Source organism: Narcine bancroftii, chromosome 9 (genome assembly GCF_036971445.1).
Source record: "Narcine bancroftii isolate sNarBan1 chromosome 9, sNarBan1.hap1, whole genome shotgun sequence".
Lineage (NCBI taxonomy): Eukaryota > Metazoa > Chordata > Chondrichthyes > Torpediniformes > Narcinidae > Narcine > Narcine bancroftii.
In genome coordinates, this window is record NC_091477.1 from 65,859,742 (window position 1) to 65,931,830 (window position 72,089).

At 40.3% G+C, this 72,089-nt stretch overlaps 2 protein-coding genes across 8 annotated transcripts in view; one reads left to right on the forward strand and one right to left on the reverse strand.

Moving 5' to 3' along the window:
* Positions 1–17,101: 17,101 nt before the first annotated feature.
* LOC138743722 (alpha-1,4-N-acetylglucosaminyltransferase-like) lies at positions 17,102–46,628 on the reverse strand. Of its 7 annotated transcripts, none has more exons than XM_069899363.1 (6): positions 46,286–46,626; positions 36,101–36,166; positions 35,085–35,257; positions 32,799–32,942; positions 20,903–21,361; positions 17,102–18,929 (listed from the first exon to the last, which is right to left on the reverse strand). In XM_069899363.1, the coding sequence occupies exons 4-6, from the start codon at positions 32,805–32,807 to the stop codon at positions 18,342–18,344; spliced, it is 1,056 nt and encodes a 351-aa protein (XP_069755464.1). In that variant the 5' UTR covers positions 32,808–32,942; positions 35,085–35,257; positions 36,101–36,166; positions 46,286–46,626; the 3' UTR covers positions 17,102–18,341. The 7 variants fall into 7 exon arrangements, 6 of the variants coding, with proteins under 6 accessions (XP_069755464.1, XP_069755461.1, XP_069755465.1 ...); XM_069899360.1 differs by having other exon boundaries at positions 32,799–32,945; positions 46,286–46,625; XM_069899364.1 differs by having other exon boundaries at positions 20,903–21,380; positions 32,799–32,945; positions 46,286–46,625.
* A 15,686-nt stretch (positions 46,629–62,314) lies between these two features.
* The window catches only part of LOC138743726 (alpha-1,4-N-acetylglucosaminyltransferase-like), a 25,799-nt gene continuing 16,024 nt past the window's right edge, over positions 62,315–72,089 (forward strand). Inside the window, exon 1 of the mRNA XM_069899369.1 lies at positions 62,315–62,502. The gene's annotated coding sequence lies outside the window, so the exon portion shown is untranslated. The remainder of the gene's footprint in view (positions 62,503–72,089) is intronic.

Below are 72,089 nucleotides of genomic sequence, written 5' to 3' on the forward strand. Positions count from 1 at the left end.
CGCTAATTTCTGCAATGCTACTGTTCATGAAGTATTTGCCACTTTTCTTCTCCTTTAGTTCCTTGTCAGGTGGGACTCTCAGGCAGCAGTTGAGGTGAATCCCTGGTCCTGTCTCCTTATCTTGATAGCAGTGGGTGTTGCCCGGAATGGTCCAATTTGCCTTGATTGTTTCAACTCGTGCAGACTATGCGGGATTTGAATCGTGGTCCCAATCACTGGCATTTTAAAAGTGTTACACTAACTGCTATGTCAACTGTGCTGCCCATGATGCTGTCCTGATTTAATTCTGTCTGCCTATAGATTTTTGCAATTTTAGCCTTCCATCATGCTGGATGATACACACAAAAGAATTTCTGTCTAAATCCCATCACTTTACACAGTGAGTCTGTAAACCCTCCCTCCCCCTTCCCACCCCCCTCCAAAACCAATGAATATTCAACATATACAATACAATATAACCATTAAACAATGTCATCATACAATGAAGAATGAACAAGAAAAATGTGTCATCTACTTTTACACACAGGATCAAGTCATTTTGCCTTCTTATCATTTTAGGGGGTGGAGGTCCGAGGCAAGCCCTCTCTGTTATGTTCCATGTATGGTTCCCAAATTTGTTCAAATAATGTGACTTTATTTTTTAAATTATATGTTATTTTTTCCAATGGAATATATTTATTCATTTCTATGTACCATTGCTGTATTCTCAGGCTATCTTCCATTTTCCAAGTTGACATTATACATTTATTTTGCTACTGCTAAGGCTATCATAATAAATCTTTTTTGCGCTTTATCCAATTTGAGGCCTAATTCCTTATTTCTTATATTACTTGGAAGAAAGATCTCTGGATTTTTTTGGTATGTTATTTTTGGTGATTTTATTTAATATCTGATTTAGATCTTCCCAAAACTTTTTTACTTTCTTACATGCCCAAATTGCATGTACTTTTGTTCCCATTTCCTTCTTACAGCGAAAACATCTATCTGATAATATTGGATCACATTTAAATCTTTTGTGGCGTGATATATAACCTGTGTAACCAATTAGACTGTATCATGCATAACCTTGTGTTTATTATATTCTTCATAGTTCCAGAACATATCTTTTCCCATGTTTCAATTTTTATCTTTATGTTTAAACCCTTTTCCCACTTTTGTTTGGGTTTATAGCTTATTTCATCATTTTCCTTATCTTGCAGCTTAATGTACATGTTCGTTATAAATCTTTTAATTATCATTGTGTCTGTAATCACATATTCAAAGCTGCTTCCTTCTCGTAACCTCAGTCTTTTTCCCAATTTATCCTTTAAATAAGCTTTCAGTTGATGATATGCAAACATTCTACCATGAGTTATTCCATATTTGTACTTCAACTGTTCAAATGTTAATAAATTATTTCCCAAAAAACAATTTTCTATTCTTTTAATTCCTTTTCTCTCCCATTCTCTAAAGGAAAGTTTATCTATTGTAAAAGGGATTAGCGGATTTTGCATCAATAATAATCTTGGTATTTGGTAAATCGTTTTTTTCCTTTGTAAGTGAATCTTCTTCCATATATTAAGAAAATGATGCAGTACTGTTGAGCTTTTATATTGTACCGCATTTCATCCCACTTATAAAGTATATGTTCCGGTACCTTCTCCCCTATTTTATCTAGCTCTATGTTAGTCCAATCTGGTTTTTCCCTTGTCTGGTAAAAATCTGATAAATACCTTAATTGTTCTGCTCTATAATCATTTTTAAAGTTTGCTAACTGCAAATCACCTTGGTTGTACCTCTTTGTTAATTTATCTAACGGTATCCTTGGTTTCCCCCTTTTCCATAAAAATTTCCTTATTATTCTCTTTAGTTCATTAAAGAATTTCTCAGTTAATGGAATTGGTAACGATTGAAATAAGTATTGTATCCTTGGGAAGACATTGATTTTAATGCAATTTACCCTCCTTATCAACATTAACGGTAATTTTTTCCAGTGTTCTAAGTCTTTCAGCAATTTCTTTATTAGTGGATGATAATTTAATTTGTATCGGATTGATTGTGTTTGCCATTTAAATGGTGATTTTTAAAAAATTCTGCATTACTCATTTGCATTGATCTTGTACCCTGATATTTCTCCATACTCCTTCAATTTCTTATGTAATCCTTTTATTGATATTTCTGGCTCTGTTAAGTATACTATGATGTCATCTGCAAATAAACTGATTTTATACTCCTTCTCCTTTATTTTTATCCCTTTTATTTTATTTTCTGTTCCTATCAGTTCTGCCAATGGTTCTATTGCTAAAGCGAACGGTGAGGGGGATAATGGACATCCCTGCCTAGTTGACCTACTTAATTTAAATTGGTTCGATACATATCCATTTATTGTTACCTTCACCAATGGTCCATTATATAATGCTTTAATTCAATTAATATATTTTTCTGGTAGATTGAACCTCTGTAATACTTTGAATAAGTAATTCCATTCTACTCTGTCAAAGGCTTTTTCTGCATCTAAAGCAACAGCCACTGTTGGCTTCTTATTTCCTTGAACTGCATGAATTAGATTAATACATTTACAGACATTATTCGCTGTTCATCTTTTCTTAATAAATCCAGAAAATGGATAATGTCTGTAAATGTATTAATCTAATTCATGCAGTTCAAGGAATCACCCAATCTGTTCACTAATAATTTCGCTATTATCTTATAATCTGAATTAAGCAGAGATATTGGTCTGGTGTTAGTGGATCCTTCCCTGTCTTTAGTATTACTGTAATTATTGCGGTCTTACAAACATCTGATAAGTTTTGTGTTTCTTCTATTTGGTCCATTACTTCCAGGAGAGGAGAAATTAATAACTCTTTAAATGTTTTATAGAATTCTATTGGGAATCCATCCTCTCCAGGCATTTTATTGTTCAGCAGCTTTTTTAATATATCCTGCATTTCCTCTATTTCAAATGGTTTTATCAGTTTGTTTTGTTCCTCTTCTTGCAATTTCGGCAGTTCAATTTTAGCTAAAATCTCTTCTATTTTATCATCTTTCCCCTCATTCTCAGTTTGGTTTAATTGCTCATAAAATTCCTTAAAGTTCTCATTAATCTCTATTGGATTATATGTAATTTGTTTGTCCCTTTTCCTTGATGCCAATACATTTCCTTTAGCTTGTTCTCTTTTAAGTTGCCAGGCTATTATTTTATGTGTTTTTTCTCCTTTGCATTATTTTCATTATGTTCTTCTCCCCCTTATACGTTTGTAATGTTTCGTATTTTATTTTTTTGTCTGCCAATTCTCTCCTTTTTGTTATATCATCCCTTTTTACTAGTTTCTTTTCTGTACTTACTATCTCCCTTTTCAACTGCTCTATTTCCCAATTGTAGTCCTTTTTCATCTTAGTTACATAACTTCTTATCTACCCTCTAATGAAGGCTTTCATTGCATCCCATAATATAAATTTGTCTTTCACTGATTCTGTATTTATTTCAAAATATGTTTTAATTTGGCATTCAATAAATTCTCTAAATTCCTGCTTTTAAGTAGCATGTAGTTTAACCTCTATCCACATGTTCTTGGTGGGTTGTCCTCCAGTTCTATTGCTAATAACAGGGATGAATGATCAGATAGTAATCTTGCTTTATATTCAGTTTTCCTAACTCTCCCTTGAATATGGGCCGACAACAAAAACATAACAATTCTTGAGTATGTTTTATGCCTACTCGAATAATTCCTTCTCTCTTGGGTGCTGCCTCCTCTATATATCCATAAGTTTCATTTCCTGCATTGATTTAACCATAAATTTGGCCATTTTATTCTTTTTGCTCGTCTTTTGTCCAGTTTTATCAAACATTAGATCTAAATTAAGGTTAAAATCCTCTCCTATCAATATATTTCCTTGTGTATCTACAATTTCAAAAAAATATCTTGCATAAACTTTTGATCCTCTTCATTAGGTGCATATATATTGAGCAAATTCCTACATTCTGAATATATTTGACACTTTATCATGACATACATCCCTGCTGGATTTATTATTTTCTCCTCTATTTTGATTGGTACAATTTTATTAATTAATATAGCTAGACTTCTAGCTTTTGAATTTAATGATGCTGCCACTACGTGCCCTACCAGTCTCTCTTTAATTTGTTATGTTCCACTTCAGTTAGATGCGTTTCTTGCACAAATGCTATATCTATTTTTTTCTTTTTTCAGTCAATTTAATAGCCTCTTCTGTTTAATTTGCTTATGTATTCCATCAATGTTATGGTCATATAGTTCAACATGGCCATCTCATATCCTGTTTACACCTCATTTCTGCTTCCTCACCACCACCATCCCCCTTTTCCCCATTTTCATCTGTTTTCCCTTTTTAAACTCAATGTATGACAATGCATTTAAAGCATAAAATACTTCAACAACTCCCACATCCAATATTCTCTTAACCCCAAATATCCCACCCCCCTCTCTGAGTTGCCACTTATCCCCTGCTGGGCAACCACAATTCCCCATTCCATTTGGATTGCGAACCTGCTCGCAAGCGTCAACTGATTTAGCAGTGATGGTTATTCTCTCCCCCCAACCCCACAGAAAACATTTTTTTAACACATATAACAAAGTTCTCCCTTTTTCCACCTTACTTCCTTTCTTCCCTTCTCTTTCCCTTCTTTAGTTCCTTACATATACATTATTTTTACATCTTTATATATATTTTATCGCCGTTCTTCATTCTTGTTACATCTCTTCATCTCTCCTTCTGTCCTGCAAGCATTCTACAAATTCTTGTGCTTCCTCCTGATCTGAGAACAGTCTGTTTTGCTCCCCAGGGATAAATATTTTGAGCACAGCTGGATGTCTTAACATAAATTTATAACCTTTTTTCCATTGGATCGATTTTACTATATTAAACTCTTTCCTCTTCTTTAAGAGTTCAAAACTTAAGTCTGCATAAAAAATATTTTTTGACCCTTGTATTCCAATGGTTTATTGTCTTCTCTAATTTTATTCCTTGCCCGCTCCAGTATATTTTCTCTTGTCATATATCTCAAAAATTTTACTAAAATGGATCTTGGTTTTTGTTGTTACAGAGCTAGTGTTCTGTGTGCCCTTTCTATTTCCATTCCTTCCTGTATTTCTATCATTCCCAGGACCTTTGGGATCCATTCTTTTATAAATTCCTTCATATCGGTGCCTTCTTCATCTTCCTTTTGGCCCACTATAATTATGTTGTTTCGCCTACTATAATTTTCCAACATATCAATTTTCTGAGCTAACATCTCTTGTGTCTCTTTAATTTTTTTTATCACTTTCTTCCAATTTTCCTCTTAAGTCATTTACTTCCATTTCTACAGCCATTTCTCATTTTTCCCATGTTCTTTTCTTTTCCCTATTTCTGTCATGACTAGCTCTAATCTTTGCACTTTATCTTCTGTTCTTTTCATTTTTCTTTTAATTGCACTAAATTCTAATGACTACCATTCGTTTTATGGTCTCATTTGTTCTTGAAAAAAAACGTTATCTATTCTGTCCATCTGTTTTACCTTCTATTTCTCTGTGAAGATCTTGGTTTTATTCTTCCTCTTCTTCTGTGTCTGTACCTGTGTTTGTGTCTTCTTCTTCTCTTCTTTGAATCTGTGTCTCTTCTGACTTTCCTGATGAGTTGCTTGCTTTACTTTGGCCTCTTCTTGCTTGGCCTCTTGCAGTGGCGCACTTTTGTTTGGCTCAGAGAGCCATTGTTGCAGTCCAGCGGTCAGGGGGTCGTGACTCTGCGGGGCCGTCACCAACCTCGGAGATCGGGCGCTCTTCTCCAGCTGTTCCAGCATCTTTTCTTCTTTTTTTCCTGTTGTTTTTACTTTTTCCTTCTACGATGCCATCTTCTTTATTTACTCTACAACTTTATCTTTTGTTTCTTATATTTTGTATTTATTGAACTTTGTTTTTTCTTCACTTTATTTCTTATTTTCTGGAGAGGCCTGGTATTCCCCTACTGGCCACTACTCCATCATGTGATGTTCTAACACTTGATGCAGTGGAATGGAGATAAGGGCTGAGCACAGGTGTAATATGCTGTCATGCTAGGGATGTTAGTCGCTCTTATCTGCCCTCTAATTAAGGCTTTCATTGCATCCCACAATATAAATTTATCTTTCACTGATTCCGTGTTTATTTCAAAGTATATTTTAATTTGGCGTTCAATAATTTTTCTAAATTCCTGTCTTTTAAGTAGCATAGAGTTTAATCTCCAACTATATGTTCTTGGTGGGATGTCCTCCAGTTCTATTGCTAATAACAGGGGTGAATGATCTAGCTTCATATTACATTTTCCAAACTCTCCCTTAGATATGGGCTAACAAGAGGAACAGGTCAATCCTTGAGTATGTTTTATGTCTACTCGAATAATATATGAGTATTCCTTCTCCTTTGGGTGTTGTCTCCTCCATATATCGAAAAGTTGCATTTCCTGCATCGATTTAACCATAAATTTGGCTATTTTGTTCTCTCTACTAGTTTTTTGTCCAGTTTTATCCATCTTTGAATCCAAATTAAGGTTAAAGTCCCCTCCTATCAATATATTCCTCTGCGTATCTACAATCTTCAAAAAGATATCTTGCATAAACTTTTGATCCTCTCCATTAGGTGCATATATATTGAGCAAATTCCAAAATTCTGAATATATCTGACACTTTATCATCACATACCTCCCTGCTGGATCTATTATTTCTTCCTCTATTTTGATTGGTACATTTTTATTGATTATATAGCTACTCCTCTGGCTTTTGAATAATATGATACGTGCCCTACCCAGCCGTTACGTGCCCTACCCAGTCTCTCCTTAATTTCTTGTGTTCCACTTCAGTTAGATGCTTTTCCTGTACAAATGCGATATCAATTTTTTCTTTTTTCTATAAATTTAATAGCCTCTTCCTTTTGATTTTGTTATGTATTCCGTTAATATTTATAGTCATATAGTTCAACATGGCCATTTTATACTTTGTTTACATCTCATTTCCTTTTCCCCATTTCCATTTTTCAGTTTTATTTTTTTGAATGCACTGTATGATAACTCTTCGAAAACATAAAATATTTCAACCATTCCCACATCTAAAATTCCCTTAACCCCATGTGTCCCCCCGCCTCTCAGAGTTGCCCCTTGTCCCTTGCTGGGATACCACAAATCCTCTCCCCATTCAGACTGCGAACCCGTTCGCAAGTGTCAACCTATTTCGCAGTGACTGTTATTTTTACCCACCCAACCCCCTCCAGAAAAGACCTCTATCTTCACATTCCAACAAAGCTCCCCCATTTCCTCTCTTTTTCTTTTTATGTTCTATTTATCTATCAATTTATTTATTTATTTATTTTCCCCCTCTTTTTTTCCCCCTTCTTCCTTACTTCCCTCCTTTAATTCTTTCTTATACATTATTTTTACTTCTTTATATGTAGTTTTTCGTCCTCCTTCTCACCTTCAACATATGTCCTCTAGTGCATGCTGAACCATATAACATTACAGCACAGAAACAGGCCTCTTTGGCCTTTCTAGTCTGTGCCGAACAATATTTTTGCCTAGACCCACTGACCTGCACCCAGCCCATAGCCCTCCATACCTCTCCAATCCATGTACTTGTCCAAATACCTCTTAAATGTTAAAAATGAGCTCACATTCACCACTTCAGATGGAAGCTCATTCCACACTCCCAACACTCTGTGTGAAGATATTCTCCCTCATGTTCTGTAGCGTGAATAAAAGCTCTCACGACTGGAAGGAGAACATATGCTTTTATTAGCTTATAATGAGGGTAGGATCTTTCAGTGGTCTTCAGAAGGGCTCAGGTTTTAGGCGGGAACCCAGGGTTATATATGGGTAGATGGGGTCAGAGCCAGCCATCAGTATATTACACACCAACAGTGAATCTCAGTTCACTGCATTCACCCCTTCCTGCAGAATTTAGGTCTGTGGATCAAAACAAAGAACATTGATTCAGAAAAAAAAAATCAGAAAATATACAGTTATTTACAAATTTAAGCAATCTGGGGGTTCTGGAGATCCTGGTGGAGGGCCTAAGGACTCCTTGGTTCTCTTGGTCCCCTTGTGAGGGAGGAGTGGCAGGCAGGGTCTCTGGTTCTATGGTGGAGGGGGATGCACTTTCCTCCTGAACCCGATTCCCTGAGGCCGGACTGAGATTGGTGAGAATGAGCTTTCAGCTCATAGGACACTTGAGGCAATGAACCCTCTGTTCCGGTTGGTGCCAGGTCCCTGATGGAGACAGTGTCTTCCTAACCATCCGGATACTCCACATAGGTATACATGGGATTAGCGTGGAGCAGTTTCACGTTTTCACCAGGACATCGGTCTTGCTTCTCCTCACATGCTTCCTGAGAAGTACCGAACCAGGTTGAGAGCATAGTTCCTGATGCTTAGGAGTATGTGAGGAATAGCGTTGGTCTCTGTACATGGTAGTGACTGGATGGAATGGAATGCCAGCATGAATCTGGAAGGCCTCTTGACTTGAGGGCTAATTTGAAAGCCTTCCAGACTGTTATGTTTTCCTTTTCAACCTTCCCATTCCCCTGGGGGTTGTAGCTAGTAGTCCTTCTGGATGCTATGCCCCTTGCCAGCAGGTACTGATGTAGCTCTTCACTCATGAAAGATGAGCCCTGGTCAAAATGTATTTAGCCGGGATACCCGAACAAGGTGAAAATAGAATCTAGGGGCTTTATGTCTAACGAAGTGGACTTGTCTGGACATTGGATGGAGAATGGGAAGTGGGAGTACTCACCAAAGAAGAAAGTGTTCGTAAACACTGAGCCATTCGAAGGGCCTGGATGACTGATAGGTGCACATTTGTAGGGTGGTAGAAGTGCGGCATGCATTCCGCACAGACCTGGAAATACCTGGTAATTTCCCTGATGTCTTCCATGGAGTGGGGCAGATTGTGCACCTTGACAAAATGAGCCATGTAGAAACTGCAGTTGACCGATGTGTGCAGAGGCACATTTTCCTCTGAATAAGGCATCTGGAGGGTCATTTTTTTTTATTTTTAAAATTTTTTATTTTTCATACTATGAACCATGCTGACCAAAATACACACAAACATTTCCCTCTTGAATATACACTGTCATTTTCTCCCCTTTTCCCCCCTCCCTTCCCTCCCTCCTTCACCCCCCTCCCCACCCACTCAATGTTCAACATATATGATACATTAAACCTGTTAAACAATGTCATCATACAATGAAAATAAACAAGAAAATTGTGTCATCTACTTTTACGTACTGGGTCAGTTCATTTCGTCTTCTTCTCATTCTATCATTTTAGGGGGTGGAGGTCCGCGGTAGGACTTCTCAGTTGTGTTCCATGTACGGTTCCCAAATTTGTTTGGATACTGTGACTTTATTTTTTTAATTACATGTTATTTTTTTCCAATGGAATTCATTTATTCATTTCTATGTACCATTGCTGTACTCTCAGGCTATCTTCTAATTTTCAGGTTGACATTATACATTTTTTTGCTACAGCTAAGGCTATCTTAATAAATCTTTTTTGTGCTTCATCCAATTTGAGGCCTAATTCTTTACTTATATTACTTTGAAGAAAAATCTCTGGATTTTTTGGTATGTTCCTTTTTGTGATTTTATTTAATACCTGATTTAGATCTTCCCAAAACTTTTCCACATTCTCACATGCCCAAATTTCATGTACTGTGGTTCCCGTTTCCTTCTTACAGAGAAAACATCTATCTGATAATGTTGGGTCCCATTTATTTAACTTTTTGGGGCATGATATTTACGTGTTTATTGTATTTCTCATAGTTCCAGAGCATAGATTTTCCCATGTTTCATTCATTATTTTTATGTTTAAAACTTGTTCCCATTTTTGTTTGGGTTTACAGCTTGTTTCCTCATTCTGTTTCTCTTGCAGTCTGATGTACATGTTTGTTATAAATCTTTTAATTATCATTGTGTCTGTAATCACATATTCAAAATTGCTTCCTTCTGGTAACCTCAGCCTGCTTCCCAATTTGTCCTTCAAGTAAGTTTTCAGTTGGTGGTATGCAAACATTGTACCGTGAGTTATACCATATTTGTACTTCATTTGTTCAAAAGATAATAATTTATTTCCCGAAAAACAATTTTCTATTCTTTTGATCTCTTTTCTCTCCCATTCTCTAAAGAAAAGGTTGGAGTGTCATTAAGGGCTTCTGGCCAATAAGCGATGTCATAATTGTAGTTGGAGAGCTCGATGCTCTACCAAGCAATTTCATCATTTTTGATTTTGCCTCTCTTGACATTATTAAAGAGAAATGCGACAGAGCACTGGTCAGTGAAGAGGTTAAATTTCCTACCAGCCAGGTAGTGTCTCCAGTGCCTCATGGTTTCTACAATGGCTTGATCCTCCTTTTCCACAGTGGGTTTTGGGAACTTGTGGACTTTGCAATATCTGAGAATAAAAATGCAACCAGTCTTCCCACCTGGTTGAAGGTAGAAGCTAGGGCCACATCTGAAGCATCACTTTCCACCTGGAAAGGTGAATGAGAATTCACGGCGTTCATGGCAGGTTTTGCAATGCAGTTTCAGAGGTACTTAAAAGCCATTTGGGCTTTGGCTGAGAGGGGAAAAGAAGTTGCTTTTAAGAGAGGTTGAATCTTATCAGCATATTGAGGGATCCACTGGCATAATATGAGAAAAACCCCAAGGATCTCCTCAAAGCCTTCATGGTCCTGGGAACAGGGAGTTCTAACAGGGGGGGCATCCTATCGGGGTTGGGGTCAATGATGGCATTCTCCACCCAGGCATTTAGTCCTGAACACACACTTACTAGAGTTATAAGTGAGGTTCAGGTATTTCACTGCGTGGAGAAATCTCTGAAGGTTGGCATCGTGGCCTTCCAGCGTATGGCCACAGATGGTGACGGTATTGAGGTAGGGGAAGATAGCCTTTTACTCAGACTCATTGACCATTAAGTCCATCTGCCTCTGGAAGATATAAACCTCATTAGTGATACTGAAAGGGACCCTCTGGAATTGATAGAGATGACCATTAGCCTCAAATGCGGTATATGGACGGTCCTCAGAATGGATTGGCAATTTGTGATAAGCAGTTTTCAGGTCGATGGTCGAATAGACTCAATATTGTGCAATATCATTCACCATGTACGCAATTCGAGGGAGGGAGTATGCGTCCAGGAGTGTGTAAAGATTAATAGTTTGACTTTGGTCAATTACTCGCCTGGACTTGCTTTCCCCTTTTACCACGACCACTTGTGCTCTTCATGGGCTAGTGCTAGGTTCGATGAATCCTTCATTGAGGAGACATTGTGTCTCAGACTTTCTGAAATCTCGATCTGTTGTGCTGTACCTTCTGCTTTTGGTAACAATAGGTTTGCAGTCTGGGGACAGTTTCGGGAAGAGAGGTGGGCGGGGGGGGTCTATCTTCTGTGTGGAGAGCCTGCATGTGGGTTCTGATTTTAGAGGCCCTCTGTTCTGAACCAATATGAGGGGAGGGGACCAGAATACTGCAAGGTCACGCTTTTAAAGTGACACTGGAAGTCCAGACCCAACAGCACTGCAGCATACAATTCATTAACTACATACAGGCGTATTTTACAAAATTCCTCCCCTTCAAACGACATATGTACTATACAATGTTTTTGACTACAGATAGCATGCGAATGTGAACTACACTTTGCAGATGATGCCGCTTTAGTTTCCCATTCAGAGCCAGCTCTTCAGCACTTGACGTCCTGTTTTGCGGAAACTGCCAAAATGTTTGGCCTGGAAGTCAGCCTGAAGAAAACTGAGGTCCTCCATCAGCCAGCTCCCCACCATGACTAACAGCCCCCCAACATCTCCATCGGGCACACAAAACTCAAAACGGTCAACCAGTTTACCTATCTCGGCTGCACCATTTCATCGGATGCATGGATCGACAACGAGATAGACAACAGACTCGCCAAGACAAATAGCACCTTTGGAAGACTACACAAAAGAGTCTGGAAAAACAACCAACTGAAAAACCTCACAAAGATTAGCGTATTCAGAGCCGTTGTCATACAACACTCCTGTTCGGCTCCGAATCATGGGACCTCTACTGGCATCACCTACGGCTCCTAGAACGCTTCCACCAACGTTGTCTCCACTCCATCCTCAACATTCATTGGAGCGACTTCATCACCATCATCAAAGTACTCGAGATGGCAGAGGCCGACAGCATCGAATCCACGCTGCTGAAGATCAAACTGCGCTGGGTAGGTCACGTCTCCAGAATGGAGGACAATCGCCTTCCCAAGATCGTGTTGTATGGCGTGCTCTCCACTGGCCACCGAGACAGGGGTGCACCAAAGAAGAGGTACAAGAACTGCCTAAAGAAATCTCTTGGTGCCTGCCACATTGACCACCACCAGTGGGCTGATATCGCCTCAAACCGTGCATCTTGGCGCCTCACAGTTCGGCGGGCAGCAACCTCCTTTGAAGAAGACTGCAGAGACCACCTCACTGACAAAAGACAAAGGAGGAAAAACCCAACACCCAACCCCAACCAACCAATTTTCCCTTGCAACCGCTGCAACCGTGTCTGCCTGTCCCGCATCGGACATGTCAGCCACAAACGAGCCTGCAGCTGACGTGGACATTTACCCCCTCCATTAATCTTCGTCCGCGAAGCCAAGCCAAAGTCAGCATGTGAATGAAACACAAGGAAGTATACACCTTATGGTTGTATTCTTGCACAGTCTGTGAGTCTATGAAGCTTTCAGTAGAGCATGTGTTGATTAGGCATTTAGTGGAGACTCTGTTTATCTTAACAGTCACCATGGAGTTGCTAAACTGGTGAGGTCTGTCCCGATCTAGAACCATTGAGGCTAGGACTTTGGAGACTCTGTGCTCCTCACTCGAGTGGTCCCCATCATCCTTGGTTGCCTGCGGGTAAGATGGAGTCAACCTGATGATGCCACAAAATGGCTGCCCTCCTTCCTCCTCCTCTGATGATGGCGCTGTTAGAATTTGTGTCATGGCAAGATGGCCACCGGACTTTTTCATTTTGTTTCCTTGCAACCACTCCCCTTCGGTGTGTAGCGCAGCAAGTGTGTTCAGGTAAATTTGGGGTTGACATCTTGGGGCTGAAATTGGATCCGGGAGGGGTGCAGGCTGTGTACTTCCCTTGGCTTTTCCTTGAGTGGCTAACCCTCGTCCTGTGTCCTTTCTTGCCATAGCTGGAGAAAAAGGTGACTTTAGCCGGGCAATGAGATCAGGGGTGCTGGCAGCCGTTATGGCAGGGATAGTGGGAGTAGCCGGACCTTGAAAGGAATCACCTGGGGGAAGCAAGCTCGCTAGCTTCGAGGTCGTCATTCTCAAGCTTGGCCTGTTTCAGCACTTGGCCAGTTCAACGTGAGTAGCCAGGTCCTTCTTACCTGACTTGAGCAGTCGCTGCCTCATATACCTCGAGCTGAGCGCCCCGACTAGAGTGTTCCGGATTTGTTCTTCCACACAAGCATGGCCTGGACTATTTTGATACTAAATCAAACCACTGCAAAATTATGAAACAATGACAGAGGCAGCCTTGCAAAGAATATCCGGATCTTGTAAAAATGAATATCCCCGAGATGTACAGTACATGCCCCTACACCTGAATAACCTTGTAAACCAGCTTGTAAAGATGTAGGCTATAACACCCACAACAACCTAGCCTAGTACAGATCAACGTAAACTAACCTAACTTCGGGGTTATTCATCTTTACAAGACTCGAATATCCTCCCCAATTCCATCTACGATTGCTAACGTTGTCAGAAATTCTACGCTAGGGCCTAGACTATTTATGTTCAGGCTTACTGCTTAAGCCTAGGCTATAGGCTAGACCCTAGGCTAGCATGACGCTGTCTCAATCTCATATTAAAGTACAAGTTCTCTTATTGATTAGCCTTTTGCCTGTTTTGATCTTGATAATAATAAGAGATGCTTCATCAGCTCCGGAATACATCGATCTTACTGGGTCAAATGAACACGAAATATGACATTTTTGGCAAGGGAGACAAAGGAGGCCTATAGCCAGTAGTTTAATTGAAGACATAATTCCTAAAAATATTTCACTGAGATAATATGATCAATTAATGGCAATAACTTCACGAGTTCACTGACAAGTCCCTCAGTTTATAAGGCCTTTAGTATTATTATTTTACCAGTTTAAACAAAGTCCATAACAGTGTTCTCTGCTCAGGGTCTGGGCTCAAACACGTGGGTGGGGCCCCCTTGATGCACAGGGCCCAATTTGATCAAATTGGTCAAATAGGCTTAAAACTAGCCCTGCCTAGAATATGACTTGCTATGCAGACGGCCAAACAATTAGAAAGTCCTATGTGTTCAACCTTAATCTATTTATATGTTTTTTTCTGGGCTCACCAACTTTGGGAGAGGCAGTAGAAAGATGGAGAACATTAAACAGGGTAGGATATTGTAAGATGTGGAAGGGTTCAGATGGGCATGCCAATCCCTGAAAGTTAATAATCAGGTTCCTGTGAGAGATGGGAAAATTGACCTAAAATTATGAACATGGAAGAAACTAAAGTTCATCAGTAAAATGGCTGTAACCAGTTCAAACAGGATAAGCTTGGGGCTTAGGATGCAGGAAAGCAGAGTCAGCACGATTAACATAAGAATCTTCTAGTCTTTGTGACAAGACCATAGGACTAAGATAAGGAATGGTAAGGTACAATAGAATGTAGGAAGTTGAGGTAGTCTGGATCAGATAAGGGTCTCCTAGCCCTGGACAGAAGTACCAAGTCATACATTTCTAATTAGCTAACCATACACAGATTTATACATATGAAATTAGCCAACCCTAGATAGAATGAGTCAACTCTGCATATCAAGAGACTGTAGCCCAGAGAATCAGGAAGGTGTGAATAAGGACAATGACATGATGGGGCACCCACAGGATACCCCCTGGTCCTCCAAGTGTACTGAAACTGCACGTAGGCAGGAAGGATTACCTATGGCAAACCCATCCAGGGGGGCAGAAGAATGTAAGGGGGAGGGCATTCTGATACTGAAATTGACTGTATAAAAGTTGGGTGAGCCCCAGTATGTGTGTGTATTCCCAGGGTAAGGGGAAGCACCCAACTTTGCATTGTTGTAGTAATAAATGTTCTTTGTTCTCAATTTTTGTCTCGAGCAATTTCTTTAAAGGTACTTTAATTTCTAACATTCCAAAAGTAATTATTGCAAGATGAAAATAAATAATGACTGCAGATGCCTGAAATCTGAAATACAGAAACAGAAACTGCTGGAAATTATCAACAAGTTTGGCCACATCTTTGAAAAGGGAAAAAGATCTTGTGGTTCTGATTCAAGAAGCTTTTTAAGAAACAAGAAAACAAGTCTGATGAATTTGACAATCCGGCATCAATTTACAACATCTTTCCTCAGACCAGGCCAGAAAAAAATTGTTTCAAAATCTTTTCTTTACACCAAGATGTCCACCCAAAAGTGTACTGTGGGCAAGATTTAAAATTTCATGCCATTAATTTCTAGGAACAACCACCTGATGAATCACAAACCCCTCTCTTCATTAGCAGGAATATCAAGAGGTCTCCATTTTCTCATCAACAATTCTCCATTCAAGTAAAATCCACAAGCCATTTCTTTAATCTCCGGTTCACTTACTTCTTTGTCCCTTATGTCAACAAGATCTGTATCTATTTTCTGTTGTTGAATTAACTCTATCCTTGACAAAGAGAAATTCTTACTCTCACAATTACCCTGCTCTTTCAAAACTATTTCAGAACCACTGGGCAAGTCTCTATCAACTGGATCTTCTTCAGCTCTCATAATTTTCCTGCCAAAGACCTTGTTACAGCACATGCTGGATATATTTCACAATACTCTTTAACCTCATCCTTACTAGGCTGATTTGTTAATCTCAAAACTGACCCAACTTTATCCTCTCCCAAATCATTCCCTGCATGGGGGTCCTACTACAACAGGTGCTTTGACTAATTCTGAATTTAGCAGAAATGTTAATTTTAATTTTAATATTGTGAAGAGATATTGACTCTACCTCACCTCCAACACCTTTAATCAAAGTTGTCTCCCCTGGGTCAGTCCTTTGATCAAGAGTTAAAACACTTTCCAACAACAGTGACTGAGCAGCCCCAGTATCTCTAAGAATTTTAACTGGAACCTGCGATTCTCCCTCCTTTACTGAAACCAAGCCCTCTGACACAAAAGGTTTGAAAACATCCATGACATCCTTACCAGGTTTGGAACACCTGTTTGAATACATGCTTCTGGCAAAACCTCCTTTTCTCATCTCTTTTTGAATACTAGACAATTCGCAATAACATGACCAGATTTCTTACAAAAATGACATACAAATCCAGAAATTCTGTCCTTTTCCACCTTCATCTTTTCTCTTAACATTCTCCCCAGACTTAATTTCAGGTTTACTATTCTGCTCCACATTAACCTTCTGAACAGGCTTATTAATCCGTTCAACATTAACTCTCTGAAACTGTTTAATATTCTGAAATATATTTTTGTGAATTAGGGCAAATTCGTCCACTAATCTAGCAATTTTCTGTCATGTCCCCACATCTCTCTCATCCAGATATAATTTAACCTCATTTGGAATACACCCTTTAATTTCCTCAATTAAAATCAATTTTCTCAATGTCAGAATCATTATTTATACCTTTTGAGGCGCACCAATGGTCAAAACATACAGATTTTCTTCAAAGCAAAATCCATATAAGATTGATTCCATGTTTTCACCAAATTCCTAAATTTCTCTTTCCTCTTCCACCTTCCATTTTTCTCTTTCTTCTTCTTCCACCCACAATTTCTTCAATTCCAATTGCAACTCAACAGATCTATCCTCTGGAACATTTTCTAAGTCTTTCTCAACAAAATTTCCCTCACCTATATAATATTTCACTATAATCCTCTATATTTGTATTTTCCTCATCCAATGCTTGACTTCAGTCAGTTTTAAAGCCTTAGAAATAACCATCAGCTCATTTTTTCTCTTGCTTTGCAGTTCTGCAGGTGATGGTTGTGACAAAAATGTATCAACCTCCATTGCTGCTGTTTTTCCACACACAAGCATTAAATTAGTTTTGAAAAAAAAACAATTTAATGAATAAATCACAAAAACTCCAATTTTTAATCTGAAAGGACGAGGCCCCATAAAATATTATTAGCCCAGAGGACTCCAAAACCCAGCAGCAATAGATATTCCTCCAAGACAAATAGTTACTTATACAAAAGTTGCTTTCAATTATCTTTAAACATGAAAACAGAATCATACTTTAACTTCACAAACGTAACTTAACCCACTTTTAATTCTAAGCACACGTGTATGTAAAATGTATGTACATTCAGAAAATTCTTTTGATGCACAGTCCTCATTCCTCCAAGTTCACTGGTTGGAGTCAATTCTTATACTATGCACAGAATTGAACATATGTAAAGTTCACCAGCCTTTGGTGCTTGAAAGGTGAATTGTCTGCTCAGAATGGTTCTTGTTGGTTTTCACAGAGATATTAGTTTTACGATGGACAGTTTCTTTCTGACGAAACCTGCTCCCTTCAAGGTTCTCCAGGTGATAACCTCTTTCTTTCAGGTCACCACAGAGTGCCTTTATGTTTCTCCTCTTCCAAGTGAAACATTAGATAGCCAGACCTCTCCTCTTGCATGAACCACAAGGGGGTTGACCAGGCTGAATCAAGTACTTGCAACCTGTCTTCCACATGTGTTTTCCGCAAGCTTGCCAGCTTGTTCTATACCAGTTCCAACTGCTGTTGCTGGCAGTAACACTGTAGAAGTGACCTCTCTCTCTGTGAGAGAAAGCCTGTTTAAGTCTCTCTGCTTGCAAAACCACATGACCATCTTTGAACAGCTCCAGACAATCTGCGACTCCAACATAATCTTTCATCTGTTGCCTTTTTGTAAACAACAATGCATTAGTGAGGTCTCTTGGACACTCTCCAAAGCTCTTGCAAAAGCAGTGGAGCCTATATGTCGAGCATTATCAGAGCTCCAGTATTTCAAATAATATCTTTTTTTAAGTGTTTGTATGTAACCTATTCGAAGAAACCTTTCCCAATTTATCTCCCAATAACATATCCATATACTATGTCACACTGCCGACTGCACACATTATCAAGACACATGGCACAAACTTGAAGTCGGATATTGACTTGGAAATTGGAGCTTGATTCTAATTTAAATTACACGAGTGAATTGGAGTTTATCAAGATTGGTTGTTTGAGAGTTACATAACTCAATGGAGTTTTATGTAATTCTGTAATTTGCGAAAATCTGTCAATTTAACTTTATCACTCATTGTGTAGTCTCATATCCTTAATCACTTTGAACTATTTAGTATTGAATTAAATTCTTGTATGCAATTGAACAGTATGACTTGGAAAAATGTTCAATTAACGATCCACTTCCAACAATGATGGCTTTTCTCTTGCCAGAGTTCTTGGAATTCCAGACGTGCGCTCCATATGTGTCTGAGAAGGTCCGCTCTATATCCTCCTTTTTCCAGGGAGCATTGTACCTCATCCAATTTGGATGTGGGATTGGGTAGAACCGATTTGTGGTCCATAAAGAGATGCCATTACATTCTTTGCCACTGAAGATGCCTAAATTTTCAATCCTGCACCATTTTTTCACCATTCGGGTAATCAGTCGAGGACCTTGTTGACCCCAAATATCTCCAATGTAGTTGGCCACAAAATCTAACATGCAATTCCACATGAATGGATGGTGCAGACTAAGTAAGCCCAAGGCCCCATTGCTGACTGATCTCCTGCTTTCTGGGCATAGAAAGTTAGCAATTGGCAAAGGCCTCAATGATATTATGTCAGTGTCCAGGTAGGTGCCTCCATACTTCCAGATCAATGCTAACCTACAGGCATCAGAAAACACCCGGATCCAATATTTCTCCTTCTCTGGATTTACCTGTGTGGCATTGGAGAAAGATATGTTTATTTCATTGTATTAATTTACATTAAACCATAAGTCATAGGACAGAAATTGGCTATTCAGCCCATCAAGCCTGCCTTCCAATTTAATCATGAGTTGATCCATTTTCCCACTCAACCCCTCTTCCCGGCCATCTCCCCATAACTTTTGATGCCCTGGCTAAACAAGAACCTATCAAACTCTGGCTTAAATACACCAATGACTGGACATCCACTACTGCGTGTGGCACAGATTCCATAGATTTTCCATCCTTCGGCTGAAAAAAGTCCAACACATCTCTGTACTAAGTGGAAGCCCTTTAATCCTAAACTTGTCCTAGACTTTCCCACCATGGGTAACAACCTTTCTGCATCTACCTTGTCCATGCCTTTCAACATTCAAAATGTTTCAATTGGATCCCTCCTTTTCCTGCTAAATTCAAATGAATACGGGCCAAGAGCTGTCAAACGCTCCTCTTATGACAACCCCTTCATTCTTGGAATAATCCAAGTGAACTTCCTTTGAACACTCTCCTAATTTCTCATAGATTCTTAAATGAGGGGCCCACAATACTCCAAATAAGGTCTCACCAGTGCCCTGTAGAGCTTCAACAACACATCGTATTTGCCTTCTTCACCACTCTCTCAACCTGAAAATTTATCTTCAGGCTGTCCTTCACTAGGAGTCCCAAGTCCCTTGGCATCTGGGTATTTCAATTTCAGCCTTGGGTGCTGTACCACAAACTTGTTATGTCAGGAATCACTCGGCTGGATCTTCACTGCACTCCATTTATCACAACTATATCCTGCCTTCTATAGGATATAGACCCATTCACAGCTTTGATGATCCACAGGCACAAGGATCAAATTGTCTACAAGGAAGAATTTGGAAGGTACATAGAGAGAAGCCACAGAGGTCATGAAACAAAAGTCTACAGACACCCTGATTGTGATAAAATAGAGAAAAACTGAAGGAATACAGCAGGTTTTTCAGTGTCTAAAGGAGGTAAAGATATATAATGAACATTTCGGGCCTGAGCCCTTCCTCAAGGTAAAGAGGGGCCACATAGGTCCTGGGGGATGCAAATTCTCGATAAACTGTAAACTGGTCATGTTTATTTCCAAAATGATTTTCACAATAAATTTAATTCTTTTGTCTTAATAAGCCCCAGACTAAGATAAATGTTCACTGAAATGTTGCAATAAATTAAATAAATTGGGCAACATGGTTGGCGTACAGTGCCAGCTGTATTTGAATCTCGCACTGTCTGCAAGGAGTTTGTATGTTCTCCCCTTATCTGCAGGGGTTTACTCCCAGGGATTCTGGTTTCCTCCCACCATTCGAAATGTACAGAGGGTGTAGGTTAATTGGGAGTAATTTGGGTGGCATCCACCCGTGGGCTGAAATGGCCTGTTTTATTAAAATTCAGACATACTGCACAGTGACAGGCCACTTTGGCCCAGAAGTCCTTGCTGCCCAAATTACACCCAATTAACCTATACCCTTGGTTCATTTTGAATGGTGGGAAGAAACTGGAACCCCTGGGGAAAACTAATGCAGATACAGGGAGTACATACAAACTCCTTACAGAGAGGCGTGGGATTTGAACCCCAATCCCAATCTCTGGCAATGTGAAGGTATTGCGCTAACTGCTACACAAACCGTGCCACACATCTTTCAAGTAATGAGGAGACCAAAAATGGACACAATACTCCAAATCTGACCTCACCAACCATGCTGTATAACTAAGTATAAATTTAAGAAGGGATGAAATCTTTGTGCTTTGTACTTGTGGCTAAGATTTTCATTGATCTCAGTTGATTCCTCGTCATAAGCCTGACCAGGTAAAGAAGAAAACACGGTATATCTCACCCTTTCCACAAACATGATGCAAAAGCTTCCATTTATAAATGTTAATTGGAGTCAGACAATTAATTTACTCATTGAAATAATTTCTTGTCATTGGTTACCTTTAGATACCAGCTTTTTAATGGAGTGCCTTCGAAAAGTTCCATGGCATTTAATGGTAAAATAACCACATTCTCCAATGAGGAGAGCAAGTGGATGCCTCTGTACTCAGGCAGTGGATACTGGCTCAAGTTGCCACTGAATCCCTTCATGAAGTAATAGATTTGTTTGTCTGGGTTTTGATGAGCAGCAGATTCCACCGCACACACCGCCAATGGCGTTGGCTCCATGTTGTCAGTCGTCTCCACAAACATAATCCGGGATTCCATGGTTGGAGTAGAAACATTAGTGGTGGCCTTCTCTTTCATTGATGATATCCTTGAGTTGGAGCGTTCAATTAATTGAATATTGCTCATTTTCCAGTTCAGGTACAACAGACCACAAGCTCCAATTATGAAGACAATTAACCATCCTTTTATCATCGAATTCATGTTGTGAAGTTGGTGTTTCTCCAAAGCTTCCTTTGAAATAACACATGCACTTTAAAAAAATTCAAACACAGTTTATTAATGATTACATTGACGTGTTCAAATGCATGTAATTTTGTTTCATTTGTGCTGCATTTATTGTAATCTATAATTAACAACAGGTGATGGTATCCAAATAATATGTTGATATAAAAGGGACAATGTGGATATCAAAAGGTGAGTTTCTCCCAATGAACAATAATCTACTCTGGATGACAGTGGAGTTGTGGACAGAACAAGTTAACTATCCACCAAGTTTTCATTAAGGGATAGGAGACAGTGAATAGAGTTGATAGATAAGAGACATCTGATTACTGATCCACCACAAAAACCACTGCTGAATTCTGACATTCCTGTCATCTGTAAAGAAAAGATGTAACCTGATATGGGGTCAAAATCGCATTGTGTCGACGACCTTTTGTTTTTGTAAATTTAGTTGGAACATGAAGAAAGTTGTGAGGGGATATTTGTGACAGAATCAAATTCTGTCAGAGTGCAACATAACATTCATTTCAGGGCTGTGATCTAGAGAGTTGAGGAAGCATCTTTGGAAAAGCTGATGTTCAGAGTGACTAGAATGTTACTGGCTACCGTGGATCTCTGCAAATTGAAAGGACATGAATTAAACCTCGAATGTTCAAGATCAAATTTGATGATGCACCTCAGTAGTTTGAAAGGATTTCATGGGCTAGATTGAGTCTATTTTATCTCCACTGTTTTTTTCAAACTTTATTTAAAGATAGAAAAAACATAGCATACAGTCCAATAATCGTCAAAAAATTTAACAAATATATATAAAAAAAAACTCAAAACCCCACCAAAAAAATACAATAATTTATTTTAAAACCCAAACCCGCCCTTCCACCCCTTCAGCCAGCTCCCTTAAGGGGAGCCAAAAATATAAATTATATACAAAAAAAATTATAAACGTTAAGAACAATTCAAAGTATATCTCAATGCATATATTCCAAATACGGAGACCATTTGCTAACAAAAAAAATAATTATCAGGTAAATTAATGGTAATTTTTTCCATAACAATATAAGTTTTCAATTCATTGTGCCAACGTCGGATATTAATCTCTGTATTGTCTTTCCATGTACTCGCCATACATTTATGCGCTACTGATAACAGCAAACATGCAAAAGCAATTTGAATTTGATCCAAACCTAACCCCCTCAACGAAATCAAATAACCCAGCAAGAAAATCATTGGGTCTAATGGTAATGTAAAATTGTAAAATTTTTCCAAAACCACTTTAATTCCTTGCCAGAATGGTTGAACTTTAACACAATTCCAAACAGCATGTAAAAAAGTTCCAATACATGAATCACATCTAAACCATAAGTCTGAATTACTAAATCCATATTTTTTTAATTTCTCCGGAGTCAAATATAATTGATGTAAAACATTATAATTAACCTTTCCATATCTTACATTAGTCAACTTAATTACATTGTCCTGACACATATCCACCCAATCATCTTCAGGAAAAATAAACACTAAATCACATTCCCATTCAAGTTTAGATTTATCCCAATCTGGTTTATCCATATTATCTTGTAACAAATTGTACATAACCAAAATATAACCCTTTTTGGTTCAGAAGAAATCAAAGACTCAAATCTCGACAAAGTAGATAAATTCATCTCTACCATAATTATCCTTTACCAAGGCTCTAAGTTGGGAATACACAAAGAAAGAATTTACAGATATATCAAATATCTCTCTCAATTGATTAAAAGAAAGAAATTGTCCCTCTTCAAAACAATCCTGTATTGTCTTTATACCCTTAAAATCCCAACTCTTTAAATAATTATTAAACATTGAAAAATAATTCAGTTGGTTTTTATACAATGGGGTTAAAATTGATAGTTTATCTTTTGATCCCAAAACCCTATTTTTTTTAATCCAGATCTTTATCAAATGTTTCAATACTGGCATATTAAATTCCTGTAACAAATTCAAGTTCCAACGAAATAAAAATTCATGTAACTTGACCTCAAAAATACATGCCATTTCCACCTTAGCCCAGCTATGAGGTTGATCTAAATCCATCAACCTACTAATAAACTTCAAGTGGGCTGCTTCATAATAATTTTGAAAATGTGGTAACTGAAGTCCACCTAACGCATATTTCCATGTAAGATTATACAATGCCACTCGAGCTAATTTACCTTTCCATAAAAACTCCTGCACTACCTTATTTAAATCCTGAAAACAACCTTTTGAAAGTAAACAAGATATTAACTGAAATAAATATTGAACTTAGGGAAAAATATTCATTTTATTACAATTGACCCTACCAATTAAAATCAATGGAAGATCGTTCCACTTAATCAAATCTGCTTTAATCCATTTTAATATAGGCACATAATTTAATGGATACAATGACTGATAATTAACTTCTGCAAGCACACCTAAATATTTAATTTTATTTGTCCACCTTAATTTTGTAAGAATTTTAAATTCTGAATAATCTCCTATTCCAACTGGTAAATTTTCACTTTTATCCTAATTAACTTTATATCCTGACAGTTCTCCAAATTTATTCAAACACTCTTTTAACTGCTTCAATGACCGTTCCAGTTCCGTCAAATATATCAATATATCATCTGCAAATAAATTAATCTTATATTATTCATTCATAACCTTCATCCCTCTAATTTCATAATTTTGCCTAATAGTCTTAGTTAATGGTTCATAGTCAATGCAAATAAGGTTGGTGACAATGGACAACCCTGCCTAGTTGAATGAGTAAATGGTAAAGAGATCTGAACATTTGTCACCACCCTAGCAATTGGGTTCATATATAAAGCTTTAACCCAACCAATAAAAAAAGAGCCGAATTTAAACTTTTCTAACACCTTAAATAAAAAATCCCACTCAATCCTATCAAAAGCCTTCTGCATCTAGTGCAACTACCAGAGGATGGGTAGGCTGCTTTTGGTATGCATTGACCAAAGTAATTAATCGAAGAAGATTATCTGTTCTTAATAAAACCAGTTTGATTACTATGTATCAACTTGGGTAAGTATGTAGCAAGTCTATTAGCTAATACCTTGGCGATAATTTTATAATCTACATTTAATAAAGAAATAGGTCTATATGAAGACACTTTTAATGGAACTCTATCATTTTTTGGAATAACACTTATTAAAGCACTTGAACAAGAATCTGGCAACTTTTGTTCTTCAGTAACTTGTTTTAACACATCTTCAAATACAGTAGATAAATCATCTTTAAAAAATTATAAAATTCTTCAGGAAATCCATCATTCCCTGGGGTCTTTCCATTTGGCATTTCCAGTATAGCTTAGTTAATTTCAAGATCTGAATATGGAGATTCCAATTCCTGAATATCTTTCTCATCTAGTACCAGTAACATTAATTTAGATAAATAAGATCCAATAGAATCTTTGTCCTGCTTCCCCTCAGCAGTATATAATTTTTGATAGAATGAATAAAACTGATCATTAATTTCCTGATGCTTATAGGTAATTATTGAATTCTTTTTAATGGCATTAATAATCCGATATGCCTGTTCAGCTTTCAATTGCCAACAAAGTACATTATGAGCTCTTTCTCCCAACTCATAATAATGTTGTTTAGTTCGATTAGTTAAATGCTCAAATTGATAAGTTTGTATAGTATCATAACATAATATCAATTTTGCTAATGCAGCTTTTTTGCCTTCGGTCACATCCTTCTGAAAATCTTTATCTAACTCAGAAATCTGGTTTTCCAATTTTAAACTTTCTGCCATATGTTGTTTCTTAACTTTCATAGAATAACTAATAACCTGTCCGCTCAAATAAGCTTTTAACGTGTCCCACACTACAAAATAACTATCAACAGAATTAATATTCTCATTCAAAAATAAAGAGATATGCTCTTTTTATTTCAATAACATTGCAATAAACCTCCAACTATATGATGAGCGTACCACTTCTGAACTTTCACAGGAAAAAAAGTAATAATGAATGGTCTGATAGAACTCTACTTTAATATTTAACTTGTAGTGCTCTACCCTGTAGGTGTGCTGATACCAAAAAAAAATCAATCCTTGAAAACAAATCATGTCGTGATGAATAAAAAGAAAAATTTTCCTCCAAACATCTACCAGATTTAAATCTTCCATCAATGCTTTGATCTGTATTGCCATCTTTGATTTCCTTATATTCTTTGGGTTTCTATCCAATAAAGGTTCCAAAACACAATTAAATTCTCCACCAACTAAAATATTTTCATTAGCTTGAGTTAACAATAAAAAAAAGCTTCTGAAATAAACTGCTCATCTTCTATATTAGGCGTATAAAGATTAAGCAAAATCCAAGACTCAGCAAAAATTTTACAATTCACCTGTAAAACTTTACCTACATTTCCCTCTGAAGATTCCAATTCAAATGATAAATTTATATAAATCAAAATCGCTACCCCTCTTGCCTTATAATTAAAAGAAGAAAAGATAAACACGTCCAACCCAATCTCTTTTCAATTTCAAATGTTCCTTTCCGGTCAAATGTGTTTCTTGTAAAAAGGCAATATCAATTTTCATTTTTTTAATATAAGCCAATACCCTCTTTTGCTTAATTGGATTATTTAATCCCTGAACATTAACAGTTGCAAAATTCAAAGTAGACATTTTTACTAACTACTAATATATTTCTTTGGCTTGGCTTCGCAGATGAAGATTTATGCAGGGGTAAATGTCCACATCAGCTGCAGGCTCATTTGTGGCTGACAAGTCCGATGCGGGACAGGCAGACACGGTTGCAGCGGTTGCAGGGGAAAATTGGTTGGTTGGGGTTGGGTGTTGGGTTTTTACTCCTTTGTCTTTTGTCAGTGAGGTGGGCTCTGTGGTCTTCTTCAAAGGAGGTTGCTGCCCGCCGAACTGTGAGGTGCCAAGTTGCACGGTTTGAGGCGATATCAGCCCACTGGCGGTGGTCAATGTGGCAGGCACCAAGAGATTTCTTTAGGCAGTCCTTGTACCTCTTCTTTGGTGCATCTCTGTCATAGTGGCCATATAACATGATCTTGGGAAGGCGATGGTCCTCCATTCTGGAGACGTGACCTACCCAGCACAGTTGGATCTTCAGCAGCGTGGATTCGATGCTGTCGGCCTCTGCCATCTCGAGTACTTCGATGTTAGGGATGAAGTCGCTCCAATAAATGTTGAAGACGGAGTGGAGTCAACGCTGGTGGAAGCGTTCTAGGAGCCGTAGGTGATGCCGGTAGAGGACTCATGATTCAGTGCCGAACAGGAGTGTGGGTATGACAACGGCTCTGTAACGCTAATCTTTGTGAGGTTTTTCAGTTGGTTGTTTTCCAGACTCTTTTGTGTAGTCTTCCAAAGGCGCTATTTACGCTCTATAAAATAACGCTCCCCTTTATAATCCTTCAAAAACACACAAAAAACACACCCCTCAATAAAAAAAATATTTATAAATATAACCCCAAAAAATATAAAAAAACACCCAAAGGTAGTAACAGCCTAAAAATCTGGGTGTGGTAAGCCCACTAGTGGCAGATGACAGTCAAAGCTTTCAGTGTCCTCCACCCCTCCAGCCAGATACACATTCATTATGTAATTAAAAACAATCAAATATAGTAAATATATTCAACCCAATGATTCCAAGCCCAATGATTGTTCTGGATCTTCAATGTCAAGATGACTTCATATCCGCTCTTCTTTCTTTCCATTCTTTCCATACCCATTCCCGTTCCCATTTCCATTTCCATTTACCCTCCTCTTAGGAGATGATGGTGAAGACTGCCCATTTCTTCGCAATTCTGGCAATGAATTAGCAAAAACCAAAGCATTGTGATCCTTCTCAAAAAGTTTAGATTGAAATTTTCTATGAAAAACCTTCAAAATTGCAGGATAATGAAAAGCAAACTTATAGCCCTTTCGCCACAAGACATCCTTAGCCAAGTTAAATTCCTGTCGTCTTCTAATAATCTCTTGACACAAATCACCTTAAAAAACACTATTATTTTGAATTATCATCGGGGATCAACTCTGTTGCACTTTCTGTACTGCCATTCGGAGAATCATTTCTCTACCTTGATATTTCAAACAACAAATAAATACTGCCCTTGGTGTTTGTCCTGGAAGTGGTTTTTTTCCTCAATGTTCTATGGGCCCGATCCAGTTCCAAACCTTCAGGGAAAAGCTCTTTACCCAGTATCTCTGGGATCCAATGCTTAAATTTTTTTATTGGACCAGAACCTTCAAAGTCCTCTGGAAGACCAACTATTTTCACATTATTTCCCTCCCTGGCTTTGATTTTCCAATGAATCAATCTTCATCAATAAATCCCTTCTTTGAATCCCTCAATCCACAAAAGAACCTTCTACTTTTTCCACTTTTTATTTATTGCGTTCCATCTGATTTTGACATTCAGAAAAGGTTGTTTCAATTGTTTAAAAGTCATCTTGTACAATATCAACAGATTTTATGCATCTGTTAATATCACTGTTAACTACAGTCATTTCTAGTTTCATAGTTGACATTTCTTCACATAAAGTATTTATTTTTGTTTTCACCTCCATAAATCCTTGGGTCATTTGAGTTGACATTAGGGTGGGCACTCAACTCTTTTTTTCCCCCCAAAGTGACAATAGTAAATATCATAGGACATCTGTTTAAGGTGAATGGAGGAAAGTTGAGGGAGATGCAAGAAGTACATTTTTTAACACAGAGAATAGTGGGTGCCTGAAATGCATTGCCAGAGGTGATGATGGACCTGAGACAGTTAGGATATTCAAAGATAGTGTCTTGGATGTAAGATATATAGAATGTTTTGGGTGGGAGGTGGGATAAAATTGGTTTCTTGTGGACTAGGTAGTTATTGTTGTGGGAAGTACATCATTAAGCACCACAGTGGAAACTGAAGAGTCTGTTCTCTGTTGTAATGTTTCATGTTCAATTGCAGGAATGCTATTTGGAATGTATGTGTCAGATTTAATATGAGCTCATTACCAGCACTTTGTGCATGGTTCTAGTGTAGCATTACTATAAATGGGAGTGGGTTGAATAATCTGTTCCCCTGCTGTATGTCCCTATGTCCCTAGGCCAGAACTGATTCGAATGCAAACTTTTCTTTATCTGAACTTGATAAATACACTCTTGTGTCCCATTTGCTCAAATGAGACCATGCCTTCTCTTGACTTTTCTCCATGAAAGCAGCAAATCAATGTATCTTTAAGCTACCCTGCTCTGCAAATCCACTTAATCTCTAACTACATTTGGTGTTACATATTCATCATTTCACACTTCTAAACCTCAAATAGTATAATCGCCTGAAGACATGAGAATGTCGCTCTTGTTTATGATTCATTCAAAAAAGATCCGTACCAAAGTTGAGTTGAGTTTTCCATGGTTTATTAAACCTTCAATATCCCACTACATTATTACAATAGAGACACTTGTCTGATGTCTCAGAGTACACCACCGATGTAAGGCACATCTTGGAAAAGACAACGTGGTTGCAGACGCCTTGTTGAGACAGAGAATATACTCTCTGGCTAATGGGCTGGATTTCGTGGCACTGGCAGTGGCACAGCAGCAGGACGACAAGGTACATCAGTACAGGACTGCCATACAGGGCTGCAGCTTTAGGACATGCCAGTCGGTACATGTAACACTACCCTCCTGTACGATGTGGCCATGGGGCATGTTCGGCCAATCATCCCAACGGCATGGAGGCAATGACTCCATCCACGGGCTGGCACATCCATCAATCAGGACCACGGTCTGGTGAAGTAAGTGTGGCATTGGTTGTTGAAACAATTCAGTGGACAGACCAAGATGTGCAGACAAACAGACAAGGTACAGCAGCACACCAAAATCCCACCCCCCCCCCCACAGCCTTCTGAGCCAAAAGAATGGTTTGACCACATTCATGTGGATGTCGTGGGAACCTTACCAGTCTCACAGGGTTTCCACTACCTGTTCACGATGGCCGCTCACTTGCACCATGAGAGGCCAAGTGTGGATCAACAGTGCTTTGAGTGCCCAGTACTCACCCTCCTCTGGGGACTGTTGGAGGAAATCAGAGAACCGCCATTCTGTCTACGGATCCAGGGCACTTACTACGTAGAAGGAGAGTGTGAAATCCAATGTAATTTGCTGAATAGAAATTGGGCTACCACCTGATAAACCACACAAGTGGCTGTGAAGTCCAAAATGTTGGTAATTTGAGATAAACTGCATGTAGTGAAGAAAAGTTCTCCATTCTTGGGTAGAAATAACATCTCTACCCCCGGGGTCACCAATGAACTGAAGTGCTACTCACTGAGCTATGAAAGGAAGTCAAGTACACATTGTAGAGCCGAGATCAGGACTAATTTATTCAGGCCTTCACTCTGTGCTGTTGTGCACTCCTGATCCCGTCATTCAGACAAAAGTGATGACGTAGAATCAGAGAAAAATCCATCCGCTTTGCTGGCTGTTTTCCTGTGCTTGTAGAACTGCGTCCATGATGGGAATAAAGGGAATGTCAATGATGGGGGCGAAAGGGAATATCAGTGATGGTGAATAAAGGGAACGTTAGTGTTGAAGGGGAAGGGAATGTCAGTGATGGTGGGACCAAGGAAATATCAGTGATGGGGAATTAAGGGAATATCAGTGATGGGGAGGGGAAAAGTGAATGCCAGTTCTGGGGACAAAGGGAACATCAGTGATGTGGGGAAGGGGATGTCAGTGATGGGGGGATAAAGGGAAGGTCAGTGATGGGGACAAAGGGAAGGTTAGTTATAGGGGATAAAGAGAATGTCTGTGATGTTGGAACAACGGAATATAAGAGCTGGGGGATGAAGGGAATGTCAGTGATGGGCCATAAAGGAAATGTCAGTGATGGGCCATAAAGGGAATGTCAGTGATGGCGGTGGGGGGGGTCAAAGGGAATGTCAGTGATGGGTTAAAGGAAATATCATGGGGCATAAATGGAATGTCAGTTATTGGGATAAAGGAAATATCAGTGATGGGGGGACAAAGTGAATGTCAGTGAAGTGTTTTAAAGTGAATGTCAATGATGTCAACAAAGGGAATGTCTGTGGTGGGGATAAAGGGAATATCAGTGATGGGGGATAAAGGACACCTCCCTCTCTCTGTAATTTCATCTCCTTTCGTCCAGCTCTGCATTTAGAGATCTACCCTACTCCCACTCCCCCATCAATTCTCAGCCTTTTTCCTCCTTCCCTCCTCTCGCCACGTCCATCTATGGATTCCTGATTGTTGAGTGATGCTCCTCCCCCTGCCCCTCTACCCCTCCCCCTCCACCCCTACCTTTCCATTCAGGTACCTGCCTGCTTTTTGCTCATACCTTGACAAAAGGCTCAAACCCAAAATGTTGGTTGTATATCATTGCCTCCTACAGATGTTGCGGGACCTGCTGAATTTCTCCATAATGTATTCAAATTATGTCACTTTAGATGGAGGAAAAAGAAAAGAACCAGGCAATGAAAGTCACTGGGGTCAAGGCTGCAGGATTGTGGCTGGTTGCATATCATTGAACATGAGAGCAGGGCTGAGGAGGGCGAATGGCCACTTCCTGATGCCGTGTTTGTGTATTGAAAGCACAGAGCAAATCGAAAGGATGGAATCCTGAGACAGCAACTTCAATGAAAGCTGTGGATCTTCAAGATGAAATGTGCAGCACGTTCACAGCATCGAGTGTTTGTACATGTACAAGTGACCTGCTTGAAGAAGTCAGGAAGTTTGCAGATGACACGAACTTGGAAGAGTTGTGGATGGAATTGAAGGATATAGAAGGTTACAAGTGGATATAGATAGGATGCAGAAATGGGCAGAAAAGTGGATAAGTGTTTAGTGATGCAATTTGAATGGACGGACCAGAGGCTGAGTACAGGGTTAATGGTTGATTACTTAAGAGTGTTGATGAACTGATGGACTTTGGGTTTCAAATCCATAAATCCCTCAAGGTCACCACACAGGTTGATAGGATAGTTAACAAGCCCTGTGTTTCATTAATAAGAGGATTGAGTTCAAGAGTAGAGAAGTCATGTTTCAAATCAACAAATCTCTGGTGAGACCACACTTAGAGTATTGAGTTCAGTTCTGGCCACCTCATTATACGAAGGTTGTGGAAGCTATGGAGAGGGTGCAGAGGAGATTTACCAGGATGTAGTCTGGAAATGGGAAACAAGTCTTATGAGGCAAGGTTAGCAGAGCTGGGGCTTTTCTCTTTGGATTGAAGAAGGATGAGAGAAGACTTGATAGAGGACTACAAGATTATCAGAGGCATTGATAGGGTGGACAACCAGCACCTGAGGACATGAGTACAAAGTGAAGGCGGGAAGTTTTGTGGAGACAGCATGGATAAGTTTTTACACTGAGAATTGTGGGTACCTGGAATGCCTTGGCAGGGATAGTGGTGGAGGCTGAAACATTAGAGGATTTTAAGAGATTTTTAGATAGGCACATGGATGAAAGGAAAATTAAGGATTATGGGGTAAGTAGGGTTTAGTACTTATATTTTAAAAGGAATATGTGGGTCGGAACAACATTGAGGACTAAAGAGCCTGTACTGTGGTGTTCTAAGGGATAGTGTCCAGAGAATTTTGTTGATATTTAGACACAGAACATGGTAACAGGCCATTTCAGCCCACAAGCCCATGCTGCCCAATTAGACCCAATGAACCTTTACCTTTCGGTACATTTTGAACAGTGAGAAAAACTGAAGTCCCCAGAGAAATCCCATTCAGACACGGGTAGTACATGCAAACTCCTTACAGACAGAGCGGGACTCAAACCCCAGTCCCAAGTGTTGGTGCTGTAACAGTGTTGAGCAAAATGCTACACTAACCAAGCCACCACAAAGATCACTGCTGCATTCCAACATATCTGTTATATATAAAGAACAGATCAAACCTGATATGGGGTCAAAGTCAAATTCATTGATGAACTGTTTCTGCAAATTTCTAATGGAACACAATGAAAATTGTGAAGGAATATTGTCACAGGCTCATTATTAAGTGCAACGGATTATTCATTTCAGGGCTGTGGGCTGGAGAGTTGACATAATAGCCTTGGAAAAGTTGATGTTCAGAGACACCAAGATGTTACTGGCCTCCAAGCATTTCAACAAGTTAAAGCAAGTTGAAAGGACATAAATTAAACCTTCAAAGTACAAGCATGGCATTTTCATTTGCTTTATAATCTATTTTAATCAAAGTCTGTGCCTGAATTATGTAACATTGGTCATGGACATCTTCCTGTGTGATTGGCCAGAAGTTCAGAATTCTTCTTCCTCCTGCCTTTTTTTTTGTTTTTTTTTGTATTTTATCTGGCTTTTCCCCTATTGTGTCAACTTGGTCAAATTTCTTTGCACCACCTCCCAGAGCCAATACATCTTTCCTCAAATAAGAAGACCAGAAGGGCATGTAATATCCAAATGCAACCTCACCTGTACCATGGACAGTTGCTCCACTTTCCCTAGGAGATAGCCTTCTGCAAGTCAAACCTGCTCCTCCTGTATTGATCTTGATCTTCAGATGAATGCCTGTGATCTGGCTTCCAGCAGTTTCCAGATTTTATTGTTCATCCAGAGCTTCTGGTGGGGAGAAAACCCTGAATGATCTGGTGGGGACACACTCTTCCACAGCTGTTTTGATGAAGTGTGTGAAAGCCTTGGTGTACTTGTTCGGATTTGCAGCGGAGTTCTTGAACACCGCCAATCCACTGACTCAAGGAACTCTTCTTCAATCTACTGTGCCCATTTTCCAACTGTCCTGACCTCTGTAGCCTCTCTTTTTAGGCTCTGTTTGTATGAAGGCAGAAGGAGCACAGCCAGGTAACCAGACTTGTAAAAGTCTAGTCTTGGGAAAGATTGGGGGTCTTTCTTATCTTTGTGTAGGAGTGATCTATATCATTTGTCTTTGGCATGGTAGATGTGTCTTCCACCATGAAGACCAACACAAAAGAGTCATTCAAGGTCTCAGCCATTTCCTCATTCCCCAATATCAATTCCCCCTTCTTATCTTCCAAGGGACCAAATTTCTCTTTCACCATCTTCTTGTGCTTTGTATAAGGATGAAAACTTTGACTGTCCCTTTTTATATTTTTTTGCTAATGTTTTCTCATAGTCCACCTTCCTTCTCTTTTTAGCTCTCTTTGTGATTCTTTGTTACTTTTTAAAGATTTCCAGGTCTTTTAGTTTTAGACTGCTCTTAGTGTCTTTGTACACACAAGCTTTTATTTTCAAGCCTTCCTTTATTTCCTTTGGAACCTCAGACTGGCTGTCCCCACCCTTGCACTCCTTGCTTTTAACTGGTAGACAGGTTAAAGGTAGACTGATAACTAGTAGACTGGGTTAAAGCTATCTGGTAAAAGGATGATAGCCAGCACCTTTGTCCCAGGGTGTGAGTAGCAAACTCCAGAAGACATCGGTACAAAGTGAAGGGAGGAAGGTTGATGGAGACAACAAAGGCAAGTTTCTTTTTTACACAGAGAGTTGTGGGTGCCCAGAATGCATTGCCAGGGGTGGTGGTGGATGCTGGAACAATACGGACATTTAAGAAACTCTTAGATGTGCACATGGATGATAGTAAAACAGAGGGTTATGAGGTCAGGAGTGTTTAGTTCTTATTCATAGGTGTCTAAGTTTTTGAACAACATTGAGGGCCAAAGGACTTGCACTATGATGTAACGTTCTATGATCAAAAGGGCACTTCACAAGGACTTTAAATTTCCTCTGCCTCAAGGTCTGGTCATGCAAAATCAAAGGATAGAAGCAGTGTTGCTGGACCCATCGTTTACAATCAGTTTCAACTTGGAACAAACTATAGTGGCCAATTACCCCAACATTCAGTATGTTTTTGTGAATGTGAAAGAAACTGGAGCACCCAAGTATACTTATACAGTGAGAACGTGCAGACTCCACACAAACTATGACTAATATCATTTCATTGGAGCTGTGAAACAGCAGTTCTAATAACCATGCCACTGTGTGGCCTCAACTTCTCCCTCCACAGATGCTGCTTGACTTCTTGGACATTTGCAGTCAATGCTGTTTATTCTCTCTCTTCCCCACTTCCCCCGATACACTCCCTCTCCTCATTCTCATTCATCTCCTCCTATTTTCACCTCAACTGCAGTTAACAAGCCCTCACCACTGGACCCATTTGTGTAGTTGGTCTCCCTCGGTGTGCATCTAATCACAGACACTCCCTGTGTCCTCCACACTCCTCCATATTCTTTGAATTTCAAACATCTCAAAATTCCAACATTTCCTCATTCTAATTGACATTACTTGCCTGAAACATCAACTCTGTTAACTCCCTCCACAGATAAAATGCAACTAGACAAACATCTATCATGTAAAATCCATACATAGGGTCAACAAAAGTTCACTTTTGGATGAGGACAGATATGGAATGGAGCTTGTTCAGGATTCGGTAAAGGGGGATCGATTGGATCAAGTGGCACCACAGATCAGTGAAAATAGAAAACATTTCACAAAAACGATTACCATTCAGTTTGGCGTCAGTGAGAAAATTAGACCTTTTAATCTGTGACCATAATTAGCCCTTCATACTGTCAGCTCATGAGTTGGAAGAAGTGAATGTATTTACTTTTCATGGAGTGATCTCCTTACGCCAGAGGCAGAACAAATAAAACACAGTTTATCAAAACACAGACAAAATCACAACATGATTATGATGAAAATAAGTTAAAGATCATCGTCGCTCACCTGTGTTAAATTGATGGAGTCAATAAGACTGTTCTGGGTGTTGGACTCCGTGTTCTGGCTATTACAATTTTTACCTTCAGTTTAAAATGTTGGCATAGCTTATTAATCATCTCTGGGTGTGACACTCCAATGAAGGTTTTTGTAAAACTGAATAACCAGATGATATCATGATCCTTGAATAGGGCAGATAAAAATCAAATAAACAGAATTAGAACGTCAAGCACATTTCCATTCAATTAAATTTCATGAGAATTGGGGTGAGGACAGAAATTGCTGAAGAGATTTCAGTAAAGCTGAATGATTCTCTGTTTCTCTCTGCACAGATGCTGCCTGACCCTTCTGAAATGAGTATTTCCATGAAAGGTCATTGTCAGTCAACATTTCAGGCTGAAACCATCCATCAGGGCTGGGAAGGAAGAGGGCAGAAGCCTGAAGGAAAGGGAAGGTGGAGGGGGAGGAGCACAAGCTGCCAGATGAGAGGGGGAAGATGATGGGTTTGGAAAAATGGGAATGATGTAAGTGAGGAAGTGATCGGAGGAAGAGGCAGGGAGGTAAGGAAGGGACACTCTGGGGGCTGTGTGGAAGGGGAAGATGTCTCGGTAGAAAAGTTAACTTGGAAGAATGAATTGGAAGGATTACAACTCCCTCCTTTTAAAAATTATTACCAAGCAGCTCAGCTGAAATTTTTTGCTTCTCTGTTCAAGGGTTCTAAAATAGCAGCCTGCATTAAAATTGAACTGGATAAAATGAGAGATAATCTAGCAATAGAGGTTATTTACAAATGGGATTCAAAATTGTTATTTGGTTCAAGGGAAACATTGGATAACCATTTGGACAAAGTTGAACAATGCAATTGGTTCAAAGGGTGGTATCTCTCCAAAAACACATTTGTTTCAAAATAATTTTGTACCTTTTATGAAGGATAATCGATTGGCATAAGGTTTACAGTGGCCTTTATAGTGCCAGTGATCGGAACAGGGTTTTAAAAAACCACACTCTCAGTATGGAGTTTGTACCTTCTCTGTACTTCCAAATGAGCTTTCCCTGTGGGCTCTGGTTTCCTCCCACTGTTTGAAATGGACCTGGAATGTAAGTTAATAGGGTGAAATTGGGTGGAATGGAGCTGTGGTCTGAAATTGCTTCTTAGCGTGCCGTAAGTCTAAATTTTTTAAAAAGGAAAAAGATCAATCAGTCTTCCATGAACATTACATTTAGTTGGAAATTATTCACCAATTTGTTGCCATCGTTGCATCCTGTAAACTTTCTACCCAGAAAGTTATTCAGTTTGCGCCACTTCTTAGGTCCATCTCATTCCCTCAATTGTTTCCCTCATCAGTTCTCACGCACGTCTATTTAATGAACCTTATTTTACCCAGAATTTCATAATCAGCCTGTCTTTGGGCTGTAGCAGCAAACTGGAACAGTGGGAAAAATCCATCCAGTCACCAGGAGAACAAGGAAACACCACTATATTTCTCCAGATGCCAGGATTAAATTCAATTGCAGGAACTGTGGCTCAGTTTGCAGTACCCACAGTGACTCTGCACCACTTATCAATATTCCTGGTGAGGTCCTCTTGACTGACATTTTGAGCCCTGCTACAAATCTCCCACGTATCTGTGACAACAGGCCCTGATGTGTCCAATGATGTGTCATAACCATGTCAGATTTGAGGAGCAAAAAGGAGATCCTGGAATCTGAAACTGAACACAATCTGCTGTGGGGACACTGAGTCGAGCAGAATCTGTGGGGAAAAAATAATGGCCAACTTTCTGAGCTGAAACTCTACATAAAGACTGAGGGAAGTTAGTAGAGAAGCCAATGTGAAAGGGAGCAGGTGGGAGGGGAGGAACAAAGGATTGGTAAACCTGGCAGAGGTGAAACATGATGGTATAATGGTGTAATGTTATGCAAATTGGCTTGGGCTGGCTCGCCCCTTGATGACACTCTTACCTGGACTCCTTTCTGGGACCCAGGCCATAAAGGTCGGGCCACCTTTCCCTTCCCTGCACTTCCCCAGTTTGGATCCAGGCCAGCTGAAGTCTTTTGTGCTATAAAGCCTATCATTCCCCTCAAGTCTTTGTCATTGCAATTTTTTGGGCAACTGATAGTGCCCAACAGAGGGAGAGGACAGGTGGACGGAAGACAAAGGGAGAGAGAGGCAAGAAAAACTATCTGATCAGGTGCAGAAAGATGAGTTAAATCAGGAAATCCTCAGCAGCTGAGGTTCCTGATGAAGAAGTGAAAAGTTGCTGCCTTTTACTCCTCATGGATGTGGCGTGACCTGTTGAGTTTTTGTGTTTTGGTGTCATCAACAACAACGAAGAGTCGCATTGTAGAGAATATGGTGCAAGAATAACAACCGGAGAAGATGAAACCAAGGAGAAGATTGTGGACTTCAGGAGGACCACAAACAACCACCCTCCTCTACATATCAACAACTCAGTAGTGGAGAGAGTAGAGAGCACCAAGTTCCTTGGAGTCCATTTAACAAGTGGCCTATCATGGACACTCAACATCTCCTCCCTTGTCAGGAACATACGTCAGTGACTAACCCACACTACACAGGAGCGCAATCCTGGAATCCGAGCCACCTGGCTCCCCGCCTGTCTCCCCCCACCAGAAGTCGACCCCCAACAAGACATCGGACCATCCATTTCCCCGGGAGTCCTCCACCGACAATCCAACCCAAACTGTTCCCACCCCGGCCTCTCCCGCGACGGCCTCCTGCCCCGAGGAGCAACGCATGGACTTGCTGGCCCCTCATCAGTCCGGCAAACGGAAGAAGTTGCCCTGCGACTGAACCTCTAGTCAGAGGGAGAGTCTACCTTTCCCATTTTTTTTCTTTCTTTCCTCTCCCTCTTCCCCTTCCTCGTTATGGTTCCCGGAGGTCTCTATTTTAAAAGAGGGAGTGAATGTAATGATATGGTATTGTATGTTCTGACCAGTGCAGGCACAGGGTGGCTCGCCCTCCTGATGACTTCCTCTCCTACACTCCTCCCTGGACTCCTCCCCTGAGACTTAGGCCATGAAGTTGAGCCTTCTGGACATTTAGACACAGGCCAGCAGTCTTGTGTGTAATAAAGCCTATCATTCCCCTCAGTCTTTGTCTCTGTAATTATTGGGGCAACTGGTAGTGCCCAACTTACAGTGTAATTTTTTACATCAATTATATTTCACCCCTCAAATACTAAAGTGGTTTAATTTCATATCATCAGATTTATGTTTCAGATGTGGTAAAGAGTAAGGTTCTTTACTTCACTCAACTTGGTTGTGTCACAAAGTTGAAACATTTTGGCTGCAGTCAAACTATTTTTGGAAACAATATTAAAAGTAAAACTTGTTTGCCCCAATGTTGTTTTTAGTGGGAGTTATTAAAATGATTAGTTTAAAATTAAGATTAACTGTGGATCAAATTGAATTTTTACAATTCAATTTAGCTGTATCTAAGAACTATTTGGCCATTAAATGAAATCTGATATGGATTTGGGATTGGAAAGATGGCAGAAGGAAGTGAAATCTTGTGTCCTCTTGAAATGATAACCTATAATTTACGGGATATATAACATTTTTTCTCAAAAGTATTGAGCGGATATTTTCAAAATGTTGGTCTGAAGATTTAAACTCGCAATGGTCAGGTCTGGCTATGATTCTCCATTTCACAGCTATAAACTTGATTTTTGTATAAAACTGATGATCTCCTTCTCTACTTTCTTTTAGTGGGTTAATTGGAGGGGTAGGAGGGAGGGGAGGGAGGAGAGTAATGGTGAGGGAGAGTGGGTGTTAGGGTTTATATACATGTGTAATCCACATAAATTCTATTTTCCTTTATATATATTTTATTATAATCAGAATGTAATTGTGGTTTTAAACTTCGTGCAGCTGAACCACAGTCAATAACTCACGAGACAGGAGTGTGGTGATACAACCACCTCAATCGCTTCACTCCCATTGGCCTCCTGCAGGGGACAACCACAGCAGCTGCAATAGGAAACCTGGGAGGCTGGGTCCACTCCCTGGCTGCCAATCACCAGCTTATATAAAGACTCATGTCAGCCTCTTCCTAAGGCAGTTGGCTATGTGGAACCAGGGGCTACAGAGATCTTGGTATGCAACTTTAAGCTAATTAAAGTCTTATCGAGGTTTGTGTCTGCTTACTGCACCACAGTGCACCACAATGAGATGTGCGCATAACAGAAGCTTTAATTAGCAAAAACATGGGAGTGTTAGCCATCTGTGAGGCTAGTCCCAATCTGAGCTAAGAGCAGTGGACTGGAACACATATATGCAAGCAAGGTGGCTACTTCCCCCTAGTTAGCCAGTCCTGCATACCAGCCAGCAGCAACTACAACTACATTCTACATACAAGCATGCAATATGAATGATCACCACAGTCACCTTCCTGTTAGAAAACCAAAACCCAGCCATGACAGACTGGTAAAATCATGGAGTAAAGACTAAATTAAGTGGAGTATTACAGTTACAATTACAGGTTGAGTCTGTCCAGCAGCTTGATGTGACATCTGAACCATCTCAGCTCCTGCGGTGGTGAGATTTGAGTTGGAGACTCTTGCGGTGGTGATACCTGAGTTAGAGAAGGTCAAATGGCCAGTGTCAAAGGGGATGGTGGAAATGATGGCATCGTGGGTGGATGTTCAGCGACTTCATCTGTAGGTGTAAGGTTAGATTCTTGTGAAAGAAAATGGACGTGGTTAACAATATTCATCCCTGTGGCCACAAGATTTGGGTGGCTGGGTACCATGCGGTACTTGTGTGGGTGGGGTGGGTGTTTGAGGTGGTGGAGATTGAGCTGGAGGTGGAGACTCAGGCATCCCAGTTGGTATGAGGTCTTGGACATACACGGTGTCCTCTCTCCCTTCTGGAAAAACAACAAAGGCATAATGTGGATTTGCATGAAGGAGTTGAACTTGTTCGACTAATGGATCTGATTTGTGGGGTTTCACGGGGAGCAGCACACATCCAAGGGTTATGAGCCAACTAGTCATGGTCGTTCCAGTAGTCAATTTCCTTGGGAAAGAAAACATACGTTCGTGAGGTGTCACAAAGGAGGGAGCGGATGAAATGTAGTGCGGTTGGGAGAAGATCCTGCCAGTGGGAGACAGAGATGTTTAGTTTTGAGAGCAAGGAGTAAGGCCTTATAGATTGTGGAGTTCTCTTTCTCTACTTGTCCGTTACCTTGTGGGTTTTGGCTAGTGGTGCGGCTGCTTTCAATGCCCCTGGCCAGTAGGTACTGTTACAATATCAAATCAGCAACCACAAAGAAGGCATATCACACAGGGGTACAGATGAACAATTACTTTATTAACAAAAATTCAGCTTCAAACTTTAATTCAAAATCCACCCTTTTATAACAATGTCCACTGGTTACTATGCAAATTTCTATAACAGTGTAAAATTAATAAATTCCCCAGCCTAAATATAACATATGTAATTAAAGTCTAAGTTATATTTCCAACCAGCCCACAGAAAAAAAGATTAGACACACAAAACTTCAATCTCAACTGAAGCAAAGATCATAAACAAAATTCAGTTTGTTTGGTAAACTGAAGCCAAAAGATGTTTGAGAGAGCACAAAATTTGAAGTTGTCTTCTTGTGTTGCTTGCAGAGAGAGGAACAATTCCTTGTGGCTGCCTTTGGAATGTTCATACCTTTTAAAATGCCCAACATTCTAAACTGTCTTCCAGACAATGACTCATGTTTTGGGCTCTCTTCCACTCCACAGCACACCCAGTGATGGTTCATCGTCAAAATCCAGAAAATTTTAGATTATTTTCTGCACATGCTCAGTTTGTCTCCCACTCTCTCAGCAGTCCACCTTCACCTTGGCTCTCTAAGGCAAACTGTCACTTTTTAAAATAAAACCACACAACACATATGCCAATACACAACACAGAACTCTGGAACACCACCCTGCTAAAAAAACAATTTGGTCCACAAGAACAAACTTTCAACAATTAATGGAAGTACTACATAAATAATATAAAATAAACACTCCAAATTTTACAATATGTGATTTGATTCATATCTACCCAGATTAAGATCTTGACAATCTGCTATTACATTATCCGTTCCTTTTATGTGTGTAATAATTAAATCATACTCTTGTAACATTAAGCTCCAGTTCAATAACCATCTGTTCTTATTTTTCATTTTAGTCATTATACTCATACAATCCCAAAGGTGTAACAAATGCAGAAATATCCGTGCCTCTCTCCATCAAAGGAACGGAGATCAATTTTTATAAGAAACTTGCCTTCCCCAACTTATCTATACAAACATCTATTCTGGGAATAGGGAACGAATCAGTCTTTCTCACCATGTTTACCTTTCGATAATCTGTACAAAATCTAATTGAGCCATCTGGCTTAGGCACCAGAACACAGGGTGAACTCCAATTTGAACTTGATTTTCAGATGATGTCACTTTTGAGCATATAATCCACCTCTTGATCCAACAATCTGCTCTTTTCCTAATTACCTCGGTAAGGATTCAGCTTAATAGGCTTAGCATCATTGACATCCACAACATGACAAGCCACAATATTTCTCCTTGGAACATCTTGGAATATATCTTTAAATTTCATAAGTAATGTCTTAATTTCTTCCCTTTCTGATTTAGTCAAATGAATTAACTTGTTGTATAAGTTTTGCAAAACTATAGAATTTTCCAGCCTGGGGCTTATCACTTTCTGTGCTCCATGACCTTAAACAAAACTTATCTCCTCCTTGCTTTCCTCTATTACAAGCACCTTGGTTGGAATCCTAGTCTCCTCCTCAGTCATTTTCTCAAAGTAAGGTTTAAGCATGTTCATGTGGCATATCTGTGTCTCTCTTCAATGATCAGGAATCTCAATGACATAGGTGACATGGTATGGTTAATTTTTGATTTCACCTTAGATGGACCTGAAAACTGAGCTCTCAAAGGGTTTGACTGCATTGGAAACAAAACCAAGACTTTGTTACCAGGTTTAATGTCCCTAAAATTTGCTTTTTGATCATAACAAATTTTTATTTTTCCCTGAGCAATTTTTAAATCTTTCCTTGCCACCTCGCAAGCCTGATGTAATCTGTTTTTAAATTTGAAAACTTAATCCAACAGATTTGATTGTATATCATTTGCAGAGAGAGATTTGTTTTTCCAGGATTTCCACCTCAATGTCTCACTGATGAAACTTTTCCCATCAGGATTCTCCAGATAATAACCTCTTTCTTTCAGGCAACACAGAGTTCCTTTCTGGTCCATTTATTCTAAGAGAAACATCAGACAGATGGCACTTCCAGCCACCCACTGCTCTGGAACTTTCTGCTTCAACAAGTTTCCTGGCTTGCACTGTTCAGCTGCTTTTAGTGTCACACACTTGTTGAACTTTTCTGCTCTCTCTCTCTCTCTCTCTCTCTCTCTCTCTCTTTCTCCAACTGCCAGAAAGCCCATGTTACTCTCGCACTTGCAAAAAAAAACCCATTTTCTTTAGCAAACAACAGGAGTTATCTTTCTGCTCCCATTTGTTGTCTTAGTTAAACAAAACTCAGGTGTGACCTTTCCATGAGCATTCTGTAGGTACTTTTAAATATCCAGTTTGTCTCCTTCAAACAATGGTTTATTCATTTCATGATGTCATTTCAATTATCACCTACTTGTGAAATGTGCTTAATATTTTCCATAGATCCTGCAATGTTACTGAATATGAATTCTTCAGTATTTCAAATAGGATCTGTTTTAAAATGTATATATGTATGTATCCCACTAAACTTACCAAATTCCTCCCAATATTTATCCATTACAATCTCTTTAATATTTGAAGGGCTAAATATAATTGATGTAAAAAATTATACTGTACTAAGCTATCCCTTACATTAATAATTTTAGACAAATTGTCTTTACATAAAATTCTCCTATCATTTTCATCCATCTTCCTATTCAAATCAGTTGCCCATTTTAATCTTGATTTGTGAATATTTGGTTTAGGCTTTTTCCTTTATAATAGCTTATACATCTCTGAAATAAATGTATTTATATCTCCTTGAGAAAATAATAATTCTAAAGTAGATTGTCAAGATAATTCTCAACGATAACCCAAATTTACATTTAAAAAAAACTTTAAGCTGATCATAAGAAAAAAAGTATTATAATTCTATACAGACATATAATCATATAACCCCATTTACAGCACAAAAACAGGCCCATTTGGCCCTTCTAGTCCATGCCATACATCTTCTGCCACCTAGTCCCACTGACCCGCATTTGGCCCATAGCCATCCACATCTCTCCCGTCCAAAAACCTATCCAAATTTTCCTTGAATATTAACATCGATCTCGCTCTGCCAGAAGTTCATTCCACACCCCCATCACCCTCTGTGTGAGGAAATTCCCCCTCATGTTTCCCCTAAATCTTACTCTCAATCCATGCCCTTTTGTGTGAATCTCCCACATGCTTAATGGAAAAAGCCTATCCACATTGACTCTATCTTTCCCTCTTATAATTTTGAATACCTCTATCAAATCATTCCTCAAGCTTCTATGCTCCAGGGAATAAAGTCCCAGCCCACTCAAGCTTTCCCTATAACTCAAACACTGAAACCCTGGCAACATTCTCGTAAACCTCCTCTACACTCTCTCTCTATTCTGTTTATATCCTTCCTGTAATTTGGCAAATGGAGAAATTAATTGAGAGAATGAAATGAGAAATATTAGGAATTGGGAGAAAGAGCACATAAGGTTTTGGCTTGGCAATGGAAAATGGAAGAAACATCAAGAACTATCAACTCTGTTAAAAATATTCAAAAATCACATAAATATCAGGATATAAATGATTCATTTAAAGAATTTTATACTAACATATATATGTCCAATCAAATAGTTTTTTTATCTGAACTTCAACTGCCTCACAGTTTGATAGGATAGTTAAGAAGCCCTAGGGGATTCTGGGATTCATTAAAAGGGGGATTGAGTTCAAGAATAGAGAGGACATGCTTCATATCTACAAATCTCTGGTGAGACCACACTGAGTGTATTGTGTTCAGTTCTGTTCACCTCATTAGAGGAAGGATGTGGAGGTTATGGAGAGGGTACAGAAGAGAATTACCAGGATGTTGCCTGGATTGGGAAACAAGTCCTATAAGGCAAGGTTAACAGAGCTGGGGCTTTTCTCTTTGGAGCGTAGAATGCTTTGAGAAGACTTGAAAGAGGTCTACAAGATTATGAGAGGCATAGATAGGGTGGACAAACAGCACCTGAGGAACATGAGTACAAAGTGAAGGTGGGGGGGGGGGGGGGGGATGTTTAGGGGAGACAGCAGCGGTAAATTTTTACATTGAGAATTGTGGGTACCTGGAATGCCTTTGGAGGGATAGTGGTGGAGGCTGAAACATTAAGGGATTTTAAGAGACTCTTAGACAGGCACATGGATGAAAGGAAAATTAAGGATTATGGGGTAGAGAGGGTTTAGTACTTATATTTTAAAAGTAATATATGGGTCGGAACAACATCGAGGACTGAAGAGCCTGTACTGTGGGTTAGTGGCCAGAGATTTTGTTGATATTTAGACACAGAACATGGTATCAGGCCATTTCAGCCCACAAGCCCATGCTGCCCAATTAGACCCAATGAACCTTTACCTTTCGGTACATTTTGAACAGCGAGAAAAACTGGAGTCCCCAGAGAAATCCCATTCAGACACGGGAAGTACATGCAAACTCCTTACAGACAGAGCGGGGCTCAAACCCCGGTCCCAAGTGTTGGTGCTGTAACAGTGTTGCACAAACCGCTACACTAACCAAAGATCACTGCTGAATTCCAACATATCTGTTATATATAAAGAACAGGTCAAACCCGATATGGGGTCAAAGTCACATTGATTGATGAACTGTTTCTGCAAATTTCTAATGGAACACAGAAAATTGTGAAGGAATATTGTCACAGGCTCATTATTAAGTGCAACGGATTGTTCATTTCAGGGCTGTGGGCTGGAGAGTTGACGTAATAGCCTTGGAAAAGTTGATGTTCAGAGACTCCATGATGTTACTGATCTTTAAGCATTTCAACAAGTTAAAGCAAGTTGAAGGGAGATGAATTAAACCTCTAAAGTACAGGCATGGCATTATCATTTGCTTTGTAATCTTTTTACAACAAAGTCTGTCCCTCATTTAAGTAATATTGGTCATGGACATCTTCCTTTGTGATTAGCCAGAAGTGCAGAATTATTCTTCCTCCTGCCTTTTTTTTGAATTTTGTGTTTTACCTGCCTTTTCCTTTTATCCCTTAAATCCCATACTGTATCAACTTGTAATTGGAACAAATTATAGTGGTTAATTACCCCAAAATTCAGCACGTTTTTGTGAATATGGAAAAAAACTGGAGCACCCCGAGGACACCCATACAATGAGAATGTGCAGACTCTACTCAAACTATGCCCAACATCACCTCATTGCAGCTATGAGACAGCGGTTCTAATAACCGTGCCACCATATGGTCTCAACTTCTCCCTCCACAGATGCTGTTTGACCACTTGGGCATTTGCTGTCAGTGCTGTTTATTCTCTCTCTCCCGCTCCCTCCGATACACTCCCTCTCCTCTTCCTCATTCATCTCCTCCTATTTTCACCTCAACTGCAGTTAACAAGCCCTCACCACTGGAACCATTTGTGTAGTTGATCTCCCTCAGTGCGAGTGTGCTCACAACACTCCTCCATATTTTTTGAATTTCAAAAACCTCAAAATTCCAACATTTCCTCATTCTAATTGACATTATTTGCCTGAATCCTCAATTCTGTTATCTCCCTCCACAGATCAGATGCAACTAGACAAACAGGTATCATGTAAAATCCATACATAGGGTCATCAAAAGTTCACTTTTGGATGAGGGCAGGTAAGAAATGGAGGTTCAAGATTCGGTAAAGGAGGAATTTTTGGATCAAGCGGCACCACAGATCAGTGAAAATAGAAAACATTTCCCAAAAAGGATTACCATTTAGTTTGGCGTCTGTGAGAAAATTAGACCTTTCATTCTGTGACCATTATTGGCCTTCATACTCTCAGCTCACAAGTTAGAAGAAGGAAATGTCTTTACTTTTCAATGGAGCGATCTCCTTTTGCCAGAGACAGAACGAATAAAACATAGTTTTGCAAAACAAACCGAACCACAAAATGATTATTAAAATACATTAAAGATCATTGTCGCTCACCTGTGTTAAACTGACGGAGTCAGTTAGACTGTTCTGGGTGTCAGACTCCGTGTTAAACTGGTTGTTTAACTTTATATCTTCAGTTTGAAACATTGGCATATCTTATTAATCATCTCTGGGTGTGACATTCTGATTAAACATTTCAGTAAAGCTGAACAATTCTATGTTTCTCTCAGCCCTGTCCTGGTGAAACGAGTATTGCCAGTTTTTTATGGCATCTGCAGTTAATCATCTTCAATCACCAGAGACATCAAGTTCAATGGGGAAGGAAGCAAAGGGAGAGAGAAGAAAAAGATAGAACGATGTGGTCTAATGGGAACAGATGGAGTCAATGTTGCAAGAGAAGGAACAGGGCAAGTGGAATTAGTCATCGAGAAGTTGAGGAACAAAAATGAAAATAAAAATTCCAGAAGTTCAAGTGTCAGTAACACAAAATGCTGAAGGGTGGGTCATGCTGAGTGGCTGAGCGGACATGTTTTTCACTTTGAAATGTTGGCATAGTTTATTATCCAACCCTACGTGTGATGGTTACATCGCATGCAAAAAAGCCAAGACCAACAACAAAAGAAGCTGCCTCAACGGACAGTGCTGGGGAATCTGCCTCTACTTCTCAAACAAGATGAGAAGTGGAAATGCTTTTGCAAGAATTTGAAGGACTGGGACAACATTTCACGAGTGTAGAACATGCTATGATAGAGCTCACCACTTTAGTGAATGATATGGGTGAAGCAATAAACGATCTATCCGAAAGAATGGATGGCACTGAGAGAAATCTCAGTAAACATGATAAACAGATTGAAGCCCTGAAAAACAAGCCGAACAATGGGCAACAGACAAGCAACTTCTTTTAGATAAAATTGATCACATGGAGAAACAATGTGAGAATAGTTGGCCTGAGAGAATATGTAGAAGGCAGAGATGATGTGAAATTTTTTTGAGGCTTGGATTCCTCAAGACCTTCACACCAAGGAACTCGGCAATCATGCCCACATTGAACGTGCTCACCGAACGTTTGGACTGAGGAGTATGGGTGAAACCGGCCCCTCAACCTGTTCTGGTAAAGCTACTAAGCTTCAAAGACAGAGAGACAATCTTGAGAGTTGCATTTGAACATTCACAAAATACTCGCTCTCCAATAAAGTGGGACAATATAGAGATTAGGTTTCTTCAGGACTTCAGTAACGGGGTAATCCAAAAGAGGAGAGAGTTCAATGTGGTCAACAGGCAACCACATGAAAAGAACATCAGATATGCGATGCTGTAAACAGCAACTTTGAGAGTGGAAATCTCAGAAGGGAATAGACGCTTCTTCAAAATGAAAGAAGAGGTGGAAGATTTCATTCAACAATTAAGAAGATAAAGAGAAAAGAAAGCAAAGTTTCAACCTAACTATGGCTCTCGGGGAGCTCGGAAAGTGAAAAGAAATATTGAAGGTAACAGCATGGTTCATAATCTGGCTTTAAGGGGGAAATGACATCAGCAGGGACTTTACTTTTAAAGATGGCACTTTAGGGGTGGGGTTCCTCTTCTTCATCCCTGGAGGTTTAAGCAGGCTTTATTTTGTGGGCCTCAGGGAGTTACTATCCATGTCACCGTTGGAACGGAGGTTGTACAATTTTTAATGAGAAGGCACAGATCATGAAACAGTTGACATATTTCTTTGCACATAATTTACAAATCACTGCTATGGATAAGACATTGAAATTTATTCATTTTAATGTTAATGGTTTGAACAGTTTGGTCAAGAGGAAAAGAAAACTTACATATTTAAAAAAGCTGAAAGCGAATGTGACTTTTCTCCAAGAAACACATCTCAAGAAAGTAGGACATGATAAACTAAAACAATTATGGGAATGACAGGTCTTTTCTTCATCATTTAATTCAAAAGCTGGGGAGTAGCAATTTTAATCAAAAAATGTTCCAATTGTTCTATAAAATATATCAAAAGATCAAGCCAGCAGATATATAATGATAAATGGCAAAAATTATTCAGAATCATGAACGTACATGAATATTTACACTCCAAATTATAATGATGAGGACTTTATGAAGGATGTGTTTATAAAAACAGCAGAAAGAAGGTATTATTTCCTGATCGGCGGGGACTTTACGCTGGCAAACAATCCTTCAGTTTGCGCTCGAAGCACCTGGCCTCCAACCTCCTGTTGCCTTGGGGACCATGTGGTGAGGGGAGACCCAAGGACTATCGGAGCACTGCACAATGCCGAGTTCCTCCATCTTTTGGAACTCATCCCTGACAAAGTTGAGTTTCTCAGGGGGGAGATGCCACACCCTAGCATGGAGGGAAGGGCCCTCTGTAACGATTTGGTGCCTCACCCCATGTTTGGGTTTTGCCGAATGGAAGTGAGGTGTGGTGAGGGAGGGGAAATCTGTCAGGATGAGCAAATTCGTTGTCGGCAGTACTCACTGAGTGCAGGTGGGGGCTGGTGAGTTCAGTGCCCTTGAGCGAGAGGGATTGAAATGTCCGGGCGTGCACCAGCCAGTGCCCCTTGATATCCTCCAGGAGTGCGTTGACCCACAGGAAATTTGCATCCAGTTATGGTTGTTGCACAGCCACCACTGAAAACGTCCAAGTGAATTGTCTGTCCCTGAAGTGGAGGGGAATGGTGTGGGTCCCAAATGTTAGAATGTTGGAGCCGTTTGCGCTCGGAGCACCTGGCCCACTTTGCCACAGCGGGCCTCCAAGCTGGTTGGGAGAAGGACGCTGTATTGTGCCCCAGTATCCACCAAGAAACGTCAGCCTGACAGGGAGTCTTGAATGTGAAGCAGGTGTTATGTCTTTGGTTGTGCCATCGGAGGTCTTAATAAACACTCAGAGAAGCTTGTAAGTTTGCAGCACAAATTTGTACTCACATCTCAGGCTGACAGTCATGTATGAATACACTGTCGCACTGATCATGCTCACCACTCAGTGTGATGTGGCCTTGCAGTCTTGCAGTGTTCATGCTCCAGCATAAAATAGTCCCAAATTTCCACTGTATATAACATCCCTCCTTCTTTAAAAAAATTCTAAAAATTAAAAGATTTATTAAAATTTAAATTTCTTAAAAATAAATTGTTACTGCTTCTTTACCTGCACTTGCCATTAAGAATTAAATATTCTAATTATACATTTGCAGTTATACAAGTGCAGTTCTATATTCTTTTCAGCAGAATCGCACTGGTGGTAGGATGTTGCTTCTCCACCTTGGAGACATTGTTGTGTCTGTTTGCTTCGGTGGTGTTAGTACGGTTGAGGGTAGTGGTGCTGTTTGCCTTGGTTCTCCTGTTGCTTGATGTTCAGTCGTTATGGTGTTCTTGGTTGGGGTTTCTACTGCATTCCCTCAGAAATTGTTGGATTTTTAGAAGCTGCTGGTGCTTCTGGTGCTTTCCATGTCAGATCTGGTGTTGAGCGAATGTGGGCCTGTTTCGTCGCAGCTGCCTACCGGATTCTGTCTCAATGATGTATGACCTTGGCATCTCAGCTTCTCTAACAATCTTTGCTTGGCTCCAGGCTTTTGATCACTGGCTCTTGAACATGCACATGCTGCCTTCTGAAGCGTTCTGTTAGTGTTTGTGCATGTTTATTATAATGTTGACGACTTCCCTCCTGTATGTTAGTCAACTTTCTTCCTGTTTCCTCTTGGTCGTTTTGTGGATGGATTTTGCTTGGCAGGGTTGTCTTGTACTTTCTGCCATTCAGAAGCTCTGCTGGGGATTTCATGTTGGCCCTGAAAGGCGTGACTCACAGTGACAGAAAGGTGAGGTAGGGATCTTCCTTTGTCTCTCAACACTTTGGGAGAGTTCGTTCAATTGTCTGTACATGCCTCTCAATGAATCTAAGGCCTTTGGGGTAACGTGGTGATAAAGTAGTGATGGTAAACCCATATTCTGCAGCCATTTCTCTGAATTCACGCGATGTGAATTGGGTCCCGCTGTCACATATCACTTGTTTGGGTATCCCCTGTTTTGTGAAGAGCAGCAGTGATGGTTGATGCTTTCAGGGCCTTCACTTTCTTGATGAAGGGGAATTTGGAGTAGTAGCAGGACTCAATCAGATACCATTCTTGGTTTTCTGTGAACAGGTCTGCTCCCACTGTGTGCCGTGTCCTGGAAGGGTATTTCCGCGGGTATCATCTCTTCTTTTTGTTGTGTATTTCTGGCATGCTGGATATGTAGCCACCATGTTTTCGATGTCCTGGTATATGCCCATCCAGTAAACTGCTGACTTTGCTCTGAGTTTGCATTTCTCCATTCCCATGTGGCCTTGGTGTATTTTCTGGAGAATTTCTTTTTTTTCATTGTCTCTGGTATTATCAGCCAAGACCCTGCTGGCAGTATTCCATTCTCCATGGAAATGTCGTCCCTGATAGACCAATATTGATGTATTGTAGGCTCTACCTGTTTTATTATTTCTGCCCATCCTTGTATCACCTGTTGCGAGAGCAGCTGCAGCTCTTCATCCTTTGCTGTTTCTTCTTTAATCTGGTTTAGTTTGTTATTGGTGCACCTGACGAGGTGATGTACCTTGATCTCCATGTCTTTCATTTCATTTTTTTCATTTGGGGAAAGACGTGACAAAGCGTCAACAAGTACCATTTCCTCCCCTGGCCTGTACTTCAAGGTAAAGTCGTAACATTGGAGCCGGAGGAGTAGCCTCTGCAATCTGGCTGGTGCCTTGCTTAGGTTCTTTTTCTGGATGTGTTCCAGCGGGCGATGATCACTCTCTACCACAAACTGTCTCCCATAGAGGAATTTGTGGATCTTTTCGCATCCATATACGGCTGCCAACAGCTCCCTTTCAATATTGGGTCTCTGCTGTTGTCAGGGCTTTTGAGGCAAAGGCTATCAGTTTTCCTTCCTGCACCAATGCTCCCTCGAGGCCTCTAATGGAAGTGTCTACTTGTGACAACTTTTTTCCTGTCGTAGTAACTCAGTTCTACTTCTCTGCAGACCACTTCCTTAAGCTTGTCAAAATCTCGCTGATGCGATGGTGACCACTGAAACTCCACATCCTCTTTCAGCAACTCTCTGAGGTTGGCTGACATGTGTGGGGCGAAGGAACTCATATATTGGGCCAGGCCGAGGAAACTTCTTAGTTCCTTTATGTCCTTTGGGTGTTCCATTTCAGCTCTGGGCTTGCCTGACCCCTTCAGGTGTGTACACCGTTCTGAAGAACTGGCACTCCTCCACTTTGATGATGCATTTGTCTGCATTGAATTTGATGCCAGCCCCTTTTGTTCTCTCCATGGCCTCATGAAGGTGGAGATTGTGGGTTTACCCGTCTCTGCCAAAAATCTGGATGTCATCTGCGATGCCAACAATGCCCTTGCATCCCATGTATGTCTCATCTATCTTTTGCTGGGAAGATGTCTTGGGACATCTTTTGGCCAAAAGGTAGGCGCAGGAACTTGTACCGGCTGAATGGAGTGTTGAAAGTTGTTAGCAGTGTCGATTCTTCATCCAGCTTCACATTCCAGTACCCATTCTTGGCATCTAGCTTACTGAAGATTTTGGATCCTGCTAGTTCAGAAGTGATGTCTTCCAGCATTGGTATTGGATAGTGCCCTCTTTTGATTGCTTGGTTTAGGTCTTTGGGGTCCAGACATATTCTTAGGCAACCATTCAGTTTTTCTTTCACTACTATAGAATTTACCCAGCCAGTTGGTTCGACTACTTTTGCTATTACTTGTTTTTCTTCCATTTCTTCCAGCTCTTGCTTTAGTTTTTGTTTCAGCTCTATTGGCACCTTCCATGGAGCATGGATTATTGGTTTGTATTTTGGGTCTATAGTAATGTGGTATTCAAAGTTCCCAAAGCACTGAAATGTGTCATCAAAGCGTTCAGGGTATGTGATAGTACAGATTCTATCACCAATGTGTTTATGTTCAGATTGTAGTGTAGGATGACTGTGATTGGCTGAGAGCATAGCCACGTCTACTGGCAGGTCTTAAAGGATTGCTCCTAGCCAGACCAGGTCATTCTGGACTGGTCGACCTACATGTGATATGCTCCAGTCTTCTAGTTAATAAAAGCCTTGGTTTGGATCAATAAGTCTTTGATTCTTTCAACACGCTCTACAGGGTACATGCCCATGAGCTTGGCCTTATTTGTGATCGGAAGCCATAGCTCAAGTGGGATGTCGCGATTGATCCTCTTGGACATTTTCTTCTCTCTGATCTCATTGTTTACAGAGATTAGCTGTAATTTTTGACAACTATTCAGGCAAGGATTGCTGGTCTGTCAGTGTCAACCAAAAAGAATGTGCATATGATGCTCGTTCCTTTATGTTTGCCTTTTTCTTTAGACTTTTTGTAGTTGTTTAATCACAGGGCCACCATAAGCTGTGAGCATTACATTTGCGGCTTCTAGTGTGCCTTCCTCTGGGTACCCATTCTTTATGTACTCGGGGAACATTTGGCGGTACAGTTTAAGTGAGAGGATGTTGCTTTGTGATCCAGTATCCAACTTTATTTTCAAGTTGAATGTTGTTGGTTTGTTTCTGATCTTTCTTTTAACTTGGATTCTGGTGTGCAATTCATCTTTTTCTCCCTTCCCTTTCTTGGACATCTCATGAAGGAGTATTGTTTCGTTGCCGAGCGTTAATGATTCGGAGTCACTGCTGTCACTTCCCTTGACGTGGTGCACTTTCCTTCTGTCTTCTTGGTTTCTTTCTCTTTTCATGTCAGACCTATACATCTATTCCCAATGAATGACCTTCCCACAGGCCCTGCACTTCGAACCATATGCGGGCATTTCTTGCGGTCATCGAAGGGGTGTATTCTGCTGCACCTTTTGTAGTTCTCGGTTGTTTGCGACTTTCTCTGTGTGCGCTTTATGGCATCGACCCTTTTATCTCTGTGCTGCATGTTGGCCTGCATGGAGAGGTATTGCATTTGCCTCCTAGTGGCCTCAAAGGCCCGAGCTGCATCTACAGCATCTGCTAGTTTCAACCTATCTTTTCCTATGAAAGCTTTCTGCCCTTCAGGATGAGCACTTCCCCAGATTAGTTGGTAGACTATTCTCTCCTCTATTCCTTTGAACTTGCATTTTGCTGCAATGTTCTTTAGCCTTGTGAGGAAATTATCTACTGACTCGTCAGGCTCTTGTTTTAATCCCTGGAACTTGTCTCGATTTATTCTATGGTTGGATCACGGTTCCAGATGAGAGGAGAATTTTTCAATTATCCTTTCTGGGTTATTTTCTTCCCCTTCAGCCAGCTCCCACGTATTAAACATGTCTAGTCCTCGCTCCCCCGTTTAAACAAGGATGTAACTAGTCTTTTCCTCTGGTGTGATTCCCTTGAGGAGAATTTTGAATGCCAGGTTGCACTTCTGCTTGAACTTTTTAAAAACCTCTATGATGTTGTCAGCTTCCCAGTTCATGACTGGGTGTAATGCTGCTGTTTCTTCTCCAGCACTGGTTGTCAGGTAATGGTGCTTTTTTTTCCCTTTGTTTCCTTCTCTTCGAGTTTATTTTGGTTTATAGGGATTTTTTTTCCTATATTATGTGGGTGTCTGTCAATCCATCCGCTGCCACCATGATATGTCTTTGGTTGTACCATCGGAAGTCTTAATAAACACTCAGAGAAGCTTGTAAGTTTACAGCACAAACATTTACTCACATCTCAGGCTGTAGGTCATGTAGGAATACACTGTTGCACTGAGCATGCTCACCACTCAAGTGTGATGCACCTCTTACAGTCTTGCAGTGTTCATGCTCCAGCATAAAATAGTCCCAAATTTCCACTGTATACAACAGCAGACTAAGCCATTGGCCGGTCATCACAGCCATTAATGTCATCCAGTCTGGGCATTTCCCTGGAATGCGCAGGAGGAACGGTATCCATGCGCCTCAGAATCCCACCTTTGGTGATTAAAACAGTACTGCTTACCTGTGGGTCGTTGCGTTTGGCTGGTTGGTTGGTCAAACAGTCGGTTGGTCGGTCGGTTGATAGTCCTCCTGGCTGGGCACTGATGATGTGGTGCTGTCACCTGCTTGAGCAAAGCACAGGCATCCCAGTTCACTGCCTATATCAGGTCTGCTCGGGCAGCTACATTCCTGGGGTCATGGAAGTCTTCCTCCACGATGAGCAGCCGGATGTCCTCAGGCAGCCTCTCCAGGAAGATCTGCAGGAACAGCGGGTAGGAGATGTGGCCATCATTGAGAGCAAGCATGTCACTCATGAGGGTGGAAGGGACCCTGTTCCCCCAAACTGGCAATGTGCAATGGTTGGGCAGCATGTTTGTGCTTTGAGACCCCTAAAGTGCAGGTTAACAGCTCTTTGATGGCCACATACCTTCCTTGTTGCACGTGCCAGTGGAAGAAGTCGATGATATGGGCTGTGGGGTCCTGATTGAGGGTGCTGACCATGTTATAGTAGCGCATGTCATCGGCAGCGATCTGTTGAATGAAGAACTGCGCCTTGGTCTGCTGGAACCACACCTGTGGTTGCGATGTCCAGAGCTGGGCAGCTTCAACGTTGTGGTGTTGACCGCACGGTGCTCTTCCATCTTCAAGTCCAAAGCGCTGTTTGGACTAGTCATGGTCACCACTGTAGCGAGGTCACTATGGCTACAGCTAGGTTATAGCTCTCAGTTATAGCCCTAAAGCTGTAGCTTGAATCCGCTGGAGAAGAAAGACACAACCACCAATGGAGTGTATTCAACACTGAGTTTATTCAGTGGCAGCTCTGCCTTTTATAGTCAGTTCGACCGCGTCACCACCAGGGCATGGCATGAGTGGTCCAGCTGCTGATTGGTTACCTCAGATGCCTAGGCCGCGATTGGGTCCCCTGTGATCCACTGGCAGTGATTGGCCAGTTTCACAGCTCTGCCAGCGGCCTAAGGAAATGGGCGTATCTGCCCGTATGATGCTTTGCCAGTTGCCGCGTTTCAAGGGATATCGGGGAGCCGTTTAACAAGAGTGGTATAAAGAATGTCTTGGCAACAAGGAAAAAGTTCCGCACTTATAAATAGAAACAATGCATAAAATGTCTAGAAAGAAATTAGGAGGGGTAAAAGAAGACGAGGTTACTTTGGCAGACAAGGTGAGGGCAAATTCTAAGGGCTTCTACAGGTATATTAAGAGCACAAGGGTAGTGGGGGACAAATTGATCCTCTTGAACATCAGTGGTCAGCTACTTATAGAACCAAAAGAGATGGGGGAAGATCTTGCAAGGGTTTGTTGCATCTGTTTTTATTCAGGGACAATTTATGGAAGTGAGAAAAACAGGCAGTGAGTTCATGCAAGAGATAAAGATTAAAAAGGAGTAGATGCTTGCTGTCTTAAGGCAAATAAGGGTGGTTAAGTTCCCAATGCCTGACATGTAATTCCCTCAGATCTTGAGGGAGGCTAGTGCAGAAATTTTAGGGGCCCTGGTAGATATATTTTACATGTCCTTACCATGGGTGAGGTTCCAGAAGATTGGAGGGAAGTTCTTTTGTTCATTTATTTAAAAATTGGCTCTAAAATTAATCCTAGGTTTGTAAGCCAGGTGTCAACAATAGGTAAGTTATTGGAAGGCGTTCTAAGGGATATACATGTAAAAATGGGATTTGGGCAAAACAGTGATGTGAATGATAGATGATAGATAGGAAAGACACAACAAGAGTAGATTCAATTTAGGGCGACAGGCAGTGACTGGTGAGGTGTTCCAGGAATCAATTTAGAAATCCCAGCTTTTCACATGCAATGTGTATTTGGATTTTCAGAAAGGTTTTGTTAAGGTTCCACACAGGAATTCGTCAACAGGTTAAAGTGTACAGAGCTTGGGGTAATATACTGACAACAATGGAGAATTAGTTATTGGACAGTGAGCAAAGAGGTAAATAAATATGTTTCACAAGTTGGCAACCTGTGGTTGGTGACGAACCGCAGGGATTGGTTATTGAGCCCCATCTATCCACAATGTACATCAACAGCTTGAATGAAGGGACCAAATTGCTGATCAAACTGAGTGAGATTGTGAGTCAGGAGGAGAAGGTTTAATGGGATACAGACAAGGTGAGTGAGTGGGCAAGGTCAAAGTAACATGTAGAAAACTGATATTATCACTCGGGCCTTCAAAGAGAAATGGAGAATATTCTCTAAAGAGCAAGAAACTGTTAATATTCAAAGGAACAGAAGTCCAATGGTTGAAACCTGCAGATGGTGGAAACAAGTAGGAATATAATTGGTAAGTTGGCCTTCATTATGACAGGCTTTGAATATATATGTAAAGATGTTTTATTGCATATTTCCAGTGCTTTAGTAAGACCAAAATTTTGCTCTGCTCACCTCACGAGTATTTGCCAAAGATGGAGCGCAATGAAATTCACCAGACTGAGTCTGGGTGTGATTTGAGATGCATGGAAAGTCTGAGTTGAATAGGTCTTTGATCTTGAGGATTTAAAAGAATGACGAGGAATTCTTTTTTTTAATTTTTAAAAAAATTTTCACACTATGAACCATACTGACCAAAATACACACAAACATTTCCCTCTTGAATATACACAGTGTCATTTTCTCCCCTTTCCCCCCCTCTCTTCCCTTCCTCCTTCACCCCCCTCCCCACCCACTCAACGTTCAACATATATGATACATTAAACCCATTAAACAATGTCAACACACAACGAAAATAAACATGAAATTTGTGTCATCTACTTTTACATACTGGGTCAGTTCATTTCGTCTTCTTCTCCTTCTGTCATTTTATGTGGTGGAGGTCTGTGGTAGGACTTCTCTGCTGTGTTCCATGTACGGTTCACAAATTTGTTCGAAAACTGTGATGCTATTTCTTAAATTGTATGTTATTTTTTCCAATGGAAAAAATCTATTCATTTTTAAGTACCATTGCTGTATTCTCAGGCTATCTTCTAATTTCCAGATTGACGTAATACATTTTTTTGCTACAGCTAAGGTTATCATAATAAATCTTTTAACATAGGAATCTTTTAACAGAGGAATTAACTAGTACTGCACCATCTGCTCAACATTTGGAAGAAGATTCACGTAGAAAGGAAAAAAACAAATTATCAACTACCAAAATTTATATTGATGCAAAACCAACTAATCCCTTTCACAATAGATAACCTTTCCTTTAGAGAATGGGAGAGAAAATGGATCAAAAGAATAGAAAATTGTTTTTCGGGAAATAAATTATTATCTTTTGAACAAATGAAGTACAAATATGGAATAACTCATGGTACAATATTTGCATTGCACCAACTGAAAACCAACTTGAAGAACAAATTGGGAAGCAGGCTGAGGTTACCAGAAGGAAGCAATTTTGAATATGTGACAACAGACACAATGATAATTAAAAGATTTATATCAAACATGTACATCAAACTGCAAGAGAAAGAGAACAAGGAAACAAGCTGTAAACCCAAACAAAAATGGGAACAAGATCTAAACATAAAGATAAAGAATGAAACATGGGAAAAGCTATGCTCCGTAACTATGAGAAATACAATAAACATGAGGTTACGTATGATACAATATAATTGGTTACACAGGCTATACACCACGCCCCATAAGTTAAATAAATGGGACCCAACAGTATCAGACAGATGTTTTCGCTGTAAGAAGGAAATGGGAACAACAGTACATGCGATTTGGGCATGTGAGAAAGTGGAAAAGTTTTGGGAAGATCAAAATCAGGTATTAAATAAAATCACAAAAAGCAACATACCAAAAAATCCAGAGATCTTTCTTCTAAGTAATATAAGAAGTAAAGAACTTGGACTCGATTTGGATGGAGCACTAAAATGATGAGGAATTCTTGAGGAGATCATCAGCTGGGAGCAGGAGTTTACTTGTCCTGGCTGAAGAATATAGAGCTAGAGATCATAACTCAGAATATGTGGTTCATTTTGCTCTGTGAGAAGTCATGATTCCATGTAATTATGGAGCCAAAGGGCAATAAAGGCTCAGTCAATGAATTCATTCATAATAGGATTGATAAGCGAATGGTGTTCGGATCAATCAGTCGCGACCTTGATGAATGGAGGAGCAGGCTTGAAGGACTAAATGGCCTAACATCCCTATTTCTTAAGTCTGGATGTGATCTGTCTACAATTCTATGTCATGCAATAATGTCTATTTAGGCGCTGCATTAAGGTCATGCTGGTTATTGCAAAATGTCCTGATTAGCACTGCTCAATGCGTTGAGTGGCTGCAGGGATCTGATTTGGCAATGTATTCAGCCCCAGTACAATAAGGTTCTTATGGGCACTGAATGAAGGTCCTGATCAATACAGGATTTCTTAATTAACAATGCCACTATTTTCAAATGTTAATTGAAAATTTAGTTGAATGGAGTACCAACCACAAGCAAAACCAAGAAACTGACTACAGTCTTGAGCAAAGGAAAACGAGAGGTGTACGTTCATGATTAATGGGATGGAGAGGGTGAGCAAATTGAAATTCATATGTTATAATCTAACAACCCTTTAAATTTTGTTAAGGACTAAAGAGACTTTGTTAGCATGAGCCCAGATTTAATTTTTGTTAAGGACTAAAGAGACTTTGTTAGCACAAGCCCAGGAGCAACAATGGAAAATTGGCTAGAAAATGGTAAATTCAAAATAAATGTTGTTATTAAACTATTAATAACATAAACATTTCTTACTTAACTCTAGATTTAATTGCACTATGCACAAATGTAAATCTGTGTGTTTAATTAAAGTCACACTCTGAAATGTCAATTTTTAAACTTCAGCACAATTTTAGTCTTGCTTGAAGGTCTTAAATTCTCAGTTCAGATATAATTACAAAGAGCTTTTAAAAATTATATCTTCAGGCCTCTTTAAACTCGATGAGATGTCTTGAGAGATATTCTTTCAATAGAAGTTGCCATCTTCTGAGCCACTAATATACCTCCTGTGAAAAGGAGAATACAATTCCTGTCTTACCAGGATCAAATCTCCTCCTTTTGAATGAAGACTGGAATCTGTTTTCCAAACGATAAGGCTGCCTCCTTATCTTAAAGAGACAATGAGAAGTAGATTCTCTTTTGAAATCTACTTATTCTGTGTCCCCCTTCACATACCAGCACCTATTCTGGTTACTGTAATTCAACCTTGCTTTCACAAGGTTCCAACTCCTGTGTGTGTGACAGAGTTTTGACTTCTGAAAACTGATCTCATTGTCTCCCATTTCAATAATATATTTCCAGCAAATCTTTCATGACCCAAGATATATGACATCATTTCTGTCTTTAAGTTCATAAGGTCTTTTGACACATGTGCTAAAAGCATTTAAGTCCACACATCTCCGAGAGGTCTGGTCTTCTCAGAAATAAAATGGCTGTGCATTTATACAGGTACTTCTGAAATAACAACTATTGTTTTCAGTATCTCCAAAAACCATCATAAATCCTTTCATCTTCTGGTTCTAACATCAATCAGCAGCTATTCTCGTCTCAGCTTGGCTTTTGCCTTTTTTCTCAAAGAACCATGTGCACTTAAAATGCTAATATGTTTTCTTTGTGCCCCATAAACTAACTTATTAAAACATATCGAGATAAAATATAGTTTTAACATTAAAACTAAGGATTAATATTAACACAGATCCCTAACACCTGGGAGTCACTATATCAGAGGAACTTTCTTGGACAAAACATACTGGAACAACTGTTGACCCCACCAGGAGAATGGCTGTTTCAGATTGGATGATGTGTAATGAACCTGGGGTGATTAGAGAGCTTAAAATAATGGAACCCTTAGGCAGTGATCACAATATGATTGTTCAGTGTAAAATTTGAAGACAAGAGGATAAAGCCCGATGTGTTCGTATTTCAGTGGAGGAAAGGAAATTACAGTCACATGAGAGAGGAATTGGCCAAAGTCGATTAGAAAAGCCACTGTTAAGGAAGACCGCAGATTGGCAGTGGGTGGAGTTTCGGCAGGAAATGAGGAAAGTGCAGGACAGGAACATACCAAAAAGAAAGAAATTTGTGAATGGAAAAATGAGAGAATTGTGGCTGATGAGGGAAGGTAAGGACCATGTAAAAACATAAGTGAGGGCAAACAAGGAAGCAAAAAATAAATGGGAAACTTTTAAAAACTTAGAGATGATGACGAAGAAGGTGATTCGGAAGGAAAATATGCATTATGAAAGGAGATGAGAAAATAACATCAAAGAGGATACGAAAAACTTTAATAAATATACAGAGTCAAAAGTAGACATAGGACCAATAGAAAATGATACTGGAGGAATTGTAATGGGAGAGATGGCAGCGGAACTGAATGAATATTTTGGATCAGTCTTCATTAGTCACATACGGGACTCTTAAGGGTCTTTGGGTAGAGACAGATCACAACAGAGAAGATACTCAGGAAGGAAAATGGTCTCAGGATAGATAAGTCTCCCTGACCAGATCAAATACACCTTTGTGTTCTGAAGGATGTGGGTTTAGAGATTGTAAAGACATTGATAATAATTTTCCAGGAATCAATGGATTCTGGCCTGGCTGTGGAGGACTGAAGGATCACGAACACCCCTCCGCTGTTTAAGAAGAGAGGGAAGCAGCAGAAAGGAAATTATAGACCAATGAGCCTGATGTTGGAGAAGCTGTTGGAGTTGATTGTTAAGGATGACATACAGAGTATGTAGAGATGATTGATAAGATAGTCCTTTTGACAGGCATTGCATTAAGGTACTGACTCACAGCCAAAACACCACATTCAACTTTATTTTGTTTTGGTAGCAACCTTTCTGGGCTTTAATCGGCATTGAGTTGATTCAAACACAAAAATCTGCAGATCCTTGTAATAACACATTAACGCCTTCACAGTGTCCAAAGGGGAGAAAGATACATTTCCGACATTTCAGGGCCAGAATAATTCATCAAGGTATCAGTACCTGGTCCTAGTGGGAACTAAATTTGAATGTAGACAAACAGCACAGTGACAGACCCTTTGAACTCATGAGCCTTTACCCTCTAAATACACCAATTAACCTACAACCCCCATGTTTTTGAAATGGGGAAGGAAACAGGATCATCGTGAGGAGACCCACACAGATAAAGGAATTACCTACAAACTCCTTCCAGACAGTGCTGGATTTGAACCCACGTTGCTGTTGCGGTAGCAGTGTTGTGCTAAACCATTACACTTACCGTGTTGATTGGTGCAGTCCAGTGATGGGCACCTAATACCTCAATGGGCCATGACTGATCGTACATTCTACACCAGTTGTGAACAATCTCATTCCCTTTTTGCATCCGCATGGACAATCCAAACTACATTGTCGGTGCTGGTTGCGATGTGACTCCACATTCCAGATGGAAGGCAACTCAAACCTCAACTGTGGACTTAACATCTGAGTTGGTGAAAAGATTACCAATGGGTCGCATCACATCATTGGAAACTATGAAAGGGTCAGAATTAGATCATTGCTGAACACTCTTGTGAGAGATGAGTAAAACTGATATAAAAATATGAAGATGAGGAAACTAGTATAGATATATGTGTAATGAATAAAGCCAGTTTGAATAGGATAAGAATAGATATTAGAATGTAGGAAGTAAAGTTAGTCTGAATAAGATAAGGGTCTTCTAGCCTTTTAGACAGAATCAGCAAGTTCACCAGTATGAATAAGATAAGGATAGATAATAGATAATAGAATGTAGGAAGTAAAGTTAGTCTGAATAAGATAAGGATCTTCTAGCCTTAGACAGAATTAGTAAGTTCTGCATGTAAGAAGTTAGTCAGCCCTGAGAGTCAGGAAGGTGTGAATAAGGACAATGACATGATGGGACACTGACAGGATACCCCCTGGTCCTCCAAGTTCACAGAAACAACACGTAGGCAGACAGGATTGCCTAATACCAAACTCATCCAGGAGGCAGAAGAATGTAAGGGGGAGGGTATTCCTATACTGAAATCAACTGTATAAGTTGGGTGAACCCCAGTGTGTGTGTGTGTATTCCCAGGGTAAGGGGTAGCACCCAACTTTGCATTGTTGTATAATAAATGTTCTTTGTTCTCAATTTTTGTCTCGAGCAATTTCTGTGAAGGTACTTCTGTTTCTAACAAATGGGGGCTCGTCCGGGATCCCACTCCTTCCAATAACAGAGTGCCCGATGAAGGGCACCCCAGCTGAGTCAGCTGGACTCACAGACGAAGGGTGACTGGTCAGTGGATGAAGTGAGTGATACCCGAGAAGAGGCATTGAGAACAAACAACGAGAGGACGTTAAGGAAGCGTGCTAGAGCTAGCTATTGGATCTTGGTAAGAGAAAGTTTACTTACCTGTTAGTATGGGAGGTGTGAGTAGTAAGGAAGAGAGTCCCAAGGAAGGATGGGAAGATTAGATAACCAAGCAAAGTCCGTTAGGATTAATGTTATCTGATTTGGGTGCGGGGAGAACCCGTGGGAAAGACAAACTGACCATGGTCAGGTATTGCTGTTTGGAATGGGTTAAAAGTCCGATAAAAGGGAGTTCAGTATATTGGCCAAAGCTCGGATCCAAGGATGACTGGATGTATCAGGCATTGAACATAGTTCAAAACCAAAGAGATAATGTTGAGAGCAGGGAATATGCAGCCTGCTGGCTCAGGGGATCGTTTGATCAACTGGTTTTGAATGAAAAGGAATGCAAGGACAAGAAAGATAAGGAATCTTTTGTCCCTAAAACACAAGGATGGGATGTGTTACATTCCCTTCCTCCACCTTATGCTCCTCCTATGCCGGCTCCTATCTTTCCCCTCTCTCCTATGCTCTACCCTTTTGCACCTTCCCCTCCTACCCCACAGCTAAAGAAAGGAGAAGAAAGTAGGGGTGGTATGATGACCTGTTCACAAAGTACTAGATTACCACCTCAATTGACAAGAGAGGGAGGAGACTTTGATTCAAAACAGTGTGAGACCCTCCGGCAGGGAAGGGCAGACCCTTTGATTCATTTCCCGGAGAGCAGGAATCTAGACATTATAAAGGAGAGGATAAGCCAGAAATTACCTGGATGAGACCTTTACGGGAAGTTCCCATGGGAGGGGGTCTCGGTTTTGTAAATGTGCCCCTGACTAGTACGGAGGTGTGTAATTTTAAGAGAGAATGCCCAATAAACAGAAAGGAAAGGCTAAGATTTTGATGCAGGCAGTCAAGGAAGTCGTGGAGGGACAGCAAGGAAAGGGTAGGGGCTGTGTGCCAGCTCCTGGACATTGGGAGGAGCTCCAGGAGTGGGAGAGTAGAGACCAGAGCAGGGGCAAAGGTAGAGGGGAATTCCGGGGACGACGACTGTTCCCGGGACCTCGTGGTAATCCCGGTAGGAATTTGGAAACAGGAGCATTAGTTTGCTACCATTGTAATAGGAGGGACATTTTAAGACAGAGTGCCCAATGCAAGCCAGGGAGACGCGACCTTACGCACTGATGTGTTGGAATATAGGGGTTAATTAATCGTAGAAAATATGTAGAATATATGCTTATGTACTATTCAGTTTGTATACATGAATCCAGTACTATGTAACAATTTAATATTTACCTCATGGTGAAGGGAAAGAGTAATGTAAGTAAGGGGCAGCCACAGAATGTAGCAAAGTTGGCTGATTACAGTAGGTTTAGAATTGCCTGCTCCCAAAATACTAAAGAGAGTATATGTATGAAACAATTTAGTAGGAATGTTAAGGCAAAAGGAGGTGTTGATTAGCACAAACAAAAAGAATCCTCAGAGACTGTCAGAAACAAAGAGAATGGAATCAGTAAGAAGCTAAGACAGAAAGAGGTGTTTAATAGAACAGAAGAATATGGCCAGATGAGAACAAAGAAATAATTAGAAATATCTGGGGTATGAATTGATTTCTGATCAAAATAAACAGGATATTCTGACCTTGAGGATTAAAAAAAAGATGGGAGCTCTACACCCCAGATAACTGCAGAGCAGGAAATTACTTGTGATAAATCTTATGCAAGAAATCTAGCAAAGGAAGCCAACTTTTGTTCTGTATGATAAGGTTGATCTATATAAACTGAGCCAACTGGACAATAGGGGTCAGTCTTGGGGAATAGCTCACTGTGCAGGTGACCTATGAACTAACGACTGAACCAGAGCTCTGTTAAGCTTTATTCTTATGCTGTGTAATAAACTGATTCTCCTATCACTTCATTTAATGAACACGCTGGACTCAGATGACACATAGACTAAATTAAGGGTAGGGTAAAGCCAGAGTCCGACAGATGGAAGCAGATTATAAATAGGTGGGGCACGGTTCTCACTCAATACCCACCGTGGGGCTGCACGGAGAACCATTGGTAAATTTAAGCATAGGATCCCACAGTAACAAGATGACCTTTTTAGTAGATTCTGGGGCAGCCCGGTCTAGTATTTTACAACCACCCGAGGGTGTTAGGATAGAGGGGACAGTGATGATTTCGGGAGTAGAAGGAAGAGACTTTACAGTCCCTGTATTAAGAGATGTAAGAATACAAATGGGATAAAAGGTAATAATAGAGGATATTTTACTAGTTCCCCAAGCTGGAGTTTGTTTGTTAGGACGAGATTTACAGGACCAATTGGCTATCGGCACCAGACCACAGGAATCAGGTATCGGGGAAGATCGAGAACTAATAAATCCTGGAGTATGGGCAGAATGAGGCAATAGAGAAGTGTTAGATATTCCTCCCCTGCAAGTTACTTTAAAAGATTCTGAGCAAGTAATTAGATGAAAACAGTATCCAATTCCTATAGCTGGCCGAAAGGGGCTGCAGCCAGTAATTGACCAGTTGGTGAAAGATGGTATACTCGAACCTTGTATGTCACCTTTTAATACCCTAATTTTACCTGTCCAAAAACCAGACGGTACCTATCGATTAGTGCAGGACTTGAGGGAGCTGAACAAAATTATTCTCACCCATCACCTGGTTGTACCTAATCCCTATACAATAATGGGTAAAATCGATCCCCATAGTAAATGGTTTAGTGTGATTGACCTCAAAGATGCTTTCTGGACCTGTCCGTTAGCAACAGAGAGCAGAGACATGTTTGCCTTTGAATGGGAAAATCCTTTTACTGGACGCAAGAATTAATACCGGTGGACTGTCCTTCCCCAGGGCTTTACAGAATCACCAAATTTATTCAGCCAGGTCTTAGAACAAATATTAGATGAGGCTCCTAGGAGAGAGAATTGTCAGTTGATACAATATGTTGATGATTTGTTAATTACGGGAAAAACTTACGAATTAGTTAAACAGTATACTGTTGAACTTTTGAATTTTCTGGAGAATAAGGGTCTCAGGGTGAGCGAATCCAAATTACAATTTGTTCAATCAGAAGTTAAATACTTAGGTCATCTGGTAAGTCAGGGAACTAGGAAAATAAGTCCAGAGAGGATACGTGGTATTCTACAGATCCCACCTCCCAAGAATGCCCAAGAACTTAGGAAATTCCTTGGTTTAGTGGGATACTGTATAATCTGGATTGAAAATTATTCTAGCCTGGTCAGATTTCTCTATGATAAACTCACGATTCTAGGGGGCGAAGCTGTTGTCTGGACAGAGGAAGAGATTAAAGATTTTAACTTGGTGAAACAGCGCCTTATTAGTGCCCCAGTGTTGGCTTTACCCAACCTAAATAAGCCATTTGACCTATATACCAATGCGAAAGGAGGTGTAGCCACAGGAGTACTAACACAAGAGAGGGCAGGCTGTAGACAGCCAGTTGCTTTTCTGTCAAAAGTTTTAGACCCTGTTTGTCGTGGTTGGCCAGAATGTGTGCAAGCCATCGCAGCCACTGCTATTTTAGTTGAGGAAGGACAAAAGATTACGTTTGGTGCCCCGATGATAGTTCAAACCCCTCACACAGTCCGCAATGTTCTCTTACAACGTGCTGGAAGGTGGCTCACAGACTCTAGAATTTTAAAATATGAAGCGATCCTAATGGATAGGGATGATTTGACCCTGATTACGAATAAAGAACACAATCCAGCAGCTTTCTTGGTTTCTCCAAATTCTGACAAAACCATAAATGAGTTAGAGCATGTATGTATAGAGGTAATAGATTTACAGACCAAAGTTAGAGAGGATTTAAGCGATGAGCCTTTACAGGAGGGTGAAAGGTGGTTTATTGATGGATCTTCCCGTTGCATTGATGGCACTTGCTATAGCGGGTATAGTGTAGTGAATGGGAAAGAAGGAGTGGTGATTGAAGCCGGTCACTTTCCTGGTCATTGGCCAGCACAATCTTGTGAATTGTAGAGCTCTCCAGGGTCTAGAGAACAAGGTGGGCACGATCTACATAGACTCAAAGTACGCTTTTGGTGTAGTGCACACCTTTGGGAAGATCTGGAAAGAGCGGGGAATGATAACTGGAAAAGGACAAAAGTTGATCCATGAAAACTCAATTGTCCAATCTCTAGATGCTCTTACATTACCTGAGGAAATAGCTGTAGTTCATGTACGAAGCCATCAAAGTGGTGACAGTCCTGAAGCACAGGGGAACAGACAGGCAGATGCAGCTGCCAAACAGGCTGCGCTCATGGAGAAAATAGACATGCAGCTGTTACTGCCCACCCCTGGAGTATCCTATTCATTCTATTAAACTTGGTGATTGGGTATATGTAAAAGCATGGCAAGATCACCAACTAAAATCTGTCTGGGATGGCCCCTATTGTGTACTTTTGATTACAGACACTGCCGTGCGAACGAAAGAAAAAGGATGGAGCCACATCTAACGAATTAAACAAGCTACTGAACCACAGACTAACGACATCGATAATCTACCCTCCACCTGGCATGCAGTCCTTCATCCTTCTGATCTGAAAGTTACACTACGCCGGGAAAAGTAATGTTGTTTTTACTATTTACTGTATTGTTTACTTGTTGGTTCCCAATTTTTGGGACATCACTAAATTACTCACAATGTATTAAGTCCTCCTGGAATAGGGGCAGCAGAGGTGACAATTATTTACCTTTAGAATATAGACAGGGCGCAGATATATAGTCATAGTCGGGTAAGGGTTAATATAGGATCCCAACATGAACCAGGGGAACAGAACGGCTCTAGAGGAGTAGATTTGATTTGTATTTTGGCCTCCAGGTTTTAAAAAGAGGAGTTTTAAAGGGATAACACAAAGAAAATGGTGGAACAATGACAGACAGAATGTTAGTCAGGATTGTACATGTAGCAGAGATAGAGTGAATACAGATGCTAATGTTCACAGACAGGTTGCAACTCACAGGTTCAATGATACTTATGCTAATGTTCGCAGAAAAGCTGCAACTCACAGGTTAAGTGACAAGAAACACCCCTCCCCAACTTGGTCTCCTGTAAATCATCCTTTGGGTCACACAGACATTCGGAATGTTAAGAACCACCACTGTAAGGGGAGTTCCAGTTGTAAATGACGTAAGATGCTCCAGAACACCACAGCTGCTTGGCATTTAAATCGTTTAATCAGACTCCAGCCTTGGAGATCATCACCGAACAGACAGTGATGGCCCTTGTTAGAAATAGAAGTACCTTAACAGAAATTGCTTGAGACAAAAATTGAGAACAAAGAACATTTATTATAACAACAATGCAAAGTTGGGTGCTTCCCCTTACCCTGGGAATACACACATACACTGGGGCTCACCCAACTTTTATACAGTGAATTTCAGTATCAGAATACCCTCCCCCTTACATTCTTCTGCCTCCTGGATGGGTTTGGCATAGGCAATCCTTCCTGCCTACGTGCAGTTTCAGTGGACTTGGAGGACCAGATGGTATCCTGTCGGTGTCTTCTCATGTCATTATCCCCATTGTCCTTATTCACAACCTTGCCCTTGTCCCCATTCACACCTTTCCAACTCTCAGAGCTACAGTCTCTTCATATGCAGAGTTCGCTAATCCTGTCTAGGGTTTACTTAATTATATATGTAGAACTTGGTACTTAAGCTAGGAGACCCTTATCTCATCCAGACTATCTCAACTTCCTACATTCCTTACCTCTCCTTATCTTATTCATAAGGTGGGCTCACTGACCTGTCGAAAAGACTAGAAGATTCTTATCTTACAGAGGCTGACTATGCTTCCTGCATTCTAATTTCCATGCTTAGCCTGTTCATACTGGTTTAATCCATCACTCCACATGTCTGCACTAGTTTCCCCATCTTTCATATTTTTATGTCAAGTTTCCTCATCTCTCACAATCCCACTTCTCTTTTAGATCAGTGTCACTGATCTGTCAATGTCAAATGAAATGTGCTATTGCTAAAGTTGGTCTTTCTCCCAGCAGGTCAATAAACGAATTGCAGTGTCATAAGCATCCATTTGGGAAACACACACCCCTTGGGTTATAGAAATAGGGGTCCACAAAATCATGAAATGAATATCAGCCTTTAGGTAGGGGAGCACCACACTGACCAGAATAGTGAGTCCTGCTGCTATCAGGGCTGTGAGTATCAGGCTCCACTTCTCAGTAAAAAGTCGAGTCCATCCCACATCAGTCCAAGGTTGCCAAGTCTGAACTTGGGTATGGGAAGATTTTTGTCGAAGTTCTGAAGCAGTGTCTTTAACCGCCTGACTGTTGTAAGCATTGTCAGTACTGAGTCTCGCACAGACGCTGCCTCCAGCAGCCAATGAGCAATAGAGAGCCAGGCGGTTTCGTTGAATCGTTGCTTGTAGCTGTCGTCTTTCTTCAGCCCCTACATTCAGGACCATCGCCGTTCGTTCGGCAACGATCTCCAAAGCCGCCTGGAGTCTGAACAAACGATTTAAATGCCCAGCAGCTTTAGTATTCTGGAGCTGTTTACTTTGTTGATAATTGGAACTCCCCTTACAGTGGTGGCATTTAACATTTGGAATGGCTGTGTAACCCAAAGGATGCTTTAGAATAGCACAGGTAGGGGAGGGGTGTTTCTTGTAACTTAATCTGTGAGTTGTAGCCTGCCTGCGAACATTAGCATATGTATCAACTCTCTCTCTGCCACATGTACAATCCTGACAATTATCCTGTCTGCCGTTGTGCCCGCATCTGCCTTGTGCTAAACCATTAAAACTGATGTTGTAAATATCTGCAGAGTCCAAAAACCCATTAAAATCATCATATTGAGAGGTGTTCTGTGCCCCTGGTCCACATTTGAAATCTATATTAACCCCTACATTACTATGATCGTACCCTATATCTATGTCCCGTCTACATTCTAAAGTAAAATAATGGCCATCTATGCTGCCCCTATTCCAGGAGGACTTAATACATTTTGAAAGCTTCAGTGATGTCCCAGAATTTGGGAGGCAACAATTAAATAGTACAATAAAAATTAAAAACAACATTACAAGACTTTTTCTCGGCGTAGTGTGACTTTCAAGTCAGGATGAAGGACTGCACGCCAGGTGGAGGGTGGATTTTCAAAATCTGTAGTCTGTGGTTCAGCAGCTCGTTTGATTCGTTGGATGTGGCTCCAACCCTTTTCTTTTGTTCGTACAGCGGTGTCTGTAATCAAGAGTACACAGTAGGGGCCATCCCAGACAGGTTTTAGTTGTTTATCTTGCCAAGCTTTAACAAGTACCCAATCACCAGGTTTAATAGAATGAATAGGATACTCCGGGGGGGGGAGTTTGAGCTAGTAAACCCTTCTGTTTTAAATCAAGGAGCGAAGCAGACAGTTCCTGTAAATATTTAGAGATATATTGGTCATTAGCCTCATGGATGGTAGTATCAGTGTTGTGAGAGATGGGAAAATTGATCTAAAATTATGAACATGGAAGAAACTAAAGTTCATCAGTAAATGGCTGTAACCAGTTCAAACAGGATAAGCTTGGGGCTTAGGATGCAGGAAAGCAGAGTCAGCACGATTAACATAAGAATCTTCTCGTCTTTGTGACAAGACCATAAGACTAAGATAAGGATTGGTAAGGTACAATAGAATGTAGGAAGTTGAGGTAGTCTGGATCAGATAAGGGTCTCCTAGCCCTGGACAGAAGTACCAAGTCATACATTTCTAATTAGCTAACCATACACAGATTTATACATATGAAATTAGCCAACCCTAGATAGAATGAATCAACTCTGCATATCAAGAGACTGTAGCCCCGAGAATCAGGAAGGTGTGAATAAGGACAATGACATGATGGGGCACCCACAGGATACCCCCTGGTCCTCCAAGTGTACTGAAACTGCACGTAGGCAGGAAGGATTGCCTATGCCAAACCCATCCAGGGGGCAGAAGAATGTAAGGGGGAGGGCACTCTGATACTGAAATTGACTGTATAAAAGTTGGGTGAGCCCCAGTGTATGTGTGTATTCCCAGGGTAAGGGGAAGCACCCAACTTTGCATTGTTGTAGTAATAAATGTTCTTTGTTCTCAATTTTTGTCTCAAGCAATTTCTTTAAAGGTACTTTAATTTCTAACAGTGTGGAATCCCATGTAAGGAAGACCAAACATCATCTCATATGGTGAGACAGCAAGGTCTTTACGAGGAGCTGTGCGAATCCTGATTAAAGCTAAGGGCAAGCATTTAATCCAGGAGAGGCCAGTTTCCTCATGAAGTCGAGTGAGCTGGTATTTCAAAGTCTGATTCATTCGCTCAACCCGGCCCGAACTCTGGGGGTGCCATGGGGTATGGAGCTGCCAGTCAATGCCCAATCTTTTACAAACCCCCTGGAGTACCCGAGAAGTAAAGTGTGTACCACGATCCGAGTCAATGGTCTGGATTATCCCATACCGTGGAATTACAGAATCCAGCAGTACTCTGATAACGGTGCTGGCACGATCATTCGGGGTCGGGAAAGCCTCAACCCATCGTGTGAAATGATCTACCATCACCAACAGGTACTTGTAAACACCTATCTTAGGTAACTCTGTGAAGTCCACTTGTATCCATTGGAAAGGGCGTACAGCGATATCGCGACCGCCAGGCATTACCTGGCGCATGACCTTCTTATTAATCTTCTGACAAACTGGGCACCCCTGGGTACTCTGCTTGGCTATAGTGTATATGCTTGAGCAATGAAAGGAGCGAACAAAAGTGTCGACAAGTGTCTGGGCTCCCCAGTGTGTCTGTTGGTGGAGCTGGTCAAACATTTGCCTTGCCAAAGCTTTATTCAGCACTTGGTGTCCTTCGGCTGTCCACCACGACCCATCACTTGTTTGACGCATCCCCTGATCCCTCATATAAACCTCCTCTTCTTGTGAAAAGATGGGAGTCTTTTTAAGCTCCTGTGGGATGGGGAGTAACAGCTGCATGTCCACTACAAGATTTGAAAAAGAAAAAATATATACAATATTGTCATAATAAGACCATCTAGAGCACAGAGCACAATCATAACAATAAAATATGATATAACAATGAAAAAGATTTACAATTCCTTTACCCTCTCTTCTCCTTCTATAATAATTTTATCAATGTTTACATAATCACAGTTGAATAAAACTGTTATCTTTTATATCAAAATAAAAAGAGAGAAAAAAGAAAAAAGGAAAATCACAAACTATAAAAAGCATAAAACCTTCTAAATCAAAACCCAGAGACCACTAAGAAAGGTTTAAAAAAAGATATATAGGAATCAGATGACACCAGCATCAGAGCATCAAATCACTCTAATTCTTTATTATAATAGTCCATAATTGGCCCCCACATCTTTTGGAAGTTAAAATTTGAATCTTTAATAGCAAATCTAATCTTCTTCTAGACCTGGATAAGACATTACATCACTTAACCATTGTGTGTGCGTAGGTGGAGCATTATCTTTCCATTTAATCCAAATTGCAGATCTGACGAACAATGAAGTATAAGTTAAAATTAAATTTTGAGTTGGAGTCAGTAAAACATCCTCTTGAAATGATTCGAGAAGAGCAATTAAAGGGCAAGGTTCTCATTTGATCATGAGGATCACTGATACAG

Excerpts from the sequence above, each read along its gene's own strand:
- LOC138743722 (XM_069899363.1), bottom strand. Across the intron at positions 18,930-20,902 it reads TAAAAAGCTGGTATCTAAAG|GTAAATCCAGAGAAGGAGAA; the intron begins GTAACCAATGAC and ends AATGCCACACAG.